Source organism: Helianthus annuus, chromosome 16 (genome assembly GCF_002127325.2).
Source record: "Helianthus annuus cultivar XRQ/B chromosome 16, HanXRQr2.0-SUNRISE, whole genome shotgun sequence".
Classification (NCBI taxonomy): domain Eukaryota; kingdom Viridiplantae; phylum Streptophyta; class Magnoliopsida; order Asterales; family Asteraceae; genus Helianthus; species Helianthus annuus.
In genome coordinates, this window is record NC_035448.2 from 37731434 (window position 1) to 37803522 (window position 72089).

General features: G+C 39.1%; 1 protein-coding gene and 1 long non-coding RNA gene across 4 annotated transcripts; both read right to left on the reverse strand.

Annotated features, from left to right (window-relative positions):
* Positions 1-17004: 17004 nt before the first annotated feature.
* Positions 17005-17748, reverse strand: LOC110907045 (leucine-rich repeat extensin-like protein 2). The gene has a single exon (XM_022152076.1). The coding sequence runs from the start codon at positions 17746-17748 to the stop codon at positions 17005-17007; it is 744 nt and encodes a 247-aa protein (XP_022007768.1).
* A 23328-nt stretch (positions 17749-41076) lies between these two features.
* On the reverse strand, positions 41077-44592 carry LOC110908855. Of its 3 annotated transcripts, none has more exons than XR_002574942.2 (4): positions 43503-44592; positions 41954-42094; positions 41491-41586; positions 41077-41390 (listed from the first exon to the last, which is right to left on the reverse strand). It is a non-coding gene; the product is annotated as an uncharacterized LOC110908855 (long non-coding RNA). The 3 variants fall into 3 exon arrangements; XR_002574941.2 differs by having other exon boundaries at positions 41481-41586; XR_002574939.2 differs by having other exon boundaries at positions 41478-41586.
* Between the last annotated feature and the right edge of the window lie 27497 nt (positions 44593-72089).

Consider the following 72089-nt stretch of genomic DNA (forward strand, 5'->3'; position numbering starts at 1 on the left):
TGGGTGCAACAATTGGTATTAGAGCAGATTGAATAAACTATTTTCAAACGATCAATCGCTCATCTTCTTTTCTCTAAATATAGCCAGCTTTCAATCCTGGAATAATGCTTTTAACATTGGTTCTTTGTCTAAACCTCTGACTCTGGTCAGATAGGAATACCCCTAGTGGAAAATCAGGATGGTCAATTTCCTTAATGGTCATGACCGAGCTCTGTTTCAATCCACTGAAAGGGGCCCACATATACCAATGACTGAAATACCAGCAATTGAACAATCACCTGCTATCCTTGCCTCCCGTGCTCCCAAAAGTGAAATAAACTGGAGCGCGGAAGACTAGGAACTAGTGGCTGGGGATGAAAGGGCAAAGTCACTTTTAATAATGGCCATCCCCAATGACATATTTTCACAAGTTGATGCATGTGCATCAGCTAAGAAAATATGGGATCAGTTGGAAAATCTTTGTGAAGGAGGAGAAAAGATGAGAAAAAACAAGTGAACAAACAATGTTTCCTCATATGAGAGGTTTAAAAGTTTACCCAATGAAAGATTAAATGATACATATCAAAGATTTACAAAACTTTTAAACGAGCTAAAGAAATTTGGTATAACAAAATCAAATGATGAAAGAAACATAAAATTTCTAGATGCTTTACCTAGAGAATGGAGAAGTCTAACCATGACTTTGTCCTCAACCTAAGAACTAGGAAATATGAGTCTTCGTGACTTATACAGCATCTTGATCCCTAGAGAGGAAGAAATATTTGAAGAAACCATTCAAAGAGGGGGATCTTTAGCTCTTATCTCAAACTCACAAAGAACAACACCTACCAATGATCCACAACCTTCAAACAACCAAAATCTTGAAATTTCTGATACATCATCAGATTTTTCAGCTTTTGCAGAAGCAATAGCACTGCTCACCAAAACATTTGAGCAGAGGTTGAGGGGAGGAGGCCAGAGATACCAGAGAAGTGACAGAGGGAGGATGGATGGAAGATCTAAGGAAGAAGGTAGATCTAAGGATAAGGGGAAGACTGAGGTTGTGTGTTACAAGTGCAAGCAAAGAGGTCACTATGCATCAGAATGCAAGACCAAAAAGCTGAAGGATGTTGCTTATTATGAGAAAAAGTTGGAAGAAGCTAAGAAGTAGCAACAAGTTAGCTTAATTGCTGGGACAGATACATGGCTATCTGATGATTCTTCTGATGAAGAAGAAGAAGAAATGGCCAATTTCTGTCTCATGGCACTTTCTGATGACATACCAGAAACTTCAGGACAACAGGTAAATTTAGACAATCTTGATCTTGAACACAAGCTAAACAAGCTCATGTCAGATTATCTAAATCTGCAAGATAAACATCAATCAGATATTAAAAAATCTGATGAGTTGCCAAGGACCATGAATAATATCATTCTTGAAAACCAATTACTAATAGAAGAAAGTTTAGATCAAAGAGCTAAAATTGAGTTCTATGAAAATGAAAGAAAAGATCTTTACAAGAAAATCAATGATAAAGAAATTAATGTAAGAGGTTTTCAACAAGCCAAAGAATTCATAAACTTCATTGAGTACACACCAAAGAACAAAGGAGAGGGTTTAGGATATGTAAAAACAAGAGAAAGTAAACCCACTGTCTTTGTAAAATCAACTCACCAGATTTTTGATAAATTTTCATCAGAATCTGATTCTGAATCTTTCAAGTCAACCTGTTCTGAATACTCTTTTGAAAAACCCAACTTTAAACCAAAAAGAAGTGAATGCAAACTAGAATCTTTAAAGACTCCAGAAGCAGTTCACTCATCTTTTCAAAATTATCCACTCATTCCATTACAAGAAAGTATATCAGAAAATTCTGATAAGTCTTGTATGTGTGTTGACATACTGAAGCTTGTTCAACACCATCTCCAAAAGAAAAATAAAAAAATCTGTTTATGGCTCAGCATATAACAGATATTCTGATGAAAGGTCATTAAGAGAAAATAATTTGATTAAAATCTCATCAGAAAGAGTACCCAAGCAAGCCTGGGTACCAAAAACCCTCTAATCATTCCATTTCAGGACCATCATGAGTAGCAGATCTGGTACTACGATTCAGGAAGCTCCAAGCACATGACTGGGGACAGGAGCTTACTCAGCAACTTTGTTTCAAATCTAGGTAAAATGGTAAATTTTGGAAATGGAGTGAAAGGGAGGATCATGGGATTTGGATGCATAAGGTATGGATGTTTAACCATAGAGAAAGTAGCCTATGTTTAAGGCTTAAGGTACAATCTGCTAAATTTTGGTCAATTCTGTGATAAAAGTTTTTCAAATAACCTTATTACCAGAAAAATGCTAAACAATTTGTCTCAGTGATAATCAAAAGAAAAGGATTGTATATCTGATAAAGCACCAGAAACTCTGATAAATTATCAGAAAATTTGATGTATCATCAGAAAATCTGATATATCATCAGAATATCTTATAAATCATCAGAAATTTTGGTAACTCGTCAGAAAACATTTTGAAAAATCAGAATCATTAATTGATTATTAGAACAAATTCATGCATGTCATCATCTTTATCTATATCTCATATCTACAAATTCATAAACTGTAGTGTTTTCTTTTAGTTTTCTTTTCTTTTATTTTTTTTTAATTTTTTTCTTAAATATTGAAAACGTCATATTACAGAAGATTTTCTGGGAACTCGTTAGTGGGTGTAAAGCTTTTTCTCTCCTTCATTAAATACACTGAAGTGACATATTGGTAGGTAATCATGATATATAATCAGAAAATGGTCGCCTAAATCATTTAATGCAGGAGAGTTTTATCTGAGTTATTCTTTATGCCACCTGATAGAAATTTAATAACAAAGATTGTGACGAACAAAATCTATAAGTAGGTAGATGTCATTTATGGCAAACTTTAAGTTTACTGTATATGTTCACCACCTTTAGCAAAGACTGTCACCATCACATAAGGAAACACCAGAAAACTTAACTTCATCTTCTTCTTCAACACTCACATCTTCTCTCACTCACAAAAATGCTTACCATAAAAGTTGATCGTTTCCCACTTCCTCACCATCCTTACCACAACCTCAAACTAAGAACCAACTTTGAGGGTCCTCACTGGGAAGGATGCCAAACAGTGGTGAATCTGCTCATGGGAAGCAACTTGAAATATGCCCTCACAACCAATATAATTGTCTTCCCGGAAATTCTTCAAATGGTTCTGGCAAAATGCAACTTTGTCAGAATGTGAGAATAGGGGACAGATATTTATTGAAAGTGTTGTGCTCAACAAAAGAGTTCGAGTAGATGAAGGTATCATCAGGACAACTCTACAACTCAATGATGATAGTGATGTTCTGATGTTCACAAAGACTGAAATAGAAGAAACCTTGGAGCTGATGGGTTACAAACCTGTAAACTCACCACGAGCAATCACCAAAAATGGCTTTATCAAACCATGGCAATTTCTGATCACACAAATGGGTGCATGCTTCTCAAAGAAAGTCATTAATCATCATGAAACATCCCATAGGTTGATGGAGACTGTTCGAGCACTCATATTGGACATACCTTACAACTTCTCTTATTACCTGATGAAAGATTTTACAAGTAATATGTGGTCTGGCAGGCCATTTTTTATTTATCCTCGTTTTCTGATGAGGATAATCACAAGCCAGCTGGCTTTGGAGGAGTTCCAACAGGTTATCTCAGAGCTGAGATGAGACTCCAACAAAACATGAATCTTAGTGTGCTCAGACCTACTGATCAGAATTCTGGTTTGGTGACTGATCTATGGGTGCTCCTTGAAATGGATCATGGAGAAGGGGTAGATCTTGATTAGGTTTTTCTTTGTTTAAACCTAGTTTGTGTAGATATTTTGCATGATAATATGTTTAAATAGTGTGTTTCCTATATTGCTTTGTTGTCTGACTTATGGTTAGGGAAAAAGAAAAACAGGTAAAGAAAAATGAGAAACATGATCATCAGAAAACAAAAAATATTTGACACAAAATTCTGAGTTTCTGATGACAGGAGATAAAATCTGGTAATCCAAACTTAAAATGCTTATCTAAATTTTTTTTTCTGTTAAAACTTCAAAATAATAAAAAGTTTTAGAAAATATTAGAAAATGCCAAAGAGACTTGGATGCCACCAGAGAATCATATGTAAGTCTTCTGATCTTAGCTCATTACCTCTCATCTAAAAAAAAGGTACTAGTAAACCTCTAAATCAATCAAAAGAGAAACTTAAAAATATGTTGAAGAGAGTCACAAATTTAGGGGGAATTTCAATTGAGAAATTCTGTTGAAGAGAGTTGACTTCTGTTGACCACATCTAAAAGGTCAACAAAAGTCAAAACAAAAGAGAAAATATATTCTTAACAGAATTTTATGTTGAATTTCTGATAACATCATCAGAATGGAACTTTGACTGATAAGGAAAAGAGGATGAAGAAAGCTAATTGGACCTCTTTACAAAATGGGGTCCACAAAGATGAAAAGGTGTCATATAACCGATAGCTTTCTCCAATCAAAATTTAGTTTAACACTTTCGTGAAGGAATGATTGAAAGAACTACAAATTGAAAGGACAAGTTAAAAGGGCATAAACATGATTACACGATCAGTCATCATTAATGTCTTGATACCCACGATCCAACGGTTACATTCTGAACCAAGATTCACGTCACACGATCTAACGGTAATAAAGACAATTAATGATATTTTAACCGCCATTACATGGCAGGTTCCATATCCCCCCAACTCCATAAACCCACAATTCTCTGCTGAAACACTCACTATATAACTCATACTTAGCAGAAATTCAAAAATCACTCACCTTCTTCACAAAAACTTCAAACCAAAACATCCCCTGTTTCTCACTCAAAATCTAAAGAATTCCTAAATTTCAAACCCTAATTCACAAAATTCAACAATGGCAGAAGTGAATCTCAATATCCCAATTGTTCAACATGAAGTACCTTTTGTTGAAGACACAAAATTTCTACCAATGAAAGAAAACAATCTGCTGATGAATACAGAGCATTCGAAATATGATGTAAGATGTCAAATTCTGGTAGAATATCTTATGAAATGTCCAATCTCAGGAGCACTAAAAAGGAAGAGAAGTACCAGAAAAGTTACTACAGCAATTTGTTCACTCTTTTAAAGAAGATGAAGAGAATCAGGTCTCTGCTCATGTATGGGGAAATGTTTTTGTAACATTAACCCCTACAAGGGTAAGAGGATGGCTTGAACTTCCACTTCTTGAAAGTTACATTGAAGCACCAAGCAGAGAAGAATTGATAAGCTTTATCATTAAGCTTGGTTACAAGAAAAAGGAAATCAACAAAATTTGAGCAATAAGAAGAAATGAAATGCCAGCTATCTGGCAAGTGATGATGGAAGTGTTAACAGATGTCTCACATCAAAGATAGGAGGAACTGATCAAGTCAGTCAAGTTATTCTGACAATCATGTATGGACTCATAACTGGGTTCAAAATTGATTATGGGTCAGAAATTTTTAACCTACTCAAAAGATCAATCCTCACCAGAAATGGAAGAATAACCTCACATCTTCCATATCCGAGGTTAATCTCAATGTTTATTTCTGAAACATTTGCTGAAAGGGACATGGGTATTCCAATTTTGGAAGATATCTGGAGTTCAAATACCATGAAGGCCTGGAGTTCCAATCATGGATGGGAATCTGATAAAGATATCCCTGAGTTACCATAAAGCATGCTATGCCTCATTGCACCAGACTCACAATATAGAATACAACATGAAGAACTTCTGACCAAATCAGATTCTCCAACAGAAGAACCCAGCAAAGAAGTTGTTAATTGTTCTTCATCACCAGAAGAAGAAGAAGTTGAGAAGTCTGAGTCATCAGAAATAGAGGCTGCAGGAGGAGAAGGAATTCTGGAGATACCTAACTCACCAGAAAACAAGACAGATCATGCTGAGAGTCAACAGATTCATGAAGGAGTAATTCATCATGAATTTGATATTCATCATGAGAAAGTACATGAACACTATGCAGAATCACACATTGCTGGAGGAACTCATGAAGATGTTGAAGAACAACATTATGAAGAAACTCACTTTGATGGTACTGCAATTGAAGCCACTGAAGTTATACATCATGATGAATCACAGGTTGCTGGTACATCTCTTTTAAACACTATTTTAGTTGATATTCACTCAAAGTAAACAAAATCAGAAAGTTCAATTAATGTTTCTTACAAGTTAGAATATAGAACAACTAATGTTGATGAAGAGGTTACTAGTTCCATTAATCTCAACTCTGAATCAGAAAATGAGGAAGAGGATGAGATCCCAACAGATAGAGATCAGGGAACTGATCAAGGAAATTTGGCAAAAGGTAATCTGTTTACCTCAAAAACTTATGGAGAATTATATATTATTCAAGGACATAAGGAAATCCAGGATGAGAATGTGTTTCTCACCACTGGTGGAGATGATTCTGGTACACTTAAGGTTGCACCAAAATCTGGTAAAGCCAAAAGTGACCCTATCATTTCCAAAATAGCAGCAAATGTGTTTGCAGCTGGAATGTTAGCAGGAACATCTGTTGTTCCAAATATCCCTGAAACACCCATGAACCAAGAAAATCTGGAAACTGTGCTGGAAAATGTTTACAAAGCCTACAAAAGAAATCCAGTAGAAGAAAACTTGATATGTTGCTGTCAGAAATACAAGGTCAAAGGGCTAATATAAAGACTTTATCAGAATCAGTGGAGGTGATAAAGAAACAAACTGAAAGAAACACTGAAGCACTAAAGTCTCTTCAAAAGATGAAAGAAAAAGTACCAGAATCCAACATCTCTACATCAGAATCCAGATGATTCTCACAGAAATAGAAAAGATCAAGACACAAGTTGCATATGTTGTGGAATCAAGACAATCATGCAGTACAAACAGAGTTTTGGAGGAAGTTACCATCCTAAGGGCAATCAACAACAGTATCACAGATGCCCTTGAGAAGCTGTCAAAAGAATGGGCTGCAATACAGATGAAAGCTCAAACTGAATTTACTAAAGTTCAGAAAAACATAGCCAGCAACTCAAATCAGGTAAGAGACGTGCAACAACTGGTGAAGAAGATGCAATTCAACTTTGCAAGATTGGCCAAAGTGGATCCCAAAGAAATCATGAAAGAAATTCCTGCTGAAAGTTCACACCAAGAAGCTCCAAAGTCAACCCAGCAGCAATCATCAGCTACACCAATCACCAAAGCTGGAACCATATTGATGGGTCCACCTCCAAATGTCTCAAGAGATGAAATGCTGAAAATGTTAGCAACTTCAAAACCTCAAGTTGTTAAAAATCTGAAACTTATAACTTCTCAAACTGTCCCAAAACCAACATTGTCTAATGACTCTGCCATGAGTAAACTCATGAATCTGCAATCAATGAATGAACGGGAACAAGAAGGTGATTCAAGAAAACCAAATATTGTCAAAAGAAAAATCTCTGAAATCAGTCAGTCATGGTTCAAGAGATTGATAGGGATATAATGATATTCTCTGAGTACAATCTGGTGAAATATTATTTGACAAAAGAAGATGTACCACCAAGACCACTGACTCCTGTCAGACTGGCTTTAAGGGATGGAAGGATAAAAAGAGGTTTAGGTAGCATTCACCACAAGAATGAGAATCCAGTAAAGAGAATTTTAAAAATGGATGAAGTAAAAGTTGCAGCACTTAATTTTGGAGGATCTTCTGTGCAAAACAGATACACACTTCTGAGAGAAAATGGGGAAGAACAAAAGGTGTCTCATGAAGAAATTGCTGACAAGTTACATCCTCTAGACATTCTGTTTATGAAGGATGTGTATGAAAAGGAAAAGAGAAACACCCAAGAAGTCAGAAGAGCACTAAAGGGCATATCAAAGGCTGGAACACTGTTGTTTGAAAGAATGGCTTTTTTAGACTTTGATTTGTGCATCAACAATGAACATGTGCACAACAAAAAGGTGTATGTCAGATCACCAAAGACAAAAGTTCCCTCAGAGCTATTGGAAAATGCAAGATCTGGAGACATCATTGAACTACCAAGTAAAACTAACAGTCATGTCACACCCCGATATTTCCACATATTACAGGTGGGCCCGGTGGGGAGTATCGTGACGTAGTTGATATCATCATTGTCAATACACACAATATAATAGCACAGCGAAAGGCTTGGTGAATAAACTATTACAAACCATAATATTTGAGTGTTCGAGTAAATGAATATACAGACTGGAATGTAATAAGATCCACAGGCGGATCATAAAAAGTACAAGAAAACAAAATAACAGACTCCAGGTATCTATGAATTTGCAAGATCCTCTTAAGACACCTAATAGCTCCAGTCTATTATGAGAGGTACCTGTCAATCAGTCTTTAGAAGTTACGTCAGTATAAACTGGTAAATACAATTAACTGACTCTTTTGAAAACATTTATGAAAATTGATTTAAGTGCACATGGCACAAATCTTTTAAAACTTGGGACAATTATTTAAAAATAATCTTGTATACAGATTTATATGTTTGTTATACAATTGGGGCCGGTTGGAAGCCGGTCGTTATTAACTGACTCACCACTTATAGAACCCATAAAGGAGTTATCCCCAACATGTGGGTTTATATTTTAGCATTTGCATCTAACAGGTGTATGCCTACACCCCATGCATAGGTCGTGGCCATTTTCAAATGAAATGAGCTGAGGATATCCAGGACACGGTCGAATTAACCCCCAATGTTCATGTTATCAAACAAAACAGATTAAAACGGGTTATGCAATTTATTAATCACAATCCGATTAACTGATTTCTTACCCGACCAAGTGGTATTATTATAATACCATATCCCAAACCCGTATAAGGAAAAATAAGTTAAAAGTATTTACCTGAGCTAAAGTGAAAGATAACTCAGCAATATAATCCTAAAGCTTCTTGATAGTACCTACTACTGGATGCTACTAATTTGTATGGAAGGTTTAATAACCTATTAGGATGCTAACGGGTCTTTAGCTAAGTCAAAGACTTAGACAGGCAAGCTAGAAAGAGACTTTACGGTTCTAAACGCTAGATTAAGCGGAGATCGGAATAGAATGTGGTTTAGACCCGACAAGCTTGGATACTTGTATAATATGGGTAAACTAAACACATTCTGGAAATTGAGGATTTAATGATAAGGTTTGACCTGTTTCGGCTATTATACGTAAACTAGTCACGTAAACCAATCCGAACGCGTAAACGCGTAACGGGTAACCAAAATGCATTATATACAGATCTTAATTGTTATTATGCTTAAAATATGTTAATACATTAGTAGAATGTTAACATATATGCCCAAAAAGTAATTTAAACCAATTTAAGTCCCATAAGGGCATTTTGGTAATTTAATGCTCATAAAAGAGTATAAATATTTATCTGAGTTTCAGGTCTGCTATTATCAGTAAAATATATATATTTTTATAAGTTATAACAGTAGGGTATTATATATATGTGAAATTTCTCTTTTATAACCAAACTATGCACCGTAGGGGCATTTTGGTAATTTCACATAAGCTTTAAAGGTCAAAATTAGAATTCTGAGTTTAAAACTTTGGCTTACTATTTAATTACATAAATTAACTTAAAACATCAGTGGGTAATAAGTTTTATATGCCAAAAATATTTTTGACTCATACGCTTAAAATGCTTAAAAGTCGGTTTTAAGCGATTTTCGGGTTAAAATATGAAATCTGAGTTTTTGATCAGTTTATAAAGTTTAAAATATTTTACTTACAATATAAAATCAGTAACAAAAGGTTTGGTATCAAAATGTTATGTAAAACTTGTTTTACGCATGAAAAGGGTAAAACCGAAAATTACCGAATCAAAGCTATAACCCTATGTTATGCTTAGCCTAAAAATAAATAAAAATCTTCAAAAATCCCAAAATATTATTTTACATCAGTAGGTAAAAAGCTTGGTATCAAAATTTGGGTTTAAATAGGATATATGCTAATTACGCCGTTTAATTAATAAAAAGCTTTCTAATTACGCTAATGAGCATAACTCCTAATCCAGGCTTCAAACTAATGTCAAATTTTTAGGACAAGTCTAAATATCAGTAGCAAAGGTTTTTGTCCACTCACATTGCTAAAAATCTCATTTGTGTGTCAAAAGGGCGTTTATGGCATTTTTAAGCATATTAACGATCAAGAGCATATAATTCAAACCACTAAGAATCATGCAATATAACTTAAGAGGGTTATACTACTGAGTAATGTGGTCCTAATGGAAGCTTAAAACATGGGAGAATTAAGCTTGAACGGGTCAGAACTGAAAGTCAAAGCAAAAGTCAAGCTTTTACGATTTTCGGTTATAAATTGACCTTAGACTGTTAATTGTCGAGTTAGGACTGATGAAACATGTTCTAATATTAATAACCAAGTCATTAGAGTGATAAAATATAATTTAGAACTCCGGTTTTATTAATTTAAATCATTTTCAAACATTCTGTCCAGTTTGACTTTTTGTCAAACTAGTTTGACACGACAATTAACTAGTCAAACGAGATAAGTAGGAGGTGCCCTTTTAGGGGTTAATCACCTACCTTAATATGGTTCCATAACCACTTTTGTTTTGATCAGTGGATAGACCATATGTGATTAAACTGAAAGTCAAATCTAATTTACGACAAGTTTGACTTTTCGGTAATTAAGCTAATTAAAACGACTAAGCAAGTAATTAAACGCTTACTAAAGGTCCTAGCTGTCTTTTCTACACTTCCAAATCTTCTCCTAATCCTTGCAAGCTCCAGAGATGATCCCTTTTGAAGTTGTTGCAACTTAAGTGTATAAGAACATAGAACTAGTCCTCCTTTTATACTAAAATTCCACTTCCTAGATCACTTGCAGCTGTTAAGGAGGGCCCTAGGATCACCCCAGGTGTCCTAGTGGTTTATTATGATCGATTTACAACCCATAGAATCGTTACAAACAAGGTTAAGGCGGTGCAACTGATCAAACCTGCACCTGTCCTAAGAATTATGCGCTGGGCACTTTTAGGCGGCCCGCGTAAGATCATAGAGGATCTTACGCGGCCCGCATAGAACCGGGAAACTGGTAAAACAAGTTTCAATGCTGGCAGATTTGGTCGCTAGTCAATTAAAACCCTTTTTAACATGATTTTTGGCAATAAAAGCCCTTGTAGTCAGTTTGCTGAAGTGCAAGGATGAATAAACAAACTTCGTTAGGCTCGGGTTCGTTAAATATCATTGAAATTGCAAGTTTCGTCAAGTTGACACTTATAGCCCAAAGTCCTGAAAACATGCTTAACGATCTCGAAACCACATGAAATTTTTATCACTTATTCTTGAGAGTATATTTGAATATCTCGAAGCCTCGGTTTCGTTAAAAGGTCACTCAGAGGTTTGAATTAACATGTTGACATGTTTAACCCTTGTAGTTTTATAATCTTCCGATTATTTTCACAAACGGCTTCTTATATCCAATTGATCACTCGTTTAAGGATATATTCTTTACGTATGGTCATTCAGAGGCCTAAGTTTGGCATGTTGACACTTTTAATCCCTCTGTATACATAGTTTCACTGTTTGTCAATTTTAGTCCTTCAAACTCAATCTTTCACATATTTAGAGTTTAGGACATGTGTCTATACATAATTGGACACGTTTTTACGTGGTGTTACATCCTCACCCCCATAAAAGAAATCTCGACCCCGAGATTTACTGAAATAAGTGAGGGTACTTCTGTCGCATAGTGGACTCGACTTCCCACGTATATTCGGGACCTCTACGAGCATCCCATTTGACCTTTACTATTGGTACTTGCTTCCTTCGGAGCTTTTTAACCTGACGATCCTCGATCGATATAGGTCTTTCAACAAACCTCAGACTTTCATCAATCTGTACGTCTTTATGAGACATAGCTAGTGATTCATCAGCTAGACATTCTTGAGATTACGGATGTGGAACACATTATGTATTCCAGTTAGCTCCTCAGGCAAGTTTAGCTTATAAGCTACACTGCTGACACATTCGATAATCTCGAATGCTCCAATATACCTAGGGTTTAACTTGCCCTTCTTACCAAAACGCATCACGCCTTTCCAGGGTGATACTTTCAGTAAGACTTTATCGCCAACCTCAAACTTTAGAGGTTTTCGCCTCTTATCAGCATAACTTTTCTGCCTATCTCTGGCAGCCTTCAGGCGATCACGAATCTGGATAATCTTATCCGTCGTTTCAAGGACTATATCAGGTCCTAATAACTGAGCTTCTCCTACTTCTGCCCATCAAATAGGCGTTCTGCATTTCCTACCATATAATGCCTCAAAAGGCGCAGCTTGAATGTTTGTATGGTTGCTATTGTTATAGGAGAACTAGATCAAGGGTAGGTGGTCATCCCAACTACCACCTAAATCAATAACACATGCACGAAGCATGTCTTCCAATGTTTGACTTGTACGCTCACTCTGTCCACCTGTTTGAGGATGGTAAGCAGTACTAAAATTCAACCGTGTGCCCAAAGATTGTTGGAAACTTTTCCAAAAGTGTGAGGTGTATCTGGTATCTCTATCGGAGATAATAGACACTGGTACTCCATGAAGAGCTACAATCTTATCTACGTACAACTGGGCTAACTTATCGGAGCTATGAGTCTCCTTGATGGGTAAGAAATGTGCTGACTTAGTCAGTCTATCTACAATAACCCATATGGTATCATTTCCATGCCTTGTTTTAGGTAACTTGGTTATGAAATCCATGGTTACCATCTCCCACTTCCACGTAGGGAGTTCTGGTTGTTGAAGTAGACCTGATGGCTTTTGATGTTCAGCTTTAATCTGAGCACAAGTCAGGCACTTAGCTACATGTGTGGCAATAGATTTCTTCAAACCCATCCCCCAATAATTAGCCTTTAAATCCTGATACATTTTGTCACCTCCAGGGTGAACTGAGTACTTGGAGTTGTGTGCTTCTTGGAGAATTACATCTCGAAGTCCTCCATGAATAGGAACCCAAATTCTTCCGTTCATTCTGAGGATTCCATTCTTGCTAGGTGCTAACTGCTCAGCAGTTATACCCAACTTTTCGTTTGGAAGGTTAACCTCCAAAACAGCATCTTTCTGTGTAGCTAATAGTCTTTCATTTAGACTATTCTTCAGCTCAATGCTCTTGGCATTGATCCTGATTGGTTTAACTCTTTCCTTTCGGCTTAGAGCATCAGCGACCACGTTCGCTTTACCTGGATGGTAGCGTATCTCGCAATCATAGTCATTTAGAGTTTCCATCCAGCGGCGTTGTCTCATATTGAGTTCCTTTTGATTAAATAAGTATTGGAGACTTTTGTGATCCGAATAGATCACACATTTAGTTCCATATAAATAATGTCTCCACAACTTAAGTGTGAATACAACGGCACCCAATTCCAAATCATGGGTGGTGTAATTTTTTTCATACACCTTCAGTTGTCGTGATGCATAGGCAATCACTTTGCCACGTTGCATAAGTACACATCCCATACCAGTGTGTGAAGCATCACAATATACGACAAACTCTTCAATTCCTTCGGGTAAGGTCTACATCGGAGCATTGCTCAACTTTTGCTTAAGAATCTCAAAAGATTCTGGTTGTTTTGGACCCCAATCAAATTTCACATTCTTGCGGGTCAAAGAAGTTAATGGTGTAGCTATCATTGAGAAGTTTTCAATGAATCTCCTATAATATCCAGCTAAACCCAGAAAGCTGTATATTTCTGTAGGCGTTTTTGGTGCTTCCCAATTCATAATGGCTTCTATCTTGGCGGGATCAACTTGGATGCCACGCTCACTAACAACATGTCCAAGAAATTGGACTTCGCGAAGCCAGAACTCGCATTTGGAGAATTTAGCATACAACTTCTCCTGTTGAAGCAATCCTAAGATACATCTAATGTGCTTCTCGTGATCAACTTGGCCACGAGAATAGATAAGTAAGTCGTCTATAAAGACAATGACAAACTTATCTAAGTATGGCTTGCAGACTTTATTCATGAGATCCATGAATGCTGCTGGTGCATTAGTGAGCCCAAATGGCATCACTAAGAACTCGAAATGTCCATACCTCGTCCTGAATGCTGTCTTAGGCACATCTTCAGTTCTTACTTTAAGTTGATGAAACCCAGATCTTAAATCAATCTTCGAGAAATAGCTCACCCCTTGGAGCTGATCAAATAAGTCATCGATCCTGGGTAAAGGATAACGATTCTTGATTGTCACCTTATTCAATTCACGATAGTCAATGCATAAGCGCATTGATCCGTCCTTCTTTTTCACATACAATGTTGGAGCTCCCCAAGGCGAAGAGCTGGGTTGAATGAAACCTTTATCCAGTAAGTCGTCTGGTTGAGTCCTGAGTTCTTTCATTTCAGTAGGCGCTAAACGATAAGGAGCTCGTTCAATAGGCGCAGATCCTGGAAGAATGTCTATCCTGAACTCTACTTGCCTCTCAGGAGGTAGTCCAGGTAATTCATCAGGGAAGACATCATGATATTCAGAAATAATTGGAATATCTTCGATCTTAGGCTTCGGTTCATTCACAGACACTTGTGCCATGTAGATGACACATCCGCTTTTCAAACACTGCGATACCTTGAGAATAGACACATTGCTGGGCAACCCGTATTGCGTATCTCCTTGAATAGTGACTGATTCGCCAGAAGGGGTTTTGATAATAACTAGCTTTTTATCACAGGTAATTTGGGCTTGGTTATGCGACAACCAATCCATGCCTAAAACTATATCAAACCCAGCCAATTTCATTGGCAAGAGGGATAGTGGGATAGAATGATTCTTAATGGATATAGAACATCCATCAAGAAGAGTGGAAGCTGTTTCTAAGGTACCATCGGCAAGCTCTACCTCATATTTTATGTCTAGAGTCTTAATAGGCAAATTCAATATCTTACAGAACTTATGGTCTACAAAAGACTTATCAGCACCAGAATCAAATAAGACTCTAGCATAATTATTATTGATGAGGAAGGTACCTGTTATGATGTTCTCGTCGTTCACCGCTTCCCTCGCATTCATCTGAAAAACTCTTGCATTGTTTTTCTTCGCCTCCTCGGGCTTCTTAGCATTCTTGGGGCAATTGGTTTTGATGTGCCCCTTTTCATTACAACCATAGCAGGTTGCATCTTTGATATTTCGGCACTCAACAAACTTGTGCCCTTTCTTTTTGCAGATCCCACATGGTTTGGCCTGTGGGTCTTGGTTGCACTTTCTAAAGTGCCTTTTGTGACATATCTTGCACCTGGGCCTATCATTTGACTGCCCCTTTTTGGAACCAGAATTCCCTTTGCCCTTTTCGTTCGACTGAGGAGACTTGTCTTCCTCTCTTTTCCTCTTCCCTTCATCGGTAACCTTCTTCGCCCTACTCCTCACAACATCCAGAGTGAGGGACAAAGATAGATCCACAGCAGATCTATAAGTGGCTGGCTTAGAGGCCTTAACATTCCCTTTTACTTCAGGGGCCAAACCACCGATGAAATGCGCAATGCGTTTGGGTTCAGGAGTGACTAAATGTGGTACAAGCATTGACATTGAGTTGAAGCTAGTCACATAGGATCTACAATCCAGATCCTTCATCACTAAGGTGAGGAAATTAGTCTCTATCCGCTCGACTTCGTGCTGAGGACAATAGGTGTCCTTAGCCAAATCAACAAACTTGTTCCACGAAATATTGTCTAAAGGAACCTTCCCAGTGGCTTGCACTAATGCTTTCCACCAAGTGAGGGCATCGCCCTTGAAGGATTGTGATACAAACTTCACTATATCCTCTTTAGCACATCCGCTGATGTCTATCACAGTCTCCATCTCATCCAACCATTTCATGCAATCGATTGCTCCCTTTTCTCCTGTAAAATCCCTCGGTTTACAGGAGACAAAGTACTTATAGGTACAACCTTTGGTGTACCTGGGAGTCGGCTCGAGGACAATCTGCTTCTTTGGCTCACTACCCTAATTAGATGAGTGCTGAGACTCACTTTTCTTATGAGTATGAGATTGAGAATGGGACTTTGAATGAGTTTGAGATCAAACAACACTTGGCTCTTTAAATTTAGCATCCACCGCCTGCGTAACTGATGCGGTGATCATTGCTTGCAGTTCGGCACCAGTGATATTAATCCTGGTGTTGTTGCCTTCTGCAGGATGACTGTTTGCTTCATCCGAGCCAGCCATTTTTCAATACTATATCAAACAATGATGATATTTAAATTATATAGTAAATCATCGCATTGATGATCAAATGGTCATGGTATTATTAAACCATATAAACCATTTTAAATTAATTAAACCATAATTTGCCTAGGGTACAACAGAACCATAATAAGCAATTTATAGGATATAATCCTTTATATTTATTAGACAGAGGATATAAATCACAATTGTCAATGTCATGGAAGACATTTTTATTTAGCACAAGGCTCGTCTCGAAGGACATTTAGATGGCACAAAAGGCCTTGTCACATGGATGATTAAAACATAACCAACGATCTCTTGGATCATTGATCTTTTAAGGGTCGAACATAGTTCATCGCCTTTTTGACAAGAAGTTTATAAATAAAACTATCATTGTCATTATTACACCTTTGCTTATAAGCATACATCTCAAATGGATGCTTTGGTGTATACATCATATTGATGTTTCTCGTACCGCACAACCAAGAATGTTAACATGTTTTCAGATGTTAACAGAGATTTATTGTCTTAAAAAGGTTGTACCATCATAGCCATTTTAATAATTTGGCTAGGTTACACCTCTAAGAAAATTTCCTTGGCAGATCAATAAAAATTGAAATGATAAGGCATGATGATGTATTAAAGTACATAATTAAAATCCAAAGAAATTTCATTAAACATTAAACTACTACAAGTGCCCTAAACGGGTCTTAAAAGAACACACTGCCCACGCAGGGGCTACAGAAATAGAAATAAGTCCTCACAGGGACCAAGTACTGAAAATAAAATGTCCTCGTAGGGACTTGATTGAAAAACAATACAAAATAAGATAAACAACTTCCTCCTTCTTCTTTCCTTTAATAAGGCTCGCAAGGCCCTCGAGGAAGCTATTATGTTGCTTCTTGGTTTTGTTTGCCTCATGCTCAACCCTATCTAACCTTTCCAGGATCTCCTGAGTTTGCTGCTGCTGGGGAGGAGGAGGTTGCTGGTAAGGCGGGTATTGATAACCCTGCACCGGGTATCCAGTTGGATAAACTGGAGGGTAAGAAGAAGGGTAAAGATGATGGTATTCTGCAGCTGTAAGGTACGGATCATGAGTTCCATAATCTGATGGATATCCCGTTGGGTTTTCAAAAGGGTTGTACCCAGAAGAACCTGGGTAAGTTGGGATTGGGTTGTCAAAACCCATTGGCGGTGGTGGTGGTGCATAAGAAACTGGTGGAAGATCGTTCTCCGGCACCGCGTTTGAGGGTCCACCCATTTGGGGGTCCTCGGGAATAGGAGGGTAAGAACTTGAACCCTGAGGAGAACTGAAACGAGGTCCTCCTCGCACGGATATCCATGCCTTCCTCCTTCGCCTCGGAGGCTCGGGAGGTGGCTGTTGAGGCGGCTCCTCAACAGGAAGTGGTGGAGGTGAAACTGCTTGAAGCTGGGGTTCAACCAAAGGTGGTTGAGCAGGAGAGTTTTGGTACGAAGGAGTAAAGTACCAATCATACGCGGCCATCCTCTCTTGGTATGAATCGGGCCCACAGTACGGTGATCCCTGAAATGGGGAACCGCTTTAGATGCTAATTGGGTGGCCCGGTGTTCCGGTTTGCATTTCTGGGTCTGGGTCGTCGTCCATCTCCATTTCCTGAGAAAAGTGATCCTCAGGGCCCAAAGGGTTGTAGCCCAAGAAGTCGTTGACATAATCATTCAGATTAAACTGTGTCGGGGAGTAGGTAGAATCCGAATGATGGAAAGAATGAGAGTGCAATGAATGGTAAGATTGGTGAGACTCATGGGAGTGATGGGAGTGTTGAGAATGTTGCGAATGCTGGGGCTCGTCTGGAACAGGCATCCCGAAGGATGGATGGAATGAAGTAGATGAGCTCAACGAGATAGAATGTCTCGCTGACTCGTAAGAGTGACCCCAATGGTCACGGGAGTCAGAACTGGAAAATGATGCAGACGGGGTGCGTCGATGTGAAGGTCCTGCTGATGGTCCCCCTCGCATGGGACCCTTTCCTTTTCCCCTAAATCTTGGCGGCATTGAAGCTGATTTCACCTGTCAAAACAAGTAAAACAAAACAAAATAAAACATAAACAGCATAAGAAAGTTAAGAATAAATCCTAGGTCATTTGCCTAGACTCGTGAGTCTAAGGAATGTGCTTATTGTGTCATTGAGATTAAACACAAAAGGTTAGTGTTTAATTCACTCAATGTTGGCTCTGATACCAACCTATCACACCCCGATATTTCCACATATTACCGGTGGGCCCGGTGGGGAGTATCGTGACGTAGTTGATATCGTCATTGTCAATACACACAATATAATAGCACAGCGGAAGGCTTGGTGAATAAACTATTACAAACCATAATGTCTGAGTGTTCGAGTAAATAAATATACAGACTGAAATGTAAAAGATCCACAAGCGGATCATAAAAAGTACAAGGAAACAAAATAACAGACTCCAGGTATCTGTGGATTTGCAAGATCCTCTTAAGACACCTAATAGCTCCAGTCTATTACGAGAGGTACCTGTCAATCAGTCTTTAGAAAATACGTCAGTATAAACTGGTAAATACAATTAACTGACTATTTTGAAAACATTTATGAAAATTGATTTAAGTGCACATGGCACAATCTTTTATAACTTTGGACAATTATTTAAAAATAATCTTGTATACAAATTTATATGTTTGTCATACAATTGGAGCCGGTTGGAAGCCGGTCGTGATTAACCAACTCACCACTTATAGAACCCACAAAGGAGTTATCCCCAATATGTGGGTTTATATTTTAGCATTTGCATCTGTCAGGTGTATGCCTACAGCCCGTGCATAGGTCGTGGCCATTTTCAAATGAAATGAGCCAAGGATATCTAGGACACGGTTGAATTAACCCCCAGTGTTCATGTTATCAAACAAAACAGATTAAAACGGGTTATACAATTTATTAATCACAATCCGATTAACTGATTTCATACCCGACCAAGTGGTATTATTATAATACCATATCCCAAGCCCGTATAAGGAAAAATAAGTTAAAAGTATTTACCTGAGCTAAAGTTAAAGATAACTCAGCAGTATAATCCTAAAGCTTCTTGATAGTACCTTCTACTGGATGCTACTAATCTGTATGGAAGGTTTAATAACCTATTCGGATGCTTTAGCTAAGTCAAAGACTTAGACCGACTAGCTAGAAAGAAACTTTACGGTTCTAAATGCTAGATTAAGCGGAGACCGGAATAGAATGTGGTTTTGACCCGACAAGCTTGGATACTTGTATTATATGGGTAAACTAAACACATTCTGGAAATTGAGGATTTAATGATAAGGTTTGACCCGTTTCGGCTATTATACGTAAACTAGTCACGTAAACCAATCCGAACGCGTAAAGGCGTAACGGGTAACCAAAATGCATTATATACGGATCTTAATTGTTATTATGCTTAAAATATGTTAATACATCAGTAGGATGTTAACATATATGCCCAAAAAGTAATTTAAACCAATTTAAGTCCCATAAGGGCATTTTGGTAATTTTAATGCTCATAAAAGAGTTTAAATATTTATCTGAGTCTCAGGTCTGATATAATCAGTAAAAATATGTATTTTTATAAGTTATAACAGTAGGGTATTATATATATGTGAAATTTATCTTTTATAACCAAACTATGCACCGTAGGGGCATTTTGGTAATTTCACATAAGCTTTAAAGGTCAAAATTTGAATTCTGAGTTTAAAACTTTGGCTTACTATTTAATTACATAAATTAACTTAAAACATCAGTGGATAATAAGTTTTATATGCCAAAAATAGTTTTGACTCATACTATGCGCTTAAAATGCTTAAAAGTCGGTTTTAAGCGATTTTCGGGTTAAAATAGGAAATCTGAGTTTTTGATCAGTTTATAAAGTTTAAAATATTTTACTTATCATATAAAATCAGTAACATAAGGTTTGGTATCAAAATGTTATGTAAAACTCGTTTTACACATGAAAAGGGTAAACCCGACAATTACCGAATCAAAGTTATAACCCTATGTTATGCTTAGCCTAAAAATAAATAAAAATCTTCAAAAATCCCAAAATATTATTTTACATCAGTAGGTAAAAAGCTTGGTATCAAAATTTGGGTTTAAATAGGCTATATGCTAATTACGCCGTTTAATTATTAAAAAGCTTTCTAATTACGCTAATGAGCATAACTCCTAATCTAGACTTCAAACTAACGTCAAATTTTTAGGTCAAGTCTAAATATTAGTAGCAAAGGTTTTTGTCCACTCACATTGCTAAAAATCTCATTTGTGTGTCAAAAGGGCGTTTATGGCATTTTTAAGCATATTAACGATCAAGAGCATATAATTCAAACCACTAAGAATCATGCAATATAACTTCAGAGGGTTATACTACTGAGTAATGTGGTCCTAATGGAAGCTTAAAACATGGGAGAATTAAGCTTGAACGGGTCAGAACTGAAAGTCAAAGCAAAAGTCAAGCTTTTGCGATTTTCGGTTATAAACTGACCTTAGACTGTTAATTGTCGAGTTAGGACTGATAAAACATGTTCTAATACTAATTACTAAGTCATTAGAGTGATAAAATATAATTTAGAACTCCTGTTTTATTAATTTAAATCATTTTCAAATATTCTGTCCAGTTTGACTTTTTGTCAAACTAGTTTGACCCGACAACTAACTAGTCAAACGAGATAATTAGGAGGTGCCCTTTTAGGGGTTAATCACCTACCTTAATATGGTTCCATAACCACTTTCGTTTTGATCAGTGGTTAGACCATATGTGATTAAAATGAAAGTCAAATCTAATTTACGACAAGTTTGACTTTTCGGTAATTAAGCTAATGTTGGATCATCGTGTGACCCGAACGTGCCAATCAAAAGAGTTTACAATCCATATCAAAGGCGGAATCAGTGATATAGACATGATAACAACTTGATTCTCCCTTATTATCTTCTTTTTATTGATTTCAAAGCTTTTACAGATCAGTTGACAAATCGGCAGCACCTCGGCTCTGAAATCGGAAAGTTACAAATGAATCATCAGCTCAGGTATTTATAGACTGGGTATTTCGCACGAAACCAACACACCTCATTTCGTGCGAAATGACTTGGTACCATTTCGTACGAAATGACTTGCTCATTTCATGCGAAATGACTCATGTACATGCAAATCCTAATTTCTAACCTGCTGAGCACTGGTTTATCCTATCTAGACTCAAGACTCAAGACTCTATAAAGACGAAGTGAATAGACATTAATGCACCAACAGACTCCCCCTTGGATGTTGACGAATTCTTCAAGATTAAGTCTTTGGTTGTCTTCAGTCTTGATCTATCTACACTCTTTTCCAATTTGTTCTGACACTGTAAGCTTCCTTCAATCTCTGTCTTCAAACTCCCCTTTGAATGTTGATCTAGAATTTTGACTCCCCCTTTCGAAGACTCCCCCTTCCGATAAGCTGGGACTTGAATTCTGGGTCAAACTTTACACGAACTTAACCATGGGGATTGCTGCTTTCACAAAACCTATTACCTGCTTCTCAAAAATCTGACATTAAAAACTCTTGACTTTTGACTTCTTTTGTTGTTTTATATCAGTTTATAGAAATCCACTTAAGTTTCCAGATCCAAGTTAATGACCCTGGATACTTAATTTATCTACCAAGTCCAACTTAATGACCTTGGTTGATCTGAGACAAAATCAAACTGGCTTTTGTTTAATCAATTTCAAAAACATTATTTTGAAAATTACAAGTTTCAACTTAATGAACTTGTTTTGACTTTTCATCTTTCAGGTTTTAGTATAATAAGCTCCCAACTCATCTTCCAGCTCAGAAACTTTCTGCATCTGCTTCAAACTGCAATTCTGAAGATCAGCTTTCCACTTTGGTTTGTCGAAAAAATAAAGCAGAAATGTAAAATCTTTTTGGATTTTTAATAAAGTTTCTAAACTAGAATGCAATGAAATCTTTTTGAGTTTTTGAATATTAAACAGAAATAAAATGCAGTAAATGTAAACTATTTACAAACATATTTTTGGTGAGTGTGTTAGGGAATCATATCGGCAATTGACAAGTTAAAAGTACCGTTAAGCTTGATAACATACTCAGAATTAAACAATTCGCTTAGATTCTCGATATAATGATCCATTTTAAATTTTCACACAAATTTCAATCTGCTCAGGATACGAATTAGGTGTTTTAGAGACTTAGCTTATACGCGTGTACCATCTCAGAATATGCTCCCGTATCCAGACTATTATATTCAGTCTTACAGTTGAGTGCACACTAATGATATCTGTAAAGGGGAAAATGCGAGACCATGAGAGCTCAGGCTAGAACTTCCGTTCGTACAGAGAGATGATGGCTCGACTTTAGGTGGGTCCCCTTTGGGGATCTTTTAATTCAACAGCACCTGATTAGCATTTTGCAATGTTTCATCATTTGTTATGTTGAGGGTGAGCTTTAGGAATAAAGCAAATGCAAAGCATTATACGAGGACTAGGCTATTGCTTCCACAAAATCAGAAGTCCTGGTATAATACCCCAGATATCATCACGTACAAAGACCTAGTATGTCAGAAATAGAGTCTTTCAAACAAGATTTCAGGGGTTACCTATATATCCGAGAGATGTTCCCCACGAAATAAGCAAGTGATGATTTAGGTTTATATCCCGAACAAACCTACTAAATGTGTAAAAACCTATCGGCACATCATCAGCGAGACTGCTTAATGCTTTAAAACTTTACATTTCTTTAGCATACCGTAACTGTCAAGCCAATGTACTATCATTTTCCCTTTTTACACAAGCTCTTTTTTAGTTTTCTATTGTTTTTGGAATTTAAAATATCTCATGTTTTTGGATTTTTGAATTTTTACTGTTTTTGTATTTTCTGAAAATATAACCTAACTCCCCCTAAATACCAAAACAAGTAAAAAATCGACAAACCATTGCAGATTGCTTTTCAACATCATCTACAGTGGTACCTTCATCTACGCCAAGAATCTCATCCGACACTGATAAAAGCTTCATACCATTCAGTTTTAAAAGGTATTAAAACGAGTTTTATCAAATGCTTTGGTATGTAAATCAGCTTTTTGCTTGTCAGTGTGGATTTTCTCAATTCGTATCAACTTCTTCTCGAAACAATCTCGAATGAAGTGATGACGAATCTCAATGTGTTTCGTTTTAGCGTGATGAACCAGATTTTTTGTTATATTTATCGCTGCCTCATTCATTATCAACAAAGATAGGGGTAGTAAGAAATTGCAAACCGTAGTCGCGCATCTGTTGCTGGATCCACAAGATCTGAGAGCAACAACTGCTAGCAGATACATACTCGGCTTCACATGTGGATAAAGCTACAGAGGTCTGCTTCTTACATTTCCAGGTGACCAAACGTGGTCCGAAAAACTGACATCCCGCTGTTGTCGATTTAGCGTTAACTTTGCAGCATCCGAAATCGGAATCGGAATACCCTTCGAGCGTGAAATCGCCTTTTTTTGGATACCACAACCCTAGTGATGGAGTTCCTTTCAGGTAGCGCAATATCCGTTTCACAATCACCATATGCGAAGCTCTCGGGTTAGACTGAAATCTTGCTGCGAGGCAGGTTGGGTACATGATATTGGGTCTTGAAGCTGTCAAGTACATCAGCGATCTGATCATGGAACGATACATTGTATCATCTACCTTCTCTCCGGTGAGATCAGGGTTTATCCCATGGTTCGTTGCTAACGGGGTGGAAGCTAGAGTAGATCCTGACATCCCAAATTTCTCTGAGATATCATGAACATACTTCTTCTGATGTATGAATATTCCCTCGGATAATTGATCAACCTGAAGACCCAAGAAGAATTTCATCTCACCCATCGATGACATTTCGAATTTTTGCTTCATAACTTTTTCAAATTCTTTGCACAAATTTTCATTTGTTGACCCAAATATGATGTCGTCCACGTATATTTGAACTATCAGAAGATGTCCGTCGACCTCTTTGATGAAGAGAGTGGCATCCACTTTTCCGCGGATAAAGCTGTTGGCAAGCAGATGTTGAGACAATGTCTCGTACCAGGCTCTCGGGGCCTGGTGTAAACCATACAGCGCCTTATCCAGTAAATAAACCTTGTCTTTGTGGATTGGGTCGGTGAAACCCGGTGGCTGTCCGACATATACCTCCTCTTTTACCTTCCCGTAGAGAAAAGCCACTTTAACATCTAACTGAAAAACTTTAACTCCTTTCCACGATGCAAATGCTAGGAAGATTCTGATCGCTTCAAGTCTAGCCACGGGAGCATACACTTCGGTGAAATCTATACCCTCCTGCTGACTAATGCCCTGGACTACAAGTCGAGCTTTATTGCGAATAATAACCCCTCGGTCATCTCTCTTACACTTAAACACCCACTTGGTGTTAATCTTCCTGTGACCATCAGGCAAGTCTACCAATTTCCACACTTCCAACTTCTCGAATTGACTCAATTCTTCTTGCATAGCATTGACCCAAGAATCTTCAATTAGCACCTCTTTGTATGTTCGTGGTTCGATCTGCGAAATAAAACAACTTAGTGAAAACTCAGTTTGTAAAGGAGCAACTATAAAAAAAAAACAAGTAAGGCCTTGGTCAATTTGTCGTCTTGTGCGAACGCCTGATTGTAATTCTATAATAATCAACTCCTCTGGATGGTATGAAAGAGTTCTTGGCATCACTTCGCCTGGAACATCTACCTCGCCTTCCAAATTTGTGACATTATGAGTTGCATCTTGTTCACTGACTGGAATTGTTTGACTTGAAGTCTGGATTTGCTCCCCCTCAGAATCTGAATCACCATGATCGAATATTGGCCTATTATCAGATTCTAGATTATCATTGACTACCGTCTGATTATCAGGAGCATGTTCTTGTTCTGAAGATTGCTGAATAACATCATGTTCTTCAGCATTACTTGGACCGGCTTCATCGTCATTTGAAGTTTGCCGTTGACGCCTAGAAGATTCTGCTGGAAACCTTTCTTATGATGACTCATACTCTCTTAGAATATCCAACTCGTCAAAGAACTCTGGTTCTTCTTCCATGTCAAATGAATCCCACAAAGTATCGTAGTTGAAACGCCATGAGTCGCTGGGATTCTGCGGTGGCATTGTATAACCTTGACATTCAACATTATGAGCTTCAATAATCCGCTTCAAGCTTGGAACAAAAGACTCGTTTCTGTGGACTTGAGTAACCCACGAATATTCCTTCGATGCTCTTTAGACCAAACTTTCCAAAAGGCTCTAGAACAGTACAGGGAGACCCAAATGGCTGCAGATACTTCAGATTCGGTTTACGGTTGTTGATCCGCTCAAAACATGTCTTGTTGAATTTTTTACAGTGAGAACCCGGTTGAGAGTATAGCAAGCGGCTGACACTGCTTCTGCCCAAAAGTTGACTGGTAGCTTTGAATCAGCAAGCATCGTCCTGGCCGTTTCGATAAGCGTCTTGTTCTTTCGTTCAGCTACTCCATTTTGTTGCGGAGTGTAAGGAGCACTAGATTCTTTCAATATACCTCTCTCATCACAAAACTCTTCCATCTTGTTGTTCTTATACTCTGTACCGTTGTCACTCCTGATTCTTCTGATTTGTGATTGGTACAAGTTTTCAATTTTCCTGAACAACGCCATCAAACTTTTGAATGTCTCATCCTTTGTCTTCAGAAATGATACCCACGAAAATCTGGAGTAATCGTCAGTTACTACAAAACAGTAGAGATCACCAGTTATACTTTTGACGTTCACTGGACCAAAAAGATCCATATGAAGTCTCTCTAAAGGTCTTGAGACTGAGTTGACTTCTTTTGAGGGTGTGATTTCTTCTTTTGCTTGCCTTTGATGCAGCTAATGCACTCCCCTTCCAGATGGAAACTTTTCAAATGAACACCAGTTACTAAGTCGTTGTGTACCAAGTGATTCATTTTTCGCAGGTGAATGTGGCCCATCTTTCGATGCCACAACTTTGATTCTTTTTCCGTTGCTTTTGACATGAAGCAATGAGCCTTACCCGTGGTAGTAGTAGCTACGCTCATATCCAACACGTACAGATCATTGACTCTTGGTGCTCTCATGATAACCCATTCTTCGGGAAAAACAAATCCTGGTTTCAATATCAAACATTCTTTGTCTGTGAAATGCTTTGTATACATACAATCACAGATCTGAGATATGCTCAGAAGATTGTTTTCAAGCTCGGCAATGTAGTTCACTCTTTCAAACGTGACAATACCATTAGATAGAGTTCCTTCACCAACTATTCGACCACCTTGATTTCCTGTGAAACCCACATATCCTCCATTAAACCCTCTAACATCGTACAATAGGGTTTTCTTCCCCGTCATGTGCCGAGAAGCTCCACTATCCATAATCCAACGTGAAACGGATCTAGGAAGCTCCTGCACATATTAAAAATACTTAGTTAGATTTTGATGCCACCCAAGCCTCTTTTGACTCAGGTAGCTGGACATTGATGACAGTCCTTTTGGTGAACAACGGTGGAAAATTCTTGTCATTCTTCTTTAAGCTCTCTTCAGATCCAACCTCAACCTCTTTGTATAAGAAAAACCCATCTTTCTGAGGTTGAACAGATGGTTGGTCTTTCTTTTGAACATCCTTCTTTTCAGAATTGAGTATTTGTTTTTCAAGTTTCTCATAGAAAATCCAATGGAACATTCATCTTTACCGGTGTGGTAGAAGATGATTGTTTTTCCGACTCTGAAACCTTTGGTTTTGGAGAACTTGTTTTCTTTTCAACAACTTTTGGCTTCCATGTTTATTGAGATGATGCAACCCGTGTGTAAAACTTGTCATTTTTAGTTACCACATTCTTACAGGTTCAGTTTTGATTTTGGTGTTTCCATTTTTCAAAACTTTCTTCTCAACAACCATTGGAGCTTTACCTTTTGCATCAACTTTCTTTTTCTGACTCTCAACAATTTCAGACTTAGGCTTTAAGTTGGTACACTTTCGTGCAATGTGTCCAACTTGATTGCATTTGAAGCATATTCGATTATCAACTACCCGACTTGTGCCTTCAGTCTGAGGCTGTGAGGCCTTCTTCTCAAAGAATTCTTGATTTGATTTTGAAAAAATTTCAGACTCTTCGTCAGAAAGTGAGCTTGAGCTCGAACTTTTCACAAAACCCTTTTTCTCAACACACTTTTTGTTTTGAACATTTCTTCTTTGATAATTCTTTCCACCCTGATATCCACCCGACCATCTGTTTTGGTTGTTGTTAGAAAAACGCGGAGGTACAACAGGTTTTTTATAGTAAGATTTATCTTTTTCAAAGTTCAATTGTCTCTCAAAATGTTTCAAACCTTCGATTTCAGACACATCAATCTCAACCAACTTGAACACATTTTTCAATTTCCCAACATTCACATTCTCCAAAGGAAAATCACGATCCGAATACAACTTATCAGATCCTCTCATCTTGTACATCACAAGATTAGGTTCTTCACTTAGGTTTTTTTTGGATTTTAATCTCGGAATATATTTATCCAAAAAACATTCATCATCCTCAGTAGTGTCACTTTCAGACTTTAAAACATTTTCAACCATGCTTTTCACAACTTCAGATTGGACACTATCTTCATCGGATGATGTAGTGAATGTGACATCAATCGTGTCTGGAAGCTTAACTTCATTCACCTCCTCATCAATTACCATCCCTGATTTTTTTCTTTGAAAAATTATTTAACACTGGTGGTGGAACCTGATGATATCCAACCCCAGTTCCATCCGAGTATACATCTTTGCCTGCTTTGTTCTTCCCAATTGGCTTAGGAACGATATGTTAAAGAACAAAACTTGCGGAGTTGTAACTGTTAAGTTTCAGCTGGATGCGTTCATTTTCAATTTTAGCTTCTTGAAACTGAAGCTTCAACTTAGCAATCTCATCCAGTTGTTGGTTAATTTGCTCTTCTTTTGCCCTAAGAACTCCGGTGAATTGCAAATTTTCTTTGCTTGTTTTACCATTTCTTTCATCAGAATCTTTTACCGTTCGTTTTAGCTTCTCAAAATTTTCTGAGAGTTGACGATTTTCATGAATTAATTTTTTGTTTTATTTCCTAATTCTTTCTACGTCAATTTTATCATTTTCGATTCTCTCAGTTAATTCTTTTAATCAATCATTTGAAGCTTTTAACATTTTGTCACGGTTTAAGATCTGATTTTCAACATCTCTGACTCTTCCTGTCAGCTCTTCGGTCTTTTTACCGCTAAGGTAAGCAAGTTTACTACAAACTTTGCAATCTTTCATGCAATTTTTGTAGTCACTCTCAATCTTTGCTTTTTTACCTGACTCATTGGTTGCATCATTCAGACTGACCTTGCTTTTAGACTCAGTTCCAGAACCAGAAACTACCTCTAACTCTTTCGCCGCAAGCACTTTGTCATCCATTTTCTTCAAATTTTCAGCTGTGAATTCTTGTGACGTGTCAATAATCCCGTCATCAACTTTCTTTGGTTGTGGCTCCTTCTCTTTTTCTTTTTCTTTTACTTCAGCTTCTCCTCCTCCCCACCACATTCTTTGTCTTGTCACACCCCCAAAATCCACACGCGGAGTACTAACGCTTGGGAGCGTGACTGACCAGTATCAAGCCATCAATCATATCAAACATAGCATTTAATAATAAAAGTGGATAAAGTAAATCATCACGACATGATTGATGTTCAAAACCAAACTTTGTTTAAATAGCGGAAGCATAATAATGAAAACCCAAAATAAGTTATAAGTTCAAATATTGTTCACGATCCATATCCCACAACGACCTGCTCCTCCCTGTGCAAGCTCCATAATGTACCTAAGGTCCTGCAAGGCATGCAGCAGAGAGTCAACAACTAGTTGAGCGAGTTCACAGTAAGTAAGTTCAGTAATGGTAATAGTATAGTAAGCATTGCGTTCATTCATTTAATCAAGTATCGTATTAGTTCGTATCGCAGCCCTCTAGGCATGTATACGAAGATTAGGGAAAGTTCTCAAGTATTCTAGACTATGTATATTTGTATCGCTGGCCACCCTGGCATGTGCGCGAAGTTTAGTATGTATAGTTCGCAGCCTCCCTAAGGCATGTGTGCGAAGTTTAGTCATAATATCGCAGCCAACCCTTGGCGTGTGTGCGAAGATCAGTTCAAGTAGGTATACTAGTCTAGCTGTGTCTTATCATTTACCATCCTCACCCTGAGGACTATATCATTAGGTTCCGTTAACTATGTACGCACGAAATAATCATCCAATCCCATTCCCACCCTGGGAACCCCATGCCTTGGCTGTGTGAACTCACCTTGGGTTGCTCGGCAGATACACAAAGAGGGTTTCCTTGAACTAAAGTGGTCAACCATGTCCTAACAGGGTTACCATACAAGTCAGGTTCGTGTATAGCACGTATAAATCATAGCAACACGTAAAGCACGTAAACAGTCAAAGCATAACATTCACCACTTGTGCGTCTCGGATGGTTGGGCCATTGAGCTTGTGCGAGCCCAACCATCTTGTGCGTTATAAATGCCTAGCGCAAACATCACCCGGCCCAAAATATAACAAATCAAACATAAAGGTCTCGGCCCAACAACACGTAGTGATTTTGTGCGGTCGGACGGACTTGTGCGATCCTGATTGGATTGTGCGATCCGATCGGGTTGTGCGCTTATGACTTGGGCTTCAAGGCCCAACAGTAAATAAGCATTCATCATACATGTGCGGCCCAAAAGCTATCAAGAATTATAACTTGTGCGATCCAATTATCTTGTGCGACCCGGTAAGCCTTGTGCGACTGAAATCTTGGGCTGTCCGGCCCAGGGCTCTAACAGTCCAAATCTGATCGATATCCACGGCCCAACACAGGCCTTGTGCGACCAGGCTGCACTTGTGCGACTGAACTGTTGTGCGATTCTAGGTGTGTGTGGTTTGGACTTGTGCGATCGCTTAACTAATTTCCATCATTCAAGCAATCGGTTACACTAATTCAAGGTTTCCATACTTATCATTTATCAATTAACAAGTTATCAGTTTCAAAACATGATAGATTTCGATCAAACAGGGATTCCAACATCAATTCTTATAACCCTAAATCATAACCAACCATGAACAACATCTTATAACATAACGATTTTCATGAGCATGCATCATCACATTCAACCCGAAACATATAGCACATCGACTGATTTTTCAAGCATCATCAATTACCATTTGATTTATATCATACAATCCGATTTTTGTGAACACTAACCATACATGTGAGCCGATTAACAACACACTATTAACTATTATCATAAGCAACCATGTTAACAAGAATCCTCGGTTATCAAGCAAGTATCTCTAATAACATCAACATATAATCAATAACATCAACATACAATCAATAACATTAACCACTAACCAGATTGAGAGGAGAAAGGGGAATCGGCCAAGTCAAGAGCTTCGAGAGGGAGAGAGTTGTGGCTGCCGTCGAGTTTGAGAGAAGAGAAAGAGAGTAGGGTTTCTTGTTGTGATAGTGTTTTTGTAACAAATGAGAAAAACAAGTCCCTAAGGGTGTTTGTACGCATAAGAGGAATGGGCCGGCCCTTGCTTGGGCCGCCCTTGAACCGTGTGCGAGCAATGTGGCCCAACTTGGGCTTGTGCGATTGTTGTGTGTGTTGTGCGATTGAATACATACATACAAGCATGCAATACACGTTACACATAGTATCATTCAATACTCATTCCCAAGCACGTGTTAACATAACATTCACATAACATTAAACCAAACAATGTAGCACACCTAAGCATGTAACGTTACACGATAAGTCTAAAGTACGAGTTGTCACATTATCCCCAACTAAAAAGAAATTTCGTCCCGAAATTTGGTATGCACTCACTGAGGAAGCTAGATAAGTTCAATCGTTCACTGGTTTTCCTGGGGTGTCACATCCTCCCCCCGTTGATCTGGAATTTCGTCCCGAAATTCCGAAGTAGTAGCTTCAGCCTCAGTAGTGGTTGCATTGGTTCCGAATAACTGGGGGTACTTTTCTGTCATCCTGTCTTCGCGTTCTCAGGTGTACTCTGGGCCACATTTGGAGTTCCAACGTACTCGAACAAGAGGGATTCTCTTGTTTTTGAGGACCTTCACATCCCGGTCCGTGATTTCAACTGGTTCCTCGACGAACTGCAACCGCTCGTCGATAGTGAGTTCCTTAAAAGGAATGATAAGGGTCTCATCTAATAGGCACTTCTTCAGATTCGACACGTGGAAGACATTGTGAACTGCCCCGAGTTCAGCTGGTAGGTTCAATCTGTAGGCTACCTTGCCGATTTTCTCAATGATCTCGAATGGTCCGACATACCGCGGATTTAGTTTGCCCCGTTTGCCAAAACGAACTACACCCTTCCAGGGTGAAACTTTTAATAAAACCCGGTCCTCGACCTGAAATTCCAATGGCTTTCTATGCTTGTCCGCGTAGGCTTTCTGACGGTCGCGTGCTGCCGCCATGCGTTGTCGTATCTGTGCTATCTTTTCCGTGGCGTCCACTACAATCTCTGGACCCGTGATCTGACTATCCCCCACCTCTGCCCAACAGAGAGGTGACCGGCATTTACGTCCGTACAATGCCTCGAATGGAGCGGCTTGTATGCTGGTGTGATAACTATTATTGTACGAGAACTCCACCAAAGGGAGGTGCTTTTCCCAGCCGTTGCCGAAATCAATAACGCATGCCCGAAGCATGTCTTCAAGAGTTTGAATCGTTCGCTCAGACTGCCCATCCATCTGAGGGTGATATGCTATGCTCATGTCTAACCGTGAGCTGAAGGATTTGTGCATCGCTTGCCATAACTCTGACGTGAATCGTGCGTCCCGATCCGAAATAATGGACGTGGGCACCCCGTGCCTCGAAACAACTTCTTTGAGGTAGATGTCTGCGAGAGTGGAGAACTTATCCGTTTCCTTTATAGCTAGGAAGTGTGCAGACTTGGTGAGTCGATCCACGATCACCCATATAGTATCATTTCCCCGCTGGGATCTAGGCAGGCCTGTAACAAAATCCATGGAAATTTCTTCCCATTTCCATTGCGGTATCTTAGGTTGTTGAAGTAGGCCAGCTGGTTTCTGATATTCCACCTTGACTCTCGCACAGGTCAAGCATTTTCCAACGTACGTAGCGATGTGGGCCTTCATGCTAGGCCACCAATAAGTAGTCCTGATGTCGTGGTACATTTTGTCCGACCCTGGATGTACCGAGTAACGAGACTTGTGGGCTTCGTCCATCACAAGTTCGCGTAGACCGCCATAATGTGGGACCCAAATACGCCCCGTTACATAGTAGGCACCGTCTGCCTTCTGTTCCATTCGTTGTCATGAGCCGCGTAAGGCTTCAGCCCTGACGTTTTCTGGTTTCAATGCTTCTGCCTGAGCATCTCGTATTTGTGCTGGAAGGCTAGACTGAATCGTAAGCTGTAGCGCTCGCACGCGCCGAGGTAAAGTGTCTTTCCGACTGAGAGCATCAGCCACAACATTGGCTTTGCCTGGATGGTACTTGATAGCGCATTCGTAATCGTTCAGTAACTCGACCCATCGCCGTTGACGCATGTTCAAATCCTTCTGCTTAAGAATATGCTCGAGACTCCTGTGATCGGTGTAAATCGTGCACCTGGTACCGTACAGGTAGTGTCGCCATATCTTAAGCGCGAAAACAACAGCTCCCAGCTCTAAATCGTGCGTCGTGTAGTTCCATTCATGAATCTTAAGTTGGCGTGAAGCGTAAGCAATAACCTTGTCGCGCTGCATTAACACACATCCAAGTCCCTGGATGGATGCATCACAATAAACCACGAAGTCGTCCATGCCCTCTGGCAAAGAGAGGATAGGTGCACTGCAAAGTCTATCCTTTAAGTGCTGGAAAACAGTCTCCTGGGGCTCTCCCCAGTGATAGGTGACACCCTTCTGTGTCAGTAGCGTAAGTGGCTGAGCAATCTTTGAGAAATCCTTGATAAACCGTCTGTAGTAACCCGCCAAACCCAAGAATTGGCGTATTTCCGTTGGCGTACGTGGTGCAGGCCAGTTTCTGATCGAGTCTACCTTGGATGGATCGACATGGATCCCATCCTTGTTCACTACGTGGCCTAGAAAATGGACTTCCCGAAGCCAGAAGTCGCATTTCGAAAACTTAGCGTACAGCTGTTCCTTCCGTAGGAGTTCCAAAATCAATCGTAGGTGCTGCTCGTGCTCCTCCTGACTCTTGGAGTAAATCAGAATGTCGTCGACGAAAACAATGACAAACTTGTCAAGATAGGGTTTGCACACCCTGTTCATAAGATCCATAAATACGGCAGGTGCGTTCGTTAACCCGAACGGCATGACAAGAAACACGTAGTGGCCGTAGCGAGTTCTGAATGCTGTTTTGGAGACGTCTTCCTCCCGGACTCTCAGCTGATGATAACCTGACCTCAGGTCTATCTTCGAATAGTAGCACGACCCTTGCAACTGGTCGAATAAGTCGTCTATGCGTGGAAGGGGATAACGGTTCTTCACCGTTACTTTGTTCAGTTCACGGTAGTCGATGCACATTCTGAAGGTACCATCCTTCTTTTTCACGAAAAGTATTGGAGCTCCCCAAGGCGAAGAGCTTGGACAAATGAAGCCCTTTTCCAAGAGCTCTTGTAGATGCTTTGACAATTCTTCCAATTCTGATGGAGCTAGACGATATGGTGCGCGAGCTATGGGTGCTGCTCCTGGAGCGAGCTCGATTTGAAATTCGACCTGACGGCGAGGCGGTAAGCCAGGTAAGTCTTCAGGAAATACCTGAGGGTAGTCGTGTACAACTGGAATATCCTCCAGTCTCTTTTCCTTCACTGATGCATCTGAAACGAGTGCCAAGATTGCGGTGTGACCCTTCCGCAGACACTTCTGAGCCTTCAAGAAAGAGATGATGCCAACCACAGCACCACTCTTGTCGCCTTGAACTTCAAGAGGTTCTTGACCAGAACGTGGAATACGAATGATCTTCTCACTGCATAAGATCTCTGCCTGATGTTGGGATAACCAACCCATCCCAATAACGATATCAAAACTTCCCAAGACTATGGGAATAAGGTCGATGGAGAAAGCCTGACCGGCAAAGACAATACTACAACCCCTGGCTATTTGCGTGGCTTCTAAACTCTTACCATTAGCTAGTTCTACGACGTGTTTGGTGTTTAGAGGTGTTGATGTATGTTTTAACAATTTACTGGCTTTCACAGAAATATAGCTTGTATCCGCACCCGAATCAAATAAAACAGTAACATATATATCGTCAAGGAGAAACTTACCCATAACCACATTGGGATTGTTCATTGCATCTCCTCGTCCTAACACGAATGCTCGACCCCTTGCTTCGTTGCCATTGTTGTTGTTGCCCCCGTTGTTGTTGTTCCCACTGCCCTGATTGTTGTTGTTGCGATTTTGGTTCTGGTTCAACTGAGGACAATCGCGTTTGTAATGACCTTCTGCCCCACACTGGAAACATCCCCGGTTTCCACGCTGTGGCTGCTGCTGCTATGGGTTTTGAGGAACTGGTGGCGGAAGTTGCTGATTCTGGTTCGCAGGTCGTGAGCTCCTGCAATCTTTGGCTTCGTGCCTTAGCTTGAGACATCTCTGACAACGTTCTTTGCGACACCTTCCACTGTGGTGCCTGTTACACTTGTTGCATAGTGGGTGAACTCCCCGGTATCCACCCTGCCCCTGACTGCCAGATGACTGCTGACTCGAGTTCTGGTAGTCGTTCGTCCTGCGCTGCTGTGCTTGAGACTGAACGGAAACTGATCCCCTGCTGGAATCCCCATCCCATTTCCGTTTGTTGTCGATGGGTGTAGCAGATGTAGCAGCTGGAGTAGTAGTTGCACTGACGCGTTTGGGCAGCTTGTTCTGTTCTACTGCCTGATCTGTGAGTCGATGAGCAAGACGCTGGATGTCTTGGATGTTGTCGAGGTTTGCCGATGTAACATGGCTCTAGATTTCTGGCGCAAGTCCCTTGAGGTACAACTCAATGCGCTTCACTGGAGGGTCCACCATAGTTGGACACAGAATGGCCAGTTCGTTTGACCGTTTCGTATAGGCTTCAATCTCTGACCCCGTCATTTTCAAGTAATAAAGCTCGTTCTCCAACTTGTGGATGTCATCACGCGTGCAGTATTCCCTCTTAATGAGTTCCTTGAAGTCGTTCCAGGGTGTGGCGTTAGGAGCTGCCAACCCTAAGATCTGAACTTAGGCGTTCCACCAAGTTAGTGCTATTCCTTTTAGCGTGCCAGTGGCGTATTTCACCCTGCGAGCCTCAGGGCATTCACACATTTCAAAAACTGACTCGAGCTTTTCAAACCAGTGGAGGAGTCCCACTGCCCCCTCTGTGCCGCTGAAAGTACTTGGACGACAGTCCATGAAGTTCTTGAAGGTGCAGACAGGTTGCTGCGCGTGTTGACCTATTGTGTACGAATAAGGCAAAGTTTAAACACAAGGGCTTGTTTAGGAGTGTAGGATCTAAAGATCCTAGTGTAAGTTATGACTACAGGATATACTACCTGCTTGAGCAGCTGCAAGTGCCGCAGCAACTTGAGCTTGAACGAGAGCCTCTAGCTGGGCTTGCGTCATGTTAATTCGTCCAGACATGATCTTCATAGTAAAAGTAACGTAAGTGAGAGTGGTTCGCGAGTAGGGCGATGACAGAAAAGTGTAAGCAAGTAGGTATTCTCATGTAATAAAGTCATGTGTATCTAGACGTAATGCGAGCAAAATTCTAAGCAGTTCTAGCATACAGGCAATAACATAAACCTTATTACCTAGGATGTCGAGTCTTGCACGTGGAGCGAAGCGTCGTTGTGGATCGTTGAGAGCACTGTTCTGGTTATAGTCTGGTTTTAATAAAAACGTTTTCCCATATTAAAACCAAGTTCTCTATAACCAATGGCTCTGATACCAATCTGTCACACCCCCAAAATCCACACGCGGAGTACTACCGCTTGGGAGCGTGACTGACCAGGATCAAGCCATCAATCATATCAAACATAGCATTTAATAATAAAAGTGGATAAAGTAAATCATCACGACATGATTGATGTTCAAAACCAAACTTTGTTTAAATAGCGGAAGCATAATAATGAAAACCCAAAATAAGTTATAAGTTCAAATATCGTTCACGATCCATATCCCACAACGACCTGCTCCTCCCTGTGCAAGCTCCATAATGTACCTAAGGTCCTGCAAGGCATGCAGCAGAGAGTCAACAACTAGTTGAGCGAGTTCACAGTAAGTAAGTTCAGTAATGGTAATAGTATAGTAAGCATTGCGTTCGTTCATTTAATCAAGTATCGTATTAGTTCGTATCGCAGCCCTCTAGGCATGTATGCGAAGATTAGGGAAAGTTCTCAAGTATTCTAGACTATGTATATTTGTATCGCTGGCCACCCTGGCATGTGCGCGAAGTTTAGTATGTATAGTTCGCAGCTTCCCTAAGGCATGTGTGCGAAGTTTAGTCATAATATCGCAGCCAACCCTTGGCGTGTGTGCGAAGATCAGTTCAAGTAGGTATACTAGTCTAGCTTTGTCTTATCATTTACCATCCTCACCCTGAGGACTATATCATTAGGTTCCGTTAACTATGTACGCACGAAATAATCATCCAATCCCATTCCCACCCTGGGAACCCCATGCCTTGGCTGTGTGAACTCACCTTGGGTTGCTCGGCAGATACACAAAGAGGGTTTCCTTGAACTAAAGTGGTCAACCACGTCCTAACAGGGTTACCATACAAGTCAGGTTCGTGTATAGCACGTATAAATCATAGCAACACGTAAAGCACGTAAACAGTCAAAGCATAACATTCACCACTTGTGCGTCTCAGATGGTTGGGCCATTGAGCTTGTGCGAGCCCAACCATCTTGTGCGTTATAAATGCCTAACCCAAACATCACCCGGCCCAAAATATAACAAATCAAACATAAAGGTCTCGGCCCAACAACACGTAGTGATCTTGTGCGGTCGGACGGACTTGTGCGATCCTGATTGGATTGTGCGATCCGATCGGGTTGTGCGCTTGTGACTTGGGCTTCAAGGCCCAACAGTAAATAAGCATTCATCATACATGTGCGGCCCAAAAGCTATCAAGAATTATAACTTGTGCGATCCAATTATCTTGTGCGACTGAAATCTTGGGCTGTCCGGCCTAGGGCTCTAACAGTCCAAATCTGATCGATATCCACGGCCCAACACAGGCCTTGTGCGACCAGGCTGCACTTGTGCGACTGAACTGTTGTGCGATTCTAGGTGTGTGTGGTTTGGACTTGTGCGATCGCTCAACTAATTTCCATCATTCAAGCAATCGGTTACACTAATTCAAGGTTTCCATACTTATCATTTATCAATTAACAAGTTATCAGTTTCAAAACATGATAGATTTCGATCAAACAGGGATTCCAACATCAATTCTTATAACCCTAAATCATAACCAACCATGAACAACATCTTATAACATAACGATTTTCATGAGCATGCATCATCACATTCAACCCGAAACATATAGCACATCGACTGATTTTTCAAGCATCATCAATTACCATTTGATTTATATCATACAATCCGATTTTTGTGAACACTAACCATACATGTGAGCCGATTAACAACACACTATTAACTATTATCATAAGCAACCATGTTAACAAGAATCCTCGGTTATCAAGCAAGTATCTCTAATAACATCAACATATAATCAATAACATCAACATACAATCAATAACATTAACCACTAACCGGATTGAGAGGAGAAAGGGGAATCGGCCAAGTCAAGAGCTTCGAGAGGGAGAGAGTTGTGGCTGCCGTCGAGTTTGAGAGAAGAGAAAGAGAGTAGGGTTTCTTGTTGTGATAGTGTTTTTGTAACAAATGAGAAAAACAAGTCCCTAAGGGTGTTTGTACGCATAAGAGGAATGGGCCGGCCCTTGCTTGGGCCGCCCTTGAACCGTGTGCGAGCAATGTGGCCCAACTTGGGCTTGTGCGATTGTTGTGTGTGTTGTGCGATTGAATACATACATACAAGCATGCAATACACGTTACACATAATATCATTCAATACTCATTCCCAAGCACGTGTTAACATAACATTCACATAACATTAAACCAAACAATGTAGCACACCTAAGCATGTAACGTTACAAGATAAGTCTAAAGTACGAGTTGTCACATGTCTTGCTTCTTCTTCTTCAGCAATTTGCTCGATGAGAGTTTCAACACTGACAGAATCTGGATCAACAGCTATGTTTCCCTTGGGATCTAGGTAACATTCTCTATCAGCATCCCATCTATTCGCCCTTTTCGCTTCTTTCCATGTTTGATAGATTTTACTCTTCATGTATTGAGCTGCCATCTTTCTGTTGATATATTTCACTTCTTCTGTTCTGGAATCTTTGAAAGGAACAATCTTTGTCATAAACGCATATCCCACTGCGTCTTCTTCTGGTAGCAGTTCACTCCAATCGAAACCCTCATCATCATGAATAACAACAAGTGCTCTTGACTTTTCTTTGGGAGCATCTTCTAGTTGTTTCATTCTGGGAGGTTCGGACTTGTTTTGATGATAAATTGCTCTTTTGTAATAATCCTCTCTGAATGGATTTGCAGTATCATCAGCAAATGCGTTTCGACATTCACGTTTAAAATGTCCTTTTTGTTTACATTTAAAGCACGTGACTTTTGATTTATCAAAACCAAGTTTTGTGGAAGGTCCGCCAATGGAGTGTCTGCCTGTAATCTCCATCAACCTTTGTGCTCTCCTGACCGCACTAGCCATACACCACCTGATATCGATCAACTCCATCTCTTCTGGGTCGATCTGATCATAGTCCTCCTTGGTGAGGTTAGTGTTTCCAATCTTGCCCGCAACAAGGCTCTCGTATGATTCTAAGACAGATGCTAAAAACACCATTTGTTGTTTGGCGGATTCTTCACTGAAATTTTGAGAATTCTTTAGATCCACAGCAATGTTACATTGAAACAGATTCTTTGGAACTGATTGACTTGGATCAGTTGACGATGAACCTCCATGATAACCACTGCTTGAACTTTCTTGATTTGATGTGTTAGAATTTTCTGCTGAAAAAGCTGTCTTGGGGGACACAGTCTTCGGGATCATACTATACTTCCTCGATAATACAACTCAACATTCTGCTGATATGAAGAGTTGTTGACTTTATTCGATTTTCGATCTCCAACTCATGACTCTCCAATCTTTCGATTAACAGATCAACCGTCAATTTAGTTGGTTCCACTGTGTTTTTCAGCATCAAGGCAAAATACTGCCAATCTTTCTCATCAGGCAGTGAATCAAACAGTTTGTCAACTAATTCTTCTTGAGTATACACGATTCCGTGTCTTGCGAGTTCCATCTTCAAATGCCCAAATCTTTCAATCATCTTTGACACAGACTCGTTCTTCAAACATCCAAACAAATCAAATTCTTTTCTTAACAACTTCTTTTTGTTTTTAACAATTTCGGCACTACCCACACATTTTACTTTCAGTTTCTCCCATAGATCTTTCGAATTTGTGTATTCAATTAACGATATTATGTCATCCCTTACGGACTGATGAAGTAAAGCAATGCATTTTTGTTCAGCAACAAAACTTTCTACTTCATTATCTGCTATATTTTCATAATCCGTTCTTCCCATATCAAAACTATTCTTCATGCTCTTCCAACTGAGATATGCAAAAGCTATTAGCCATTCTTCAAACCTTTTAGCCCATCTGTTGTATTCTTCAATTGCCATCAACTTAGGCGATTTGTTGTATGTGCCATAGGCACTATCTACACTCAAAGCATCAGAAAGAGTTTTCTTTGCACTCTGACTTGGAGCATTTTCATTTGTGTTACTTGATGTATCATCTCCTGTGCTTCCCGTGAAAGCAAAAACGTCACTGAACGGATTCAGAAAATCATCCATTTTCAAGTACCTGAAACACTCAACAAACACATAGAAAAATTTTTGATTTTAAACACAATCTCAAACGAAATGGATTCAAGCGAAATGAAATCCACGCGAAATAGACTTTTACACGAGATGACAATGACTTTCACGTGAATGAATTTTCACACGAAATAGTTTTCACACGAAATACACTTTGGTGCAAAATAGGAACTTTGGTACGAAATGAATGCCTATTTCATACACTACTAGAAAACATGGTTTTTGTCATGTAAATTTTGGTTACAGAATGGTAGCAATTTCTTTATTGTCACCAGTTTGCCACTGAAAATACGGTGACAAAAACACCCGTGTCAATTGCCCTAATGCCACCAAATTGCCACCATTTTAATATTTTGCTACCTTATTTTACCACCACAAAATTGGCCAAAATTATTTGCTGCCACCGAGTTGTGACGCGTTTCATACCATTTAGCCACTGATTTGCCACCATTTAACCATCGGTTTTTGCACGTTTTGATACCATTTAGCCACCAATATTGCACCATTTAGCTACCGATATTGCCACCATTTAGCATCGGTTTTTGCACATTTTGATACCATTTAGCCACCTATATTGCCACCATTTAGCACCGATATTGCCACCATTTAGCCATCATTTTTCACACAATTTGTGAGTTTTGATACCATTCAGCCACTGATATTGCCAGCATTTAGCCACCATTTTTTACACAATTGCAACCATTTGCTACCATTTATTTGCTACCATACTGATTACTGGAATATTGGTTTTTAAATAAGATTTCTTTTCTCCCTGCTATTTTCATCAAAATTACATATCAATAAAACTACAAATAATATAAGAAAAGTCTAATAAAATCCCAAATTATATAAAACACCTTGTTTTCAAAAGCGTATAAAAGATACCAACTAAAATATAAACTAATTAAAATTATCTTAATAAGATAAACATCTAAACATTCAAAACCAATTGTTTATAGCCTATCTTCGAACTGTAGCTGTTAACATAGCTTCAATTTGTGACATGCTATCAAGCAGCGCATCTTTATCCACCTTATCTTTTTCTTTGTCAGCCAACAACCCCGCAATAATTCCATTGAACCTTTCTTTTTCTTCATCTTTTTCCTTAACGAGCTCCTTGATAACTAAGTTAAACTTTTCAATCTACAAAATAACCAATGAATAGAATCAAGAAATCAGAATTAACGAAAACTAATAATGGGTCAAGTTGGTTGCAAAGAAAAAAAATACAACTGTGAGCTACAATTCAAGTGCTAGAAGCTAAATAGCTTCAAGTGCTTTCTTTTTCTTCATCTTTTTCCTTAACGAGCTCCTTGATAACTAAGTTAAACTTTTCAATCTACAAAATAACCAATGAATAGAATCAAGAAATCAGAATTAACGAAAACTAATAATGGGTCAAGTTGGTTGCAAAGAAAAAAAATACAACTATGAGCTACAATTCAAGTGCTAGAAGCTAAATAGCATGTTCAAGTTTGTTTACATATTAAGAAGGAAATTATACCTAATTTTAAAAACATTTTTTTGTATGAAACAACCCGTAAAGAAGGTGTAATCAAATCATTATGAAATTCCTTAACATTCTCACTAATTTAAAAGCATCAAACCTAACAATAAAAACAAGCATCTCAAACCAAACAAACATAATAACAATGGGAAACGATACAAATGCACAAAAGTTATTAGTCTACAAGGATTAAAAATACCTCCGGGTCCTCTCCGCTATGTACACACGGGTCACTATCATTGCCTAACCCGTACACTTTTCCTTTATTCTTGCCCTCAGCTCGTGACCACAAGTCTTTGTCAAATTTTTGGATGTTTATAAGAAAACCTTCATATTTAACCTAATGGGATAAACACATAATTATATTATACAAATTTCATTGTAATAAACTTTGTAGAATAACTTAACCCTTGAGTTTGACTCGCTAATTAGAATGTGTCATAGAAGCCTTTGTTACTACACTTTTGATCTTGTTACTACACTTCTTACCTTCTGGTTACAGAGGAGTAATCTTTATGATTGTTTTAGAATGTGTCCCACATAAAGACACAAGACAGTTACAAGTATTTAGTAACATAAAGGAAGACGATTATAATCATGCGGGTAGAGGTGGCAAAATGGGCTGTTCGAGCGTGCTATCAGCTATGTAACGGGTCAAAAGACTAATTTCTCAATACATGTCGGGTTGACATACCAACAAACTTTGTATTTTATAAATAACTAATGTGTTGAATACGATTATGGAAACAATAAAACTCTACTAAAGACGATCAATTTAATAGTCTGAAAGCAGCTAAGTACCTAACTAACTGACTGCATATTTTAAAATGATGCATCAACATAAATAAGAATGAATGTTGTATTAAATTAGGTATTTGATGTACAAATGCACTCCAGTTATAATATCAAATTTAATTAAAATTTGCTGCTGTCAAACTTTAGATACATTAATAGTTGAAGCATACATGAAATTTCAAATTTAATAGTTAAAGCATACATGAAATTTCAAATTTAATACATAATATCGAAGACTTGCATTTATCCATTTAAATTGAGTATTTTTTAGTACACCTATACATGGATTTTATGGTGAAACTGAACAACTACGCAATGCCATAATCAAGTACAAACCATAATCAAGACACTAAGAAGCCCAATTAGACCGCGGGGAGTGGTGGCGTTGGTTGGGCGGGGGAAGCAGCCAACGCTGGATAAGCCACTCCGTGCCAGCGTTGCCCAACCAGCAACGCTATGGTGCCTGGCGGGGGGCGGGGTGAGCTGGCTAGCCAGGATTGGACCTTCATTTTTTACTGTTAGCAATATTTAAGTGGGTTCCCAAACGCCGCTAACCCACGCCGCTTCCACACCACACTTTTTTGGGGTGGTCCGGTGGACCCCACTATCGCCAAGTGTCGAGCAAAGCCGCCAACCCAAGCCCACCACTCCTCACAGTCTTAGTCAATGCCATAATGAAACACAAACCATAATCAAAATGCACGCAAAAACCTATCAGTAGATACGAAGGGCTGATTAAATGAGTTAAAGAAAGAAATAAAAGCTTCTCAAGTGTTTCAGCAGGCTGCTATTGCAAGAATTAAGGCAGCTACAGATCTAGTCCCTAAAGAATTATGATTTTTAAGGATATCAACACAAACTCACAAAGCCAAAGTTGAGGTCTAAGAAATAGATACAAAGCAATCTTTCATCAGTTGTCAAAAAATTACCGAAGCAATAAGGTGGGAACTTACCACAATGTCGGTAAACCTCAGTGTTTGCCAAGCTACACCAAAACGGGAGATCTGACTCGTCGGAGTTCTCCTGGAACCCTAGGCACTACCGATAACGTCGCTAACATCATGGTCTCTTCCGTTGAGTTCATCGTCAACGTTAACCTTTGTTCCAGACCCATCGCAGCTGGAACAGGTAGCAGAAGAAGACGGAGATGGTCACCGAAACAGGGTGGCCGGCCGCAGGCCATGGCCGGATCCGCTTCCGTTCACGCTCTCTCTCTCTATTTTTCTTTTGTCTCTCTATAACCTATTCTCTGGTCCCCTCTCTCTACCGCACCAAAAACGCATAATGGCAGAACCGTAAAAGACCTCCAAATTTTGGCTAATTGAGGTACTGTTCACAAGGTCCGACACAAAATGTTATATATAGATAATATCAGTATCATCCAGATTTTGGTCTACCAGAGTAGATCCTGTAAATCAATCAGCCAATTTATACCAAAAGTTACCGTTGTGACTCAGTTGTAGTAAACAACTGACATTCGGCCTTAAAACAAATGGTTTTTCTTCTCGACATTTCATCGAACACCTGGCGTGCAACTTTCAATAACTAGTTTCTCAATGAATTTTAAACTAATGAGAAGCATAGTGTTGTGTACAAGAAATCAAATTAAGGAGACAAGGTGGATGGATGTTCATCCCATCGTACTTTAAAGTGAATAAAAAGTGGAAGTTGTGGAATGAAAACAAATGTGTAATCCAATCTGTGTTTCTATGTGGGGGAATAATTAATGTTGCCAATTAGGTTACCTGTTTCGAGCAGAGTGGCAAGTGAGGACTGTCGAGTCAATGAGACGAATGGCTTCGATCTGTGATGACAGACTATGGTAGAGCCTGAAACGACCGAGCAACGTCGTTGATCCGGCGGTGGAGGGAGGGGTTTCCGGCGGCACCGGAGTGATCGTGGAGTGAGGGGTTTCCGACGTCGTATGTAATTTAGAGGTACCAATTTTGAATGGTTTATCTATGAATATTCAAATTAACAGCCGAAAGGTTTTCCAACCTTCAAATAAATCTGCTATCCCCTCTCTCTCTTATGTGGCATTTAGTACGAGCTGGTGAGAAGAAAGATTAAAATTTAAAATTTTGGGAGCCGAATTATTTGAATTTTCATTTGGTTGAAACCCAAATTAATTGATTTTGAAGATCCTCTAAAAAATAAACCGTCTATTTGAATTTTCATTTTGTCACCGATAATATGGTCACAGTTAACAAATATCTTTTTTTTCATACTTTTGCGTATTTTTTCCACAAATTGCCACCAAAAATAAAATGGTGGCAAAAATTGCAACCACTTTTCTACCATATCATGATAAACACACTTATTTTCATTTTCGTGGCAAATCGGTGGCTAAATTTGCTACCATTTTTTTCGGTAGCAAATTTTGATCACAATTGCCCAATTTTCTAGTAGTGATAAGAAATGAAGTTCCAAGTTGATTTCATGAGAAATGAAGTCTGATTTCATGCGGAATGAGGAACAATATGCTGATTTCGTGCGAAATGAGAAATAATCTGCTGATTTCGTGCGAAATGAAGATTTCAATCTTGATTTCATACAAAATGATGTTCTCAAGATTGATTTCGTACGAAATACACTTCACCGAATTGATTTCGTGCGAAATAGATGCTGACTATTTCGTGCGAAATAATGATGACATCAGCATATCGGCCACCATTTTGTCAAACTGATCCGGTTTTTGGTCGATTTTAGGTCCAATTCTTTCAAGGATTCGTTAAAACTGTGTTTTACGTGATATATGTGAAATTCAATCCATTTTGTCCGTTAAATGTCAATTAATTTTGAAAAGAATGAGTAGAAGTGAGAAATTCTGATGAAAATAAGCTGAATTGGTATACACTCTTCTTCCTGGGCTCTGATACCACTTGTTGGATCGTCGTGTGACCCGAACGAGTCAATCAGAAGAGTTTACAATCCATATCAAAAGCGGAATCAGTGATATAGACATGATAACAGCTTGATTCTCCCTAATTATCATCTTTTTATTGATTTCAAAGCTTTTACAGATCAGTTGACAAATCGGCAGCACCTCGGCTCTGAAATCGGAACGTTACAAATGACTCAGCAGCTCAAGTATTTATATACTGGGTATTTCGCACGAAACCAACACACCTCATTTCGTGCGAAATGACTTGGTATCATTTCGTACGAAATGACTTGCTCATTTGGTGCGAAATGACTCGGTACCATTTCGTACGAAATGACTTGCTCATTTCGTGCGAAATGACTCATGTACATGCAAATCCTAATTTCTAACCTGCTGAGCACTGGTTTATCCTATCTAGACTCAAGACTCTATAAAGATGAAGTTAACAGACATTAATGCACCAACAGCTAATTAAAATGACTAAGCAAGTAACTAAGCGCTTACTAAAGGTCCTAGCTGTCTTTTCTACACTTCCAAATCTTCTCCTAATCCTTGCAAGCTCCAGAGATGATCCTTTTTGAAGTTGTTGCAACTTAAGTGTATAAGAACATAGAACTAGTCCTCCTTTTATACTAAAATCCCACTTCCTAGATCACTTGCAGCTGTTAAGGAGGGCCCTAGGATCACCCCAGGTGTCCTAGTGGTTTATTATGACCGACTTACAGCCCATAGAATCGTTACAAACAAGGTTAAGGCGGTGCAACTGATCAAACCTGCACCTGTCCTAAGAATTCTACGTTGGGCACTTTTAGGCGGCCCACGTAAGATCATAAAGGATCTTACGCGGCCCGCGTAGAACCGGGAAACTGGCAAAACAAGTTTCAATGCTGGCAGATTTGGTCCCTGGTCGATTAAAACCCTTTTTAACATGATTTTTGGCAATAAAAGCCCTTGTAGTCAGTTTGTTGAAGTGCAAGGATGAATAAACAAACTTCGTTAGGCTCGGGTTCGTTAAATATCATTGAAATTGCAAGTTTCGTCAAGTTGACACTTATAGCCCAAAGTCTTGAAAACATGCTTAACGATCTCAAAACCACGTGAAATTTTTATCACTTATTCTTGAGAGTATATTTGAATATCTCGAAGCCTCGGTTTCGTTAAAAGGTCACTCAGAGGTCTGAATTAACATGTTGACACGTTTAACCCTTGTAGTTTTATAATCTTCCGATTATTTTCACAAACGGCTTCTTATATCCAATTGATCACTCGATTAAGGATATATTCTTCACGTATGGTCATTCAGAGGCCTAAATTTGGCATGTTGACACTTTTAGTCCCTCTGTATAGATAGTTTCACTGTTTGTCAATTTTAGTCCTTCAAACTCAATCTTTCACATATTTAGAGTTTAGGACACGTCTTTACTTGGTGTTACAAGTCACAAATATGGTGTCATCTTCAGAGATATTGTTAGAAACAAAGCTCTATTCAGAAGTGTTGATATCTGCAAGTACTCAAATCAGACTCTGTGGTTTATCATGAAAGGCATGAACAAGAGACAAGAACACCTTTAGAAGATAGGAAAGAACTTGGAGGATCACAGGAAAGAGATTGAGCAAATGATTGAAGAATGGATCCAAGCAAGAACATGGTACAAAGACATGTATGACATCTACAACAAGTAATATCTCCTACAAGAAGCAGTTAAAGAAAGGAGATGTGCACAAGAAAATGAAGCTGACTTGAAGAACTTGTTTATTTGAATTTTCATCTTTTATGTAATTTGTTTTTCAGAACAATCAGTAACTGGTTTAATTTTGCAAATGTTATGTTTCCACTGTTTGGAAATTTTCTGTTCATGAGATAGTTCATTTTCTTACAATACTTAGGGGAAACTGTTAGGAAACTTTATTTGTAAGTATTGAAGAAAATCAGATTCAACTGGATCTATGAAGAAGATAACAGTCCTGAAGATCACAACAAGAAGAAGAAGATCAGATAGGATAACTGAAATGAACAACATCTACTTCAAAGAATCTCAAGTTGATCAAGAGCTGAAGAAGATTATCAGAGAATGTCATTTTTGATGGATCTGATGATATTTCTGATGAAGTATCATCGGTTTCTAACGGTTCTGATCATCAGATTTTCTGATGATTTGTTCACCAGAATATCTGATGAAGTGGTTTATGACGTGTGCGCGACTACACATATTTTTACAATGAAATTACACACGATTTGGTTTTAAATTTATAAAAGTGATTATTACTTTTACATCAAAACACACACGAAAGAGGCAAGTGTACCCCGTCATATATGTAGTAAAGTATCGGTAAGAACCAAGTATCGATCCAAGGAAATGGGCGGAGAAATAATACTAGACCTTTGTCACTAAACTACCGGTAAAAACATAAGTTTTTTGATTTTTAATAAACTAAAGTAAGCATAAACAAATACTTATAAAGCATAGTAGATTTCAAATACTAAAATAGATAAATAGCCTTGCTTAATACACAACCAAAGCATGTCAACTAAGTCGGTTTTGGCACTAGAAGCATTTGGTCAATTATCCATTTTTAAGACAATTAGTATCCCTTTCGGGAATCCTAACATGACAATCATTTGGAAAGCTAAAACGATAAACACACTTTAACCACCTAAAATTGTTCTTTAACGTGCAATTGATAAATGTCTATAAAAATCTCTTAAAAATAAGTTAGTCATCCGTTAGGAGTTTTCTAACCTCACTTAAACAAGGAAAGCGACACCGATAAACACAATGCAACCACCTAGACAAGCATAAACTAGATTAAATCACAACCGAGTTCATTTTACAAATCTTGCACATAAATTCACCAAGATAGCAATTTTGGCCTAAACTACTAACTTAAGCTAACAAATCATGGCAAGAATTCATAACAACACCATTTAACCCGTTAAGGTCCTTACGTGACGGCAAGCTTTCTTGATTAATAATAATTACATTTTATTAAACCACTAACCATTTCTAGTATCATGGTGTCCACATTTTTACCAAGCTGAACTAGTTAACCAAGTTTAAAGTTTACTAATACATGATTAAGTAAGCTTCATTTTTCAACTATCTCAACTAACCAAGTACCAATAATCCAACACAATTACTTATAATCAAGAAATCAATATCAATAACAAGGTTGCAAACTAATCATCAAAGATTAACACAGAAAATACTTCCAAATGTCATTACAAACAAAGATTAACATAGTAAGGCTATAATCAAGCAAGGGATTGTTGTGTTTTTGCTCAAAGGCTACAATAATACATAAATATTAATCTAAATGCTTGAAAGATTAACAAAATTCTGGAAAGATTAGAAAACCAAACCATAAACAAGCACTAGGTTAAGAATCTGGAAGATAACGAAGCTTATCGGCACAATGTGGCTTGAATCCGGGTGAAAGTAGAAACCTCCGGAGCCTGAAAATCGCCAGAATTGCTCCCAAAATGTCCAGAGTTTCGAGCAGAATGTTTCTGCAAGTTTTTTATATTTTTTCCATCTCGCACGGCCGTGCACTTTATGGCACGACCGTTCACTTTATGCATTATTGGAGTTACTGTTCACCATACCGCATGACGTCATCAGATCTTGACCGGTCTTCGATCCCGCACGGGCGTGCCATGGGTTGCACTGGGGTGCGTTCCCGGGATTTTGTTGCACTCCTGATCGCACCGGGTGTGCAACGCCGAGCTGAGCCTTGTTATCGCATCCGCACGGGGGTGCCACCAGTCGCACGGGTGTGCGTTCCCGAGATTTCGTTGCACTCCTGATCGCACTGGGTGTGCAACGCCGAGCTGAGCCTTGCTGTCGCATCCGCACGGGCGTGCCACTAGTTGCACGGGTGTGTGTTCCCAGGATTTCGTTGCACTCCTGATCGCACTGGGTGTGCAACGCCGAGCTGAGCCTCATTGTCGCATCCGCACGGGGGTGCCACCAGTCGCACGGGGGTGCAACTTGCCCAGGTCAGAATTTTCCATAGAATATTCGCAGTTCAGCCGTTTCACCCGGAAAGTCCTCGTTTTCACTATCATCTTGTCTGGCATGCTGTTTTAGGCCTGTAAACAAAAGTATACATGATTAAGTATCCGAATGACGGTTTTACGGCCGAAAACGCATAAAATGGGGATAAAATGGGGGACTATAATATGTATAAATTGGTGAATATCAAATCTCCCCACACTTGAACCTTGCTTGTCCTCAAGCAAGCTAAACTAAAATGCAATAAAAGATAGAATCAAACAAGAACGATAATTTACACACTATTTATTGAAACAACTACAAACGGTTAGCCGGTTTTTCGAAAGACAACATCAAATGAATCAAACCCAAACAAGCATATGCAAATATATGGTGATAAACAAAAAGCCGTGACTCACTTTTAATTGACTTAACATGTTAATCTTCACACAACTCACAATGTTCACACACACTCGGTTTTATTTATGAAACATACATAAAATGTGTATGTGCAACAACTCAATGCCTCGTCAATGAAATGTGTAATATCATAAGCTTGTTTTATGATCTCGTCTCCACCAACTAACATGCGAAAAAGTGTAAATCAAGAGGTCTTTACGGGGTGTAACGTTAGGCTTGGGCGAAGGGTATGGAAATGGATATTCAAAGTGGCGAAATGGTTAAAACTCGGTAGTTACGTTTAACAAGCGCAAAACAACAAAACTATACATACAAATGCTTTAAAAAGGCGACTTATGCGACAACGAGCTCATAAACAAGATTTCATCATTTTATCAATCAAAATTGCTCGAATTTTGTTTACTTCACCCTATTTTAGGGTGTTTTATTTTCTGTTTTTTTTTAACAAACTAATGGATTTTTTCAATGAATAACAAACTATAACAAGCGCTAGTTAAACGATTATTTTGACCGAGTTTCAACACTATAAGGTTTAAAACATAAAAAGGCTAAATTTGGCTAAGTGGGTGATTATGTTGGGTAGACAAAGGTAAACGGGAAGGCTCAACATGGTTAATCCTAAAGGGTAATGTAAGGTTTACGGGAAAACACAACACAAAGAACAAGGTTAACAACAAAGGGGTAATCTAAGTGCCTCTATCACTTCTACACAATTCCGCAAGTTTATGGTCTTAACAAGCATACTAGTGACAAGTTCTAAATTACACATGACATCCGGCTCACTCCTACTCCGAAATGAACAAATATATAACAATATCAAGGCTCAAATATGCTCACGTAACGGAAGGAATGGGCAAAAGTGTGAAAACTATCATGCAAGTCTTTCTTTGTTTGTCACGCTTTCCGGTTTTCTTTCAAAATTTATTTTGCTTGTCGAGTTTTTATCAAGTCCGAAGCTTTCTAAAACACAACTAACCTGTTTATTTACTAATATATATATATATATATATATATATATATATATATATATATATATATATATATATATATATATATATATATATATATATATACAGAATATAGATATTTTTGAATGATTTTTCTGATTATTTTTTTTATTTTTTTTAGGACAAACAAAGTTAATAAAGTTAACCCCCTCCCCACACTTGAACTTCGCATTGTCCCCAATGTGAAACCCAAAATATAGAGAAAAAGGATAATAGTACTCCCCTCAAGATGATTTCTGATGAAACGAGACTTCCAAGCTGTATCTGTCATGTGCTCCGGTCAAAGACTTGATAGCCAAAATCTACATGTACGCCACAAGGTACAACAAAACAAAACAGAAATAAAACAAACACAAATAAACCATAATGTACATAAATAGACGTACTAAGAATCCAAACAAAGACATGACAAACAAAGTAAAGTGTCTGAAAATAAAGAGTACATAACCGAGGGTGTTTGACATAACAACCAAAATGCACACCCGAAATAAACAAAGTACGGAAATAATAAAACTACAAATGATCAACTCCACCGTCTCCTACTCGTCGTCACCAGCATCATCTCTCTTGAAGGATAGGCCCGCATCTCCATAACCAGGTGGGTTCCAGGGTGGGAACTGTGGAGGATGCTGAAAGTAGTCGGGATAGGCATGATGCATCTACCTGAACAGGTATGAGAACCCAGCTTGCACTCCCTAGTACAAGTTGTCCTGGTATGCCCTTATCTGATCCTGAGTAGCCCTAATCTGGTCCTGACTAGTCCTAATCTGGTCCTGACTAGCCCTGATCTGGTCAATATAAATCCCATGCTGCTCCTGGTTAACCTGCATTTGTTGGAACTGCTGGCAGAACTCAGGATAAGAGGGGATGCCCTCGGGCCACTCCTGGTGGTGGTAACCATGATGCTGCGGTGAATGTGGTGGTGTCTGTGGCTGGTGCTGCTCCTGATGCTCCTGATCATGCATCTCCTCATCCTCGTGTTCCTCCTCAGCCGAAGGCAATGGGTCCCAGGCCTCGTTGTTTAACCCCTTCAATCTATCCCCGCGATCCGTCTCAGCAATCAACCCCATCGCCTTCAATGACCGAATATCAACATATACCCCTTCGATCACCATATTGAGACTCTCAAGTACCTCATCAGTCATCAAGCCCAAATTGTAAGCAATTTCGGTCACATACTGACCTCCGTGAATTTGACTGTTGGGCGTCCTCCCTGAGCTCTTCACAAAATATTCGGCCATCCTTGCGGCTAGGTTGATGTGTACTCCCTCAACCAGCGCATAAAGAAATATCAAATCCGGTGTTGGACAGTTCCCCAAACTGTCCATTCGGCCGCAGATGGTGTGGCTGAATATATGGTGCATCACTCGATGCAAAGGGTCTTTCAATCGTGAGGCTTTAGACACTCTCGGGTCGTAAGGTCACCAATTGCATTTTCAGCCCAAAACACGGCCCGTGCTTCATAACTCGGGAAGGTAAACTGCTCCGTGAAGAATTCGGAATCCATGTCTACAGTCGTGTAGATACCAAGCCTCCTACCCAATCGACCCACTGACCAAGTGTGCCAACGTCCACCTAACCTAAAAGTTATCCGCTCCTTGTAGCAGAATTTTGGCCTTCTATAAGCAAGTGGTTTTTCGTAGGCATATGTCGAGAAGAATTCTATCGTTAGCTCGAGATAGATGGGTCAGTCGATAGCTACTAAGCGCACAAGTGTTTTAGGCCTGTAACCAAAAGTATACATGATTAGTATCCGAATGACGGTTTTACGGCTGAAAACGCATACAATGGGGATAAAATGGGGGACTATAATATGTATAAATTGGTGAATATCAGTTTATCAGAAATTCTGATGAATACCCCAGTTGTCTAAAAATCAGCTCTATCCTGCCACAATGACCGAATGTTGGACCCAGTATGGCCTAAACAACTTCTTTTCATGTAATATGGCAAGTGATTTCAGTAGATGTGAAAAAGATGTGCGGAAATGGAAATCAGACTTTCAAGAAACAAGACCTACAGAATTATCAAGTTTATATTACTTTGAAACAAAATAGTTTAACAAGGTGATTGTAAGATTATTATCTAATACAAATGAATCTTGAATTCTGTGGGTGAGAAAAGAAATGGAGTTTGGGTGTTTGTATGTGAATGCTAAGCTTCAAACTCAATTATCTTCTGCTGGTTGAGCCTTCTATTTATAGAAGGCTGGGTGCATGAATAAACAATAGTTTATTCATGCAATAAGTCCTGCAAAAAGTGGCCATTTGACATATACATTGAATCCTACATTCAAGTTGCCTTTTTCATCATAAGATTCAATAATGTCAACTTGCTTGGGTAAGTGTGGCAGGATAGAGCCAATTTCAGACAAGTGGGGTATCTCATCATAATTCTGATGAACCACTTCATCAGAATTTCTGATGAACAAATCATCAGAAATATCATCAGATCCATCAGAAGTGACCTTTTCTGGTAATCCAATTCAGCTCTTGATCAACTTGTGATTCTTTGAAGTAGATGTTGTGCATTTCAGTTGTCCTATCTGATCTTCTTCTTCTTGTTGTGATCTTCAGGACTGTTATATCTTCAGAGATCCAGTTGATTGAGATTTTCTTCAATACTTACAAATAAAGTGTCACACCCCCAAAATCCACCTGCGGAGTACTACCGCTTGGAGGAGTGACTGACCAGGATCCAGCCACCAATCATATTGAACAAGCATATAAGTAGTTATAAAGTCTAACCAATACAATTGGTGTTCAATCAAAACATAGTTTAAGTTGCAAGCGGAAGCATAAGTCTTAAAATTAAAACATAAGTTCAATTGTTTTCAAGTTTAACATGGCACGCAACTATCCATGTCCCACAACGACTCTCCTCCATGCGAGCTCCAGCTAAGTACCTATGGTCCTGCAAAGCATGTAGTAACGAGTCAACAACAAGTTGAGTGAGTTCACAGTTGGGTGTTCGTTTTAGTTTGTTTCGAAAACGGTTTCCTTAATCTGGCATCCTGCCGTGGGGGTTACCCCATAGTTGAAAACGTGACTTGTTTATTCCCGGTTACTCTGGCATTCCAGCCGTGGGGGCTACCCCGTGTTAGTTATCTGGCATTTCGGCCGTGGGGGCTACCCCATGTATACACTAGACTCGTTACCATATCGACTGCTGACTGTAGTCATGTTTATGTGCCCTGAAACTGTCAATGTCTATCATCATTGACGTGCCCCAGATCCATTAGTTCACGCCCGTCCTCTGCGGCACGGTGTGAGGTTTGTCAGACCTAAACAGCGCTATCTAACTAATGACCCGCTTGCCATTGGCCCGGCGATTAAGTCGATATAAAAAGGAGGGACTTCGTGATAGAGTTTTGGTCTAGTACGAGTTATCTGTCCGTGAGGACGAGGAATTACATTCCTGAACCACTGCTGTCCTACCCAAGGAGGACGAGGAATCTACGTTCCTTAACCCCATTCCCAACCCAGGGAATCCCATGCTTTGTAGAGGGTGTGAACTCACCTTGGTTTGCTCGGCAGATACACAGAAAAGTCAATCAAGTCGTAAGTGGTCAACTACATCCTAATATAGATACCATTCATGTCAGATTCAGACCAAGTAGTGCACGTATGTTCTACATGCATTGGACACAAGTAATGATCATGGCATACAAGTCTAGCATGGCAGTTCATCAACAGTTCGTAACAAGTTCCATCGTAACATTCATGTAATAACCAAAGTCTAAGTGTGACCCAAACAGTTGGTCTCGTAATAGCATGCAAGCCCAAAACACGCATTCAACAGTAACACAAGAAGTCCATAAGTCCGGCCCAAATACTCAAACCCGTAGCAGTGTGGAAGTCCAAATAGTGTGTACATGCATATGGTCTCGAGTCGAGACTGTGCAGTCTCTAGTCGAGACTATGCGGTCTCGAGTGTAGCTTACAAGGTCTCGAGTCGCAACCGAGGTGGTTTCGGGTCATGCATGTGTTGGTCTCGAGTCGCAACCGGACTCGCAAGCATGGTCTCGGGTCATGATGTTTGTGTGATGATCATGTGTGGTCTCGAGTCGAGACTAGGGGTTCTCGACCCGCAACCGGTGTCGCAATCTATGTTCTCGAGTTATCATGCTTATGGTCTCGAGTCGGAACCAGGGGTCTCGACCCCCCAGCAACTGCTGATTCTGCACAGTTGTACTATCCAATGGAAATTTGATTTCATGCAACAATTGTGTACTATCCATTTATACATGTTTTCTTGTCTAACAGTTTACCAAAATGGATCAAACAATCAGATTTCAAATATTCATAACACATTCATAGCACATTCATGTTGTTCTTCATATATTCAAGTCATGTTCATGTTGATCATCAAACTTGTTCATCATATTTTTAGGGGTTTTAGCATTAATCATAGTCATTGTTTTGGTCAAAAATCACACAAGGATAATGCAACCAAACTTTATGTAAATGGGGTATGATGCTTGGTTTGTAGAAAAAGTAAAGGATCACTTCAATGTGAAATATGCAAAGACACAATGATTTATACGAGGAAAAAGCCCTTGATCAATGTATGATCTCCGGCATAAAAAACCTCGGGTGATGGCAACTACCGATCACCAAACATCAATATAAGAAAAATAGTTACAACTTTGGATGATAATGAGCTGAGTACAAGGATCACTATAGTTTCGAGTGTCTAAGCGTGTGAGAGTTGTGTTGTGTGTTCGGAATGAGGAAGAGTGTTATATATACAAGTGTAGGTGACCTATTTTAGGTAAAAAGACTAATAATCAGCTCATTACCCCTTTAGAAATAAAAGTAAATCTAGCCTAAGTTATCGCCCTTAAATCATGCCAAGTTTCCATATCCTTCACAACGTCCATCTCCGATTAAGCACATGCTATAGTTGTAAAGACGTGTCCTTTAATTGTGATGCTAAGAGCGGATCCTGCTAGTCATTCCTGCAAAACAACATTAAATTCAACAAAAGCAACTGTTAGCATGAGGATCCTATGATGGTCCGTGATCCTGATCCTGGAACTCTGCTGAGGATCACTATCTGCCAAAGAAACAAGGATCGCCGGTTAGGATCACATGTGAGGATCATGTATTGTAAAAATCCAGCCCTAACAATTGCCCCCAAAATATAAGGAGTTCATTGTAAATTAACGAGTTATATTTTGCTTTGATCTTATCTGCAACGAACAATTCGGATAACTAGCCGTTATAACCGGACTAGCCGTTGCGATCATTACGTCACTGAAGTGACATCCCTGCAAATCATGATTATAAATAGGAGATAGGGTAAGGATCATTGCCCCTGTTGGTTATCCCTCTCGAGTATCCTGCTTGTGTATTCTACCTGTATATCCTGCTTCTTTGAGGATCACCTGATCCTGAAACTTACCTTTTTTTCTCTTTTGCAGAAACTTGCTGAGATTGAGACCTACCTTGGCCATGTCGAGGATCAGGAAAGCCAAATCGCCGACCTCCAACAAATGGGCGTGTTAAAGGATCTCAAGATAGCCGATCTTGAGAAGGAACTCCGGGCTACAAAGGATGAGGCTGCTCAAAGGCTGATTGACATGGATGGCGAGAAGCAGGAGATCATCCAGGATGCCAAGGTCTCTGCCGCAACTGCTATGTACAAGATACAACTACAAATGGCTGCGGAGGCTCAGGATCCTGCCTTTGACAAAAGCTCATGGGACGTGGAGGGTTGGAAGGCAAGATTGGCAGAGCTGGAGGATGAGGACGAAGCAGAGGAGATCCCAATGCTGGAGGGCGGTGATGCTGACAAGGATCAGGGTGGAGAAGCTGGTGGTGATGGAGCAGCAAAGGTGTGAGCTGCTGGATTGGGCGATGATGGATATTTCGAGACTAGGCCGGAGCCCAATTTTTTGAGTTTGGTAGTGGTTTGTTTGTGGTTGTTGATGTTTGAAACAATTATGGTTTGTAACATGAACAATAGTTTTTAGGGTTAAGGATCATGGATCCTTTGGACAATAGGTAGGATTACAAAAGGTGGAGGGATCCTCTGTTTGGGGGATGAAGCCTTTGTGATCCTGCCGCCTTTAATTTCCTGCACCTGCTAAGACCGCATAGACAATGGACACCCTTTGCCAACCCATGTGGACGGGCCACGTTTTGCTGGTAGAAATGTGGGTTGGCAATTTTGACAACTTTTTGAAAGGGTTTAAGATCCTTTTGTTAATAATATAACTCTAATCTTTCTGGCTTATCTCGTGTTGTTATCCTTTATTTATCTTCTTATTTCCCAGTTTTTAGAAACATATTTGTTAGAGTAACAAGAGTTGAGCAAACCATGTTTAATAAATTTAGGATATGATCCTAGATCAAATATCCTATCATTGAAAATTTTCAAGGATCATAGTTTTAGTTGTCAAAGTGTAGGGGTTGTTTAGTATAATCAAAATAGTCAAGGATCATACCTGAGGATCCAAGTTAGGATCCTAACCTTTAATCAAGATAACCATAAGTGAAATTTTAATGGATGATAAGGATTAAGGATCCTTATTTGTTTAACTTCGAGAACCTGAAAAATGGAACATATCTTGGGACTAAGCCAATGTAAAAGATAAATTAGTAGCTGGGGACATGCCCAAAGGATAACTGGGGATGATCCCAAAGGATCACTGGGGACAAGCCCAAAGGATAACTGGGGACAAGCCCGAAGGATAACTAGGGACAAGCCCAAAGGATCGTATGTAAACTGGAGTATGGCCCTTACTGGCGACTATCCAAACTTAGTGACATGAAAATGTCAAAACCTTAGCTAACGTGAAAACGTTAGAAACCTTATGAACGGATGTATGGTACGTCTACCATTATACGTAGGATCCTGGGTATAGCCAGTACGATGAGGTTGTCAGCCCCGGAAGTGGGTACTGGTCCCAAAGACGTGAACTATATCAGGATCATCGTGCGCTGCTGGCGGAAACTGGGGATAATCCCAAGGATAACTGGGGTTAGACCCAAGGATCTGCGTTGCTTTTGAAGATCTTTGACGATATGCTGTAGATACCTGAACTATCATAACTCAAATGGTTCGTGAGAGGAGGGTGAAGGATACAGGATCCTTATCCTTTGGTAAAAAGTAAGGAAATGTAATAGTTTTAAGATAAGGACATTACCAGAGTAAGGATCACTGACATCACCGGGATCCTTTGAGGATACTTCAATGTAAGGATCACATGCTTGAAGGATCACGTTCACATAAAGTATCTCTTTAAGTGAACAGCATTCCAGGCTCTTGGTAATAAGTTTCCTTCCATGGTTAGCAATCTGTATGCCCCCTTTCCTGCTTCAGCCTCAATCAAGTAAGGGCCTTCCCACTTTGGTGCTAACTTTCCGTCAGCAGGATTAATAGTGTTTTGGAATTTTTTTCTCAACACCATATCTCCGACTTGGAACTTCCTTATCCTAACATTTTTGTTGTAAGCACCAGCCATTCTTTGTTGGTAGCTTCCCATCCTTATCCTAGCCAGATCCCTGATTTCCGCAATAGTATCCAAATCCTGAGCCAGGATTGTAGCATTCTCTTCAGGATCACGAGCACTTGTTCTAGCGGTTGGAATCACCATCTCTGTTCGGATCACTGCTTCTGCCCCAAATACTAAAGAAAAAGGTGTTTGACCAGTGGCGTTCTTGGGAGTTGTCCTGTCAGCCCATAGCACATAAGGTAACTCCTCTGCCCATTTTCCCTTCTTGGATCCTAGCTTCTTCTTCAGATTGTTGATGATGATCTTGTTGGATGATTCTGCTTGGCCATTGGCTTGTGGATGAACTGGTGTTGAAGTTATCATCTTAATTCCCCAACTGTCACAAAAGTTAGTGGTTCTGCTTCCAATGAATTGGGAACCATTATCACATACAATTTCAGAGGGGATGCCAAATCTAGTTAAAATGTTTCTTTTGATAAAGGATATAACTTCTTTTTCTCTGACTTGAGCAAAAGCTTCAGCTTCTATCCACTTAGAGAAGTAGTCAGTCATGGCAAGCATAAATACTTTTCCACTAGGTGCCTGAGGGAGTTTGCCAACTATATCCATCCCCCATCTCATGAATGGCCAAGAGGATGGTATGGGGTGTAGCAATTCAGCTGGTTGATGAAGGATATTGCTGTGTCTTTGACAAGGATCACATTTCCTAGCATATTCTACAGCATCCCTTTTCATGGTTGGCCAGTAGTATCCTGTTCTAAGGATCCTTGAGAACAATGCCCTGCCCCCAGTGTGGTTTCCACAATCTCCTTCATGGAAGTCTCTCAACACTTCTTCAATTTCAGGATCCTCGATACATCTCAAATATGGTCCTGCAAGAGATCGTTTATATAGCACATTATTTAAGATTGTGAATTGAGATACCTTAATCCTGAAGGCTCTAGGATTTTCTCCCATCGGAATCTCCCCGTATTGCAAGTATCTTATGATTGGTGAGATCCATGATCCTGCATAAGATTGAGCTTCCTCACTAGGGATTACTGCAGTATCCTCTTCTATTTCCATGGCTACCTGATTTTCAATAGCAGGAGCCAGGATATGGATGATAGGGATACTTATATCTTCTGGAATCTTTAAGGATGATCCTAAGTTGGCCAATGCATCAGCTTCCGTGTTATCCTCCCTTGGTACCTGTGTTAAGCTGAAAGAGACAAAAGAGAGTGCCAATTCCTTGACTATCTCTAAATATTTGGTTAGTTTTTCACCTTTAACAGCATAGGATCCATTAAAGTGATTGGTGATCAATAATGAGTCTACATATACTTTAAGATACTTTACCCCCATATCCTTAGCAATTTGTAAGCCAGCAATTAAGGCTTCATATTCAGCCTCATTGTTAGTTGCTTGGAACTCACAGGCTATGGAGTGGGGTATTATGTCCCCCTGTGGCGATTTTAGTAGTATCCCGAGCCCTGTGCCCTTGACATTTGAGGATCCATCAGTGTGTAGTATCCAAGGATCCTTGGTCTCATCCAGCTGATGGACTTCCAATTCTGCTTCTTTTTGTAGATCACTATTGAAATCAGCCACAAAGTCAGCTAATGCTTGGGATTTAATGGCTGTTCTTGGCTCATATCTTATATCATGGGCACTAAGCTTTACTGCCCACTTAGCCATTCTTCCTGACATCTCTGGTTTCCTGAGGACATTCATAATTGGAAAGTTAGTTCTAACAACAATATCATGGGTTTCAAAATAATGCCTTAACTTAGTTGATGCCATGATTAATGCAAGAATAAGTTTTTCGAGGTGTGAGTACCTGGATTCGGCATCAAGTAAACTCTTACTTACATAGTAGATAGGATATTGTGTACCTTCATGATCCTTAACAAGGACAGCACTTACAGCGGTTGAGGATACCGCCAAATATAAGGATAACACATCTCCTTTTTCAGGCTTTGTTAATGCTGGTGCTGAGGACATATATTCTTTAAGGGCTTGTAAAGCATTCTCATGTTTCTCAGTCCATTCAAACTTCTTGTTCTTCCTTAGGATATCGTAAAATTCTTTACATTTTTCTGAGGATTTTGATATGAACCTGTTCAGAGCTGCTATCCTGCCTGTTAGCCTTTGCACATCCTTAGTGTTGGCAGGGGACTTGATGTTCACTAGTGCTTTAATTTGCTCCGGACTTGCTTCAATACCTCTCTGAGTTACCATATATCCTAGGAATTTACCTGCCTTAACGCCAAAATGGCATTTTGAAGGATTAAGCTTCATGTTATAATTATCAAGGATATCAAATGCTTCTTCCAAATCCCTTAGGTGATCCTCAGCTTTCTTTGATTTGACTACCATATCATCTATGTATACTTCCATAGTTTGTCCAATTTGATCTTTGAACATCATATTCACCAGCCTTTGATATGTTGCACCTGCATTTCTTAATCCAAAAGGCATGGCAATATAACAATACAAACCTGTTGGGGTCATAAAGGCTGTATCCTCTTGGTCAGATGGTTCCATCTGAATTTGTTGGAATCCAGATGATGCATCCATAAAGGTCAACAGTTCATGCCCCGCTGTTGCATCCACCATGGAGTCAATGTGGGGTAATGGGAAAGAATCCTTGGGACATGCCTTATTCAGATCAGTGAAATCGACACTTATCCTCCACTTTCCGTTTTTCTTTTGGACAACGACCACATTGGCTAACCATTTTGGATACTTTACCTCTCTGATCATACCTGCTCGAAGTAGTCTCTCTACTTCTTCTTGGATAATGGCATTCCTTTCTGGTGCAAACTTCCTCCTTTTTTGATGGATTGGTTTGATAGACCTGTCAATTCCGAGTTTGTGAGTAATAATATCCTTAGATATACCTGTCATATCTTCATGTTTCCAAGCAAAGGTAGATTTTCTTCTTTTGAGGAAGGATATTAAGTCTTCTTTCATCTTGCCAAGGATCCCTGATCCGATATAGATTTTTGATTCAGGATCACTAGGATCCAAGAGGATTTCGTCCACATCTTGTTCCCTTGCCTCCAAGACATTCCTCGGAGGATACTGTAATTGCTATTGCTCCCTTGGCTTCGAGGTTGGCTTCATGGATGAGGTATAACAATCCTTAGCCTCCTGCTGATCACTGTCGATCTTGATTATTCCCCATGGGCTAGGGAGCTTCACACATTGATGGTAGGTGGATGGGACTGCTTTCATATCATGTATCCAAGGCATGCCAAGGATAACATTGCAACAAGATAAAGAGTCAATAACACAAAATTTCTGATAATTATGTAATCCTTCCACGTAGATTGGGAGTTTGATGTCCCCCAGAGTTTTCTTCGTTTCTCCACTGAATCCTACAAGCACGGAGGATCTTGGTGTGATGTCTGATTCTGGAATACCCATTTTCTTCAGAACATCAAGCTGGATAATGTTCACTGAGCTTCCTCCATCGATAAGGATCCTGCGGACAAAATGATGAGGATCCTGAATGTTAATGCGATCATCCTCATCAAACGTTATCATCTTCCCTTCTGAGACACTTGATGTTCTAATAGGTCTTTCTCCATTATCCATTTTTGACTCCTTTGCATGCCTTTTGGCCGCCGAGAAAGATGTACCACAGATGTCTGATCCTCCGGAAATAAAGTTGATCACTTGTGCATTTGCCGGAGGTGCTGGAGCCTTTTCAGGGATCCTTTTAGGATCCTGAGTCCTTTGCTTTTTTCTTCCCAACAATTCTTTCAGGTGCCCCTTGCTTAACAGATACCCAATCTCTTTTCTTAAAGCTATGCATTCTTCAGTTAGATGCCCGAAATCCTCATGGTATGCACACCATTTTGACTTGTCTTTAGTCTCGGATGGTTTATCATTCTTCCTAGGCCACCTAGCTTTTTCACCTAGATTCTGCATTGCAAGGATTAGTTCACGATTATCAACGGAAAAACAATATTCTGAGATTGGAGGATAATCTTCATCATCCTCTTCTTGGTCAACAGCATGCACATTCTGGTTCTCATTTCTATGGTAGGATTTGAATTTGTTGTTCTTGAAGGAGGATCCTTGCTTCTCCTGTTTTGAGGATCCTACTTGTCTCTCCTGGATCCTCTTGTCATCCTCTAGCCGGATGAACCTGAGTGCCCGAGTTCTTACTTCATCTAGATTCCTGCATGGTGTCATAACAAGATCATCATAGAATAATGAATCCTTAAGCAGTCCCATTTTGAAGGCTTCAACAGCCATAGCCATATCCAAGTTGGGAATGTCCAAGGATTCTTTACTAAATTTAGTTATATAATCCCTTAATGATTCATTATGACTTTGAGTTACCCTATATAAATCACTGGTTAATCTTTCAAATTTTCTACTACAAGAGAATTGGTTATTGAATAAATTAACTAAATTAGCAAATGAAGTAATAGAGTAAGGGGGAAGACTTAGCAGCCATTTAAGAGCTGATCCAGTAAGAGTGGATCCAAATCCTTTACATAGGCATGCTTCCTTTAGCTTTTCCGGGATTGGATTGATCTCCATCCTTTCCCTGTATTGTGCTATGTGCTCCTCAGGATCCGTTGTACCATCATACAGCTTCATAGTAGGGATATGGAACCTTTTGGGTACCTCTGCATCACAAATTGGTGGTGCAAAGCGAGATACCTTATGGCTTCCATCTGCGATCTCTGGGATAGGCTTGACTACCCCTGGAACACTTGAGATCATATCTTTTAGCTTCTGCAACTCCCTGGCCATAGCATGATTGATACCTGTATCCTGCATGAATCCATGGTTAGTGGTAAGATAATTATTTAAAGTGTTACCTCCTATTGGGTTCAAGTTAGTGAATCCATATTGCTGGGATTCTGGAATAACGGAGGGACCAGTGGAAGCAATGGTCTGCATTGGAATGAAGTCCCCTTGATGGACATCTAGACTTCCTGTTTGCAAACTCTTTAGGGATCCTGGCATCTAGGAGGATCCTGGTATCTGGAAGGATCCTGGTATCTGAGATGATCCTGGAACGAAGGAGGATCCTTGAACCTGGGATGATCCTGGAACAAAGTAGGATCCTTGAAACTGCTGCGCTCCCGGGTAGGCTCCTGATTTCATGAAGGATCCCATATGCTGGGGATAGGATCCTGCCGGCTGAAAGTGTGAGCCTGATGTCTGAGTCATTGCTGTTGATCCGAGGTGCAATCCTCTTGATTCTCCCATAATTTGCACGTCTGGAATTTCCGATGGCTGAGAAGTGATCATTGGAGTATCAAAGCTCAAGGATTTGGGCATCAGTGGGGAATGATCCTCTGCCGTTCTCCTTTGTCTTTTGAGATCTCCAATTTCCCTGAGGATCCTTTCATTAGTTTCATCCTGCCGCTGCATACGATCCTTCATCTGCAAAATCAAAGTAAATACATCACTAGTACTGGGAATATAAGAATTCATAGCAGAAGAAGATGGAGGTTTAGAGTTAGTAGGAGTTTGTCTCTTCTCAGCATTCTTCTGGGATCCTGCCGGTGGAGGAGGCAGAGTGTTCTGAGACGAGGTGACTACAGACATCGCCGTGGACATGTTTTTCAATGATGAAGCCATGTAATTCTTTGAAATGATTTCGAACAGAAAGTTTTCTTATGAATGAAGCACCAATTGCCCCACGGTGGGCGCCAAACTGTTTTGGTCAAAAATCACACAAGGATAATGCAACCAAACTTTATGTAAATGGGGTATGATGCTTGGTTTGTTGAAAAAGTAAAGGATCACTTCAATGTGAAATATGCAAAGACACAATGATTTATACGAGGAAAAAGCCCTTGATCAATGTATGATCTCTGGCATAAAAAACCTCGGGTGATGGCAACTACCGATCACCAAACTTCAATATAAGAAAAAATAGTTACAACTTTGGATGATTATGAGCTGAGTACAAGGATCACTATAGTTTCGAGTGTCTAAGCGTGTGAGAGTTGTGTTGTGTGTTCTTCCGAATGAGGAAGAGTGTTATATATACAAGTGTAGGTGACCTATTTTAGGTAAAAAGACTAATAATCAGCTCATTACCCCTTTAGAAATAAAAGTAAATCTAGCCTAAATTATCGCCCTTAAATCATGCCAAGTTTCCATATCCTTCACAACGTCCATCTCCGATTAAGCACATGCTATAGTTGTAAAGACGTGTCCTTTAATTGTGATGCTAAGAGCGGATCCTGCTAGTCATTCCTGCAAAACAACATTAAATTCAACGAAAGCAACTGTTAGCATGAGGATCCTATGATGGTCCGTGATCCTGATCCTGGAACTCTGCTGAGGATCACTATCTGCCAAAGAAACAAGGATCGCCGGTTAGGATCACATGTGAGGATCATGTATTGTAAAAATCCAGCCCTAACAGTCATAACATGAAAAACAATCAAAACACTTAAACATACTCATCTAATGGTTTCAACCATCACGTAACACCGATTACATGACCTTATCTAGTATATATGCAAGCCGGTTTCATGAACATCAACAATAAGTGGTTTAAATCACATTTAGATACAAGATATCATTAACCCATCATGCAATATATCCGAATTCAAAATATGTTAACCGATTATCATCACCATACACATTAAGAACATCATCATGCTATTTCATCAAGGCAAGTAGCATCATTAGTCACATAAACACCTAGTGAGCATCTAGAAACACTAACCGATTGTGAAAGGCACCGAGATGGTAAAGAAGATGAATAAAATGGAGTGTCCGAGTGTTGGTGATGAGCTTGACCGAGTCCTTGTTGATGCCGATTGAATCCGAGAAGAAGGAGAGGAAATGTGAAGTTTGATCTCTAGGGTTTTAGTGAGAGAATGTGGGAGTGTGTGTGTAGGAGAATGTGTATGGTTTGCCCAAGAAAATGGCAAAGATAGCTAGGAGTGTAATATATATACTAGTTCTACATGGTGCACCCTAATGGGTTTCGGGTGTGATTAAACGGCCCAACCGGCCCAACTGTTACTGTTCACTCGAGACCACATGGTCTCGAGTCGGGTTCTTGTGTCTCGGGTCGCATACACACAAGCATACATATAAACATAACATATAATCACATAGTTTCACTTAGGTCATTCATTGAATCAACAAGTTAACTAATCACATAGTGTTCAAGCATGTTACATAGAGATACAACGAAAGGTTCTAAGTTTCGAGTTGTCACATCATCCCCAAGTTGAAAGAAATTTCGTCCCGAAATTTGGTAAGCACTCACTGAGGAAGCTAGTTAAGTTGTATGGTTTTCCCGGTTTTCCTGGGGTGTCACATAAAGTTTCCTAACAGTTTCCCCCTAAGTATTGTAAGAAAATGAACTATCTATATCTATATCAACATAAACAAATTTCAACTAATTCTTGAAAAAGAAAAACAATCAAACAACTAAGTTTAGAAACATGAAACATAGTCAAACCAACCATTGTTCAAAACAAAAACAAAAAAACTTAAAATATTGTTCAAAAACAGCAGTTTTAATCTCATCAATTCATTAGTTGATCTTCACTCCACTTCTGTATCTGTCCCCTGGTTTTAGCTTTTTCTTGTGATCTATTGCCTTTTGAGTTTCCTTGTACATTTCTTTATACCAGCCTCTTGCTTCCATCCAGTTTTCAATGCACTCTTCAATTGTTTTTCTCAGCTGTTCATTGTGCTTTCCCTTCTTTTTGAGCTGCTCTTGTTTCTCATTCATGCAGTTTCTTATATATTTCAGAGTTTTATTTGAATACCTGCATATTTCACTGATTCTGACTAGAGCTTTCTCTTTATTAGCATCATTGAAGACTACACCCATTTCTGGTTTTTCAAAGATTGCTCCTGTTCTTACTAGTTTAGAAGGAATTTCAGCTGGAATTTTGGTGTTGGGAGGAGGTATTTGTACTGTTGTATAACTTTGCTCTTGCCCTTTTGAGACTGTCAAGGGCTCTTCTGATCACAACTGCACTTCCTTTTTCTTTATCAATGATATTCTTCATTTTGACTATGTCCATTGGGTGAATATCATCAGCCAGATCTGCATCAGTAACCTTTTGTACATTTTTGCCTTTTGTGATCAGTGTATACTTGTTTTGTCCTTCATTTCCTAATATGCCTCCTCTAGTGGTCAAAGTATCAATTCTTTCAATAGATACTATTGGATTGGTCAAGTGATTGTGCAACATTACCCAGCTACCATTGTTTCTTTCTTCAACAATGTTTTTACTCATTGGTGAGAGTGGCCTTGTTGGGTTGTCTTCTGGACCTTTCCAATAGTAGTGCTTTAGATGTTCTTCAGGATACATAATTGTGTGTAAATCACCTTTCAGCACCATTGATTATTTGATGTTTCCTTCTGAATCTTCTCTCATTATTTTTCTTGGCCTTTGAGAGGAGGTCACTTCATGCTCCATTCTTCTCTTTTCTTTTGTATCCAACCTTATGCTAAGGTCTGTTTCTCCTGTGATGGCTGTTGAAGATGATTGAACTGGAACATGTTCTTTCTGTTGGACCTTTGAAGTGTCTGGCTTTGGGACATCTGGTGGAGGATCCATGAGTGACTTTTGTTTATCTGGAGGTGGACCCATGGGCTGCTTCTGTTTTTGATCCTTTGGTGTTTCTGTTTGTTTGGTTTGATCTTGCTGAATGTTTTCTGATTGTTGTTTAAGAATTTCTGATCCTCTTTCTTGTCTTTCTTGTGGAATTGGAGTTTTCAGTTTATGAATATCAATCTTTGCTAGAGTGGCAACATTATACTGCAATCTTTTTACTAATAGATGAACATTTGTAAGAGCTTGAGTATTTGTTTCTTCTTGTTTTTTCATTTTCTGAAACTCCTTATTTTCTTGATTTCTTTGAGCAGCTAATTCCACCAACAGTTTCTCACAAGCCTCAACCATGCTGCTGTTGTTGGCTCTGAGGAACTGTATTTCTTCAAGAATTCTTCCTGAACTTGAGCTTTCTCCTGTAGTTGCAACCTCAGCCATCTGTCTGTTGATTTCTTGAAGTTCATTGAGAGCTTTCTTGAATTCTGATGAGCTCTCTCTGTTTTCTGATGACTTTTGCTGTTTGTTGAGGGCTGCAACATTGTCTTCTGTTTGTTTCTGCACAGCTTTGACAGTTTCTGATAAAGCATTGATCTCTGATTTTTTATTTCTGATTTCTTCCAGTATCAGATCAAGTTTTCTTTCTGTAGGTGTTTTCTCAGTGGTAGTTGTATCTTCAAGTTCCTTGTGAAGTTGTTCAGTGTACATAGATTGATGTCCTTGGTAAGTAGGAGGAACAACAGATGTTCCACCTATAACTCCAGCAAAAAACACATTCTCTGTTGTTCTAAGGTTAAGAGGATGGAAATATTCCATATTCTCTGTTCCCTCACCAGAAAACTGAAACAAATTCAAGTCCTGGTTTTCCTCATATCCTTGAACCTTTTCAGGCTTTCCATGAGTTGTTGAGAAACTTTTATTTTTCTCATCCAGGTTTCCTTGATCAGTAGACTGATCTCCACCTGTTGCCACCACATTTTCCTCCTCAGAATCTGATTCAGAAAATGGGTCTTTGGATTGACTCACATTTTGTTTTGTAGAAACAGTACCTCAATGTAAAATTTCATGCATTCCTTGAATTGATTCATTAGAATCACTCTCGGAAAAATGAAATAAGTTCAGTTTGGAGTGTTGTGCACCTGTTTCTCCCATATGTGAGACTTCAGCATGATGTTCTTCTGCCATAGGACTCATATTCACATCTTGAACAACTGGATGAGGATCAGATTCATCCTGCTGCTCCATTCTTGGTGTGCTTGACTCTTGTGCATCATGCTCCATGGGGGATACATTTTCAAAACCTTCTCTGTTTTCTGCCTTTTTGCTTAACATCTTCAGGTATTCTGCTCTATATGGTGAATCTTCTGGTATCAGATGCATCATTCTATCTGACAGAATAGGTACACTAAAATCTGACTTCCAAGACCCTGCAGCACTCCAAGGTCTCATAATTTCTGCTTTCCACACAATTTTTGACTTTGGAATTTGTAGGTTCCTTTCAGAAAAGGTATCAGAAATTATGATTGACAGAAATCTGGGAAAGGATAGATGTGAATCTCTCCTTCCAGTTTTAGTCAGAATTGATCTTCTGATCCGATTAAATATTTCTGTTCCAAAATCAATATTCAACCCAGTTATGAGGCTGAACATGATTGTCAGAACATTCATATTTATCTGATATGTACCTCCAATCTTTGATGATAAACACTTGTTCAGGATCTCCATTAATACTTGCCAGAATGCAGGTAGCTTGTTTCTCTTGAATTCATTGATCTTTGAAATTTTTGTCTTACAGCCCATTATAGCACCAAGTTGTGCGAACATATCTTCTTTTTCTGGTGCCTCTTCATAGCCTTGGTTTAAGGGTAGTTCTAAGCATTCCTTTATTTTCTCCGGTGAGATTGTAATGAAGATATTTTCCCACACATGTGTTGTTAGCTCCATTTGATTTGATACTGTGAGAGTTTTCACAACTTGTTGTAGAAGTCTTTCTGGTACCTCACTGGTCTTTGTAAGAGCTTGAGCTATCGGGCTTCTGATCAGAAATTCAATGAGAATTTGACACTTCATGTCATACTCTTCAATGTTATCATTCATTGCTTCATTGTTGCTCTTTAATGGAAGATATTCAGCTTCAGTGATTAAAGGAACAGAGTGTTCAATTGGAGGTGTGATGATGTTGGTAGCAGCCATTGATAGTTTGGGTTTTTGTTTTGGAAAAGGGTTTTAGGGTTTGAGTTTTGAAGGTTGATGATGGAAGTCTCTGTTTTCGTATGATGTATTTATAGTGGATAGGGACAGAGATTTTTGAGTGTTTTTCGCGGGTTGTTTATATTCAAGGTGGTTAATGACACCTGAATAATGTTTTAATCTATTTAGAACACAACCGTTTTTGAAAAACCTTTGGTTTATCTCTAATTTAATGTAAATCTTTTAATGAGAGTTAGAGATACCAAGGATGTAGCAGATAAACACTAATGTCCAACTTGTACATTTTCTTCACGTGGGACCCCTTTTGTTTCAAAAAAGGTCCAATAGAAACCTTTTCTCCGATTATGTATCTTCCCAAGTTTTTCATCTTGATGATATATATCAGAAAATCTTTGAGTAAGGCTTTTTAGAGTTGTATTTTCTATATATATCATCAGAATTCATTTGATTCAATTACAGAGATTGAATAATCAGAAATTTTTTTTTTTTTTTTTTTTTTTTTTTTTGAGATGAGAAGGAATAAGTAGAGTTCGAAGATTTTTACTTACATTGCATTTATGAACTCCACACCTTTGTTCTGATTTTCGGGAAGAATTTGTCATACAGCTTGTTCCAGTCCTCAGAAAAAAAACTTTTTGAAAGAAACTTATTTCTAAAATTTAGATAACCATAAGCTTCTTCGAATCTGGTTAAAGACAGTATTTTCTGATGTTTCTTTCTGTTGACATGTCAAACTTCCTGGTTGTCAAGATATTTTTCTTAAAAAAATTTGATTATCTGATATTTTATCAGATTTTCAGTTTATCTTGAGAGTTTTCTGGTGTTTGATCAGATTCTGATGGTTCACATGGGTTTTCAGAAAAATTACCAGATTTTCTGATTGATCATCAGATTCTCTGAGTTTCACTAAATCCTATCAGATTTCATTAGATTTTTACCAGATTTTCCTTGTTATCATCAGACATATTGTCTAAGTTCCCCCTAGATCAATTAACACCTCTTTTTTTTCAGTAGACAAGAAATAAGGCAAATTTAATATATAACAAACAAAAACACACAGAAACAATCAAAACAAGCAAACACCAACTACTCCTCTTCCTCGTCCAGTACGTTGTACATGCACTTAACATATAACCAAAGACTGGTTATTCGACCGGTGTGATTCGTTGATGGGACCAGGGTGGGCTCACTAATGTTTTGTTGAAGTACCAGCTCGGCCCTCCGATAGCAGCTTCTCACTCCTCCGAAGTCCAGCTGACTAGTGATCACCTTGGTTACGAATCGGGGGAAGATCAGAAAAGGTTGTCGGTCGTGGACGTTTGCTACTAGGTCTCTCATGAGAAACTTAGCATAGTTGTACGGTTTTTTCCTGTACAACAACATGAACCACTTCCATCATCCTATTGGACAGCTCATTGAAGTATCCAATCTTCTTGGAGAAGCAGACACTTAGCTGTGTTACCAAAAACTGGAAAGGTGGTATAAACCCAGATTTGCTAATTACCCTTGACGAGTTGAATGTATGATATCCCATTTCAGTCAAGGTCAGTTGCACATCTGCCTTATCCAGGAGTTAGGTTTCATGATCATTACCCAGTCTGAGGGCATTTCTGATTGTTTCCTCATTTAGGGTAATTCTAACCCCCATAACCTCACTCTTAATCCACATGGAAGTGCCACTAAAAACGATTTCAGAGTTCCACCAGAACTCTTGAAGAAATTTTGGATAAATGGTGACATATGATGATACTGCAAAGCCCAAAGGACTTCGCATTATCATATTGTACACAAACCTGCAGTCCTCCCATGCAGGTCTTTCCAAGCAGGATCTTAACCTAAGATTATGAAGTCTGTGAAGTGGGAGAGGAAATTGATTTGCTTTCATCAATTTTGGGCGAGCCATTTTAAGATAAGAAAATTCTGTCAAAGGGCTTTTGAAGAGATGATTTTGATGTGAAGTAAGTTCTTTCAGGTTGATAATATTTATAGATGAAAGTGATAGTCCTTTATAAATGATATTAACAGCCTGTTCCCGAAAATTTTCATCTCTTCAATTAAGACGATATCTGTTGCAGTGAATGTGACAGTCTACTAAGCCCCTATGTGTGAGTAAGTATTTAATGACTAGGCGGGTACTTTCATAGCTCCTAATCATTCTAGTGCCTACGTGTCACTTAAGTCTCTTATGAAAAAATGGCGTTGCATGCATTGGCAGTAAAATTAAAATTCCAATAATCTGAAAAAGAAATTTAGAGACGGTTGGTTTTCTCAGCTATTTAGAATTTTATCACTATGCATGTTCTTTTCCCCCTTTTTGTTTTTTTTAATGAAGTACAAAAATAAAACAAACAAAAATAAACTAAGCATTACTATAAATTTATACAAATGGAGTATGTATGAAGATAGGAGTCCTTGACAATTAATGATCATACTACTGTTTAAACAAAGTTTCTGATGTTGTATCAGAATTTCTGATGATTTCATCAGATTTTCTGATACTTTATCATATTTTCTGATAAATCATCACATTCATTGATGATCTATCAGACCTTCTGATGTTCCATCAGATTGATGAATTTCTTTATCAGAACTCTGTTTACTTAAGCTTTGATTATTTGACTTTTGATGATCATCAACTTGGTTTTCAATTTGTGTTCCTTTGTTTTCTGAAAAATTTTCATCTTTTAAATTAACCATGCCCAGTTTGCTGACCAAAAAATTGTGTCACTTTTCATCAAGAGGTTTTGTAAAGATATCAGCAATTTGGTTTTCAGTTGGAACAAAATACATTTCTATGTTACCTTTTTCCACATGATCTTTTATGAAGTGATATCTGACATCTATGTGTTTGGTTCTTGAGTGATGAACTGGATTTTCTGTTATTGCAATTGCACTCTTTGAATCACATAGAATAGGTATTTTTGTCAGATTTACTCCATAATCCTTCAGTTGAGTTTGCATCCATAGCACTTGTGAACAACAACTTACTGCTGCTACATATTCTGATTCTGGTGTTGA

Coding starts and splice junctions, on each gene's coding strand:
- LOC110907045 (XM_022152076.1), bottom strand. CDS start 17,748: ATGGCCGCGTATGATTGGTACTTTACTCCTTCGTACCAAAACTCTCCT.